The sequence below is a fragment of the Nicotiana sylvestris genome, chromosome 7 (assembly GCF_000393655.2).
Source record: "Nicotiana sylvestris chromosome 7, ASM39365v2, whole genome shotgun sequence".
In the NCBI taxonomy this organism is placed as follows: domain Eukaryota; kingdom Viridiplantae; phylum Streptophyta; class Magnoliopsida; order Solanales; family Solanaceae; genus Nicotiana; species Nicotiana sylvestris.
The window spans coordinates 20,674,035-20,744,507 of record NC_091063.1 but is presented as its reverse complement, the minus strand read 5'-3'; the positions used below and the strand labels follow the sequence as shown (position 1 = coordinate 20,744,507).

Genomic DNA, 70,473 nt, shown 5'->3' with positions numbered 1-70,473 from the left:
ACCTTTGGGTTCTAAATGGATTTTTAAGAGAAAAATGAAAGATGATGGCACTATTGATAAATTTAAGGCAAGACTTGTTGTCAAAGGGTATAGACAACGAGAAGGTCTTGACTACTTTGATACATACTCCCCAGTTACAAGGATTACGTCCATACGGATGTTAGTAGCATTAGCTGCAGTGTATGGTCTTGAAATTCATCAAATGGATGTTAAAACGGCCTTCTTAAATGGAGAGTTGGAGGAAGAAATTTACATGGAACAACCTGAAGGGTTTGTGGTTCCAGGTAAAGAAAATAAAGTATGTAGACTTGTTAAGTCCCTTTACGGACTAAAACAAGCACCCAAACAATGGCATGCGAAATTTGACCAAACAATGTTGTCAAATGGTTTTAAGATAAATGAATGTGATAAATGTGTGTACATTAAAAATGTTCCAAATCACATAGTCATTGTTTGCCTATATGTGGATGATATGCTGATAATGAGTAATAACATTGCCAACATAAATGCTACTAAGTGTATGCTAACTAGCAAGTTTGATATGAAGGACTTGAGAATTGCGGATTTAATTCTGGGGATTAAGATCCAAAAGACTCCTCAAGGTCTGGCATTGTCACAATCTCATTATATTAAGACAGTACTTGAAAAATTCAAGCACTTAGGCTTTAAAGTTGCAAAGACTCCAATTGACGTGAATCTTGCACTAGCAAAGAACAAAGGCCAAAGCATATCACAATTGGATTATGCTCGTGTGTTGGGATGCTTAATGTACATCATGAATTGTACACGACCAGATATAGCTTGTGCTATAAGTAAACTAAGTCGATACACGAGCAATCCAGGCCAATCTCACTGGATGGCAATGAAACGAGTTTTGGGATACTTAGAACATACCCAAAACTTTGATTTGCACTACAGTAAATATCCTGCGGTGATTGAAGGATATTGTGATGCAAATTGGATCACCGGTTCAACTGATTCGAAGTCCACAAGTGGATATGTATTCACTATTGGTGGAGGAGCGGTATCTTGGAAGTCGTCCAAACAAACATGTATTGCCCGCTCTACAATGGAGGCTGAGTTCATAGCCTTAGATAAAGCCGGTGAAGAAGCTGAATGGCTCCGGAATTTCTTGGAAGACATTCCATTTTGGCCCAAACCATTGGCACCAATATGCATACACTGTGATAGCCAAGCAGCAATTGGAAGGGCTGGGAGCGTTATGTATAACGGTAAATCTCGTCATATACGACGAAGACATAAAACTGTTAGGCAACTTCTCTCTAGAGGAATTATCATGATTGACTATGTAAAGTCAAGTGATAATGTGTCGGATCCACTTACAAAAGGCCTAACTAGAGAGGTAGTTGAGAAATCATCAAGGAGAATGGGACTATGGCCGAGAACAAGTCATTGTGGCGGTAACTCTACCTAGAAGACTGGAGATCCCAAGATCTAGGTTCAAGGAGATCAAACAAAGTCATTAATGACGGTTCAACATTGTCAACAAAATTTTTTAGTCCATTCTCATGATGAGACAATGTTCAATACCAAGGATAAAGCATTAAGGCTTTTTAATGATTTCTAAATTTGATACAGGGTATATCAAATAGTGTATTTACGGGATGACACGTTTAGGAATCACCTATGTAAGTGTGAAGTGTTAGCCGCTTCAAGGAGAATTTTGCAAGGCCAATTCTCTACGCACTTATGAAACCACGCAGTGTTCATGGCTGAAACGAACACAACAATGAGAACCAAAGACGGTTAAGGGATTGATTGTGTGACTTATGGTTGTCTAGGTATACACTAAAGTTTGACGGTTCAAAGATATCAAATCTACCGATTGACCGAGTATATCCGACATAAGTTCACTACAGAAAGTTCAAAGGGAAACCTACTTATCTAGATGCAATTAATCCTTGCTTGCAAATCACACAAGTTTTTCATGCATACTTCCATGATATAGCCATTCCCCATTCATGTGGGGGATTGTTGGAGTTTCTTTTTAATATAGAAAGGTATTAAAAAGAGGGTGAATGGGAAATGGAGGGAAATGAAAATTTTGAGTAAAATTTTTAAGTTTCCCTCTCATTTTAATGAAACATTGTCCCTCATTGGTAGAAGAAAAGGAGTTTGGTGGGTTTATATACAAATGCACTTCATGTAGCTCTTAAAGAGTTAAGAAGAAGGCAAGCCTCGCGCCGTCGTCGTCGCTCGCTCGCTCGGCTTCGGCTTCGGCTTCGGCTTCGGATTTGGTCAATCGATTGATTGATTAATTTTTTGGACCAAATTTATTCACTACGGAAAGTTCAAAGGGAAACCTACTTATCCAGATGCAATTAATCCTTGCTTGCAAATCACACAAGTTTTTCATGCATACTTCCATGATATAGTCATTCCCCATTCATGTGGGGGATTGTTGGAGTTTCTTTTTAATATAGAAAGGTATTAAAAAGAGGGTGAATGGGAAATGGAGGGAAATGAAAATTTTGAGTAAAATTTTAAGTTTCCCTCTCCTTTTAATGAGACATTGTCCCTCATTGGTAGAGGAAAAGGAGTTTGGTGGGTTTATATACAAATGCACTTCATGTAGCTCTTAAAGAGTTAAGAAGAAGGCAAGCCTCGCGCCGTCGTCGTCGCTCACTCGGCTCGGCTTCGGCTACGGCTACGGCTACGGCTACGGCTTCGGCTTCGGCTTCGGCTTCGGATTCGGCTTCGGATTCGGATTCGGCTTCGGATTCGGATTTGGATTCGGATTTGGATTTGGTCAAATGATCGATTGATTGATTAATTTTTTGGACCAAATTTATTTGTTAATAGTAGATATTAACGTAATAATATCCATATTTGTAATGGATATGTTCCAATCCGTGGATTTGTGCATCTCCCACCATTGCCAAATGCTTGCTCCATAAGCATTGGTAGAGGAAAAGGAGTCTGGTAGGTTTATATACAAATGCACTTCATATAGCTCTTAAAGAGTTAAGAAGAAGGCAAGCCTCGCGCCGTCGTCGTCGCTCGCTCGCTCGGCTCGGCTTCGGCTACGGCTTCGGATTCGGATTCGGATTCGGATTTGGATTTGGATTTGGTCAATCGATTGATTGATTAATTTTTTGGACCAAATTTATTCACTACGGAAAGTTCAAAGGGAAACCTACTTATCCAGATGCAATTAATCCTTGCTTGCAAATCACACAAGTTTTTCATGCATACTTCCATGATATAGTCATTCCCCATTCATGTGGGGATTGTTGGAGTTTCTTTTTAATATAGAAAGGTATTAAAAAGAGGGTGAATGAGAAATGGAGGGAAATGAAAATTTTGAGTAAAATTTTTAAGTTTCCCTCTCCTTTTAATGAGACATTGTCCCTCATTGGTAGAGGAAAAGGAGTTTTGTGGGTTTATATACAAATGCACTTCATGTAGCTCTTAAAGAGTTAAGAAGAAGGCAAGTCTCGCGCCGTCATCGTCGCTCGCTCGCTCGGCTACGGCTACGGCTTCGGCTTCGGCTTCGGCTTCGGCTTCGGATTCGGTCAATTGATTGATTAATTTTTTTGACCAAATTTATTTGTTAATAGTAGATATTAACGTAATAATATCCTTATTTGTAACGGATATGTTCCAATCCGTGGATTTGTGCGTCTCCCACCATTGCCAAACGCTTGCTCCATAATAACAAGTGATTACTCCATTAGTTAGCAGTCTGGTGCTCCGTCCACCATGGCCAAGTGCTCCACTAAATGAGTGACAGCGGGTCCGTGTTTAGCAGCTAACTAAAACAGAATTGAGAGTTATTGATCTTCTCTTTACCGAAAACTCAACGTTGGCTATAATTTACATTCCTTCCTCTCAGAATTTCCATTCGACTTCTGAGTTTTCCTCCCTTGTTCTGCATTGTTTTAAACTACAAACAAAGCATCCGTAAGTGTGATTTGCTGCCGAACTTGTATTCGCTGAAACACTGGGGTTTGAAGTACCGCGACACCAGTGTATAATTCGTTCTATCCCGGAAGGAAATAATCCATAATCTTGGGTACTAGGAGGGGATTAAATTCCTTAAGGAAACACTGTGAATTCAGTGGGCTCGAATTAATTTCTGTTTTATTTATATTTACGTTTATAAGCTGACGTTTTAATTTCCAGAATCATTATTTACAAATACAGGCAGAACAACACTTAACTCATTTCTGGTTCACAATAAATATGGAGTGAACAAAACCAATATAAATACCACCTCTTTTTCTAATATAGCACCTAGCTTCACATTCCAAGAATTCAGTTTACTTCTACTAATGTTATTATTCAGCATTTTCAACAAATTACCTAACTTTCCCATAAATTCAGATTACTGTTTCGTAAATCTTCTCAAATTTATCAACGCACCAAACAGCTGTTGCATCTAGACTGTTGATTAAGATAAAACAAAGATAGACAATTAGCCAACTTCTCCCATTATCTTTAACATATCAAACTTAAGTATACTTACCGTATTTAAACTTCTTGACAATATATACATACATACTGTATCAATGAGGGGAGAGACGAGAGACCTGGGATAAGGACGGTGAGTGAGGGGCCGGGGTAGGATAAGTGAGGAGAGAAATATGCAATATATGGCCAAATAAGTGACTAATTAATACACATGATGATAGACCAAAAAATAAAAAAATGAATAACTGTATCCATTGTACCAAAACATAATCAACACTTTTATTAATCGATTCGTTTAACATCTAAATTAAGTTTTTCCAGATATGATGCAAAGTTGATTGTGCCAAAGTTAGATTTCTGAATAATTTTGGCACACTTTAATTTCAGAGAGTGAAAGAGTTCACGAGAGGAAATTTCTGCAAAAGTTATATGCGTGATTCTTAGTACACAGTTCTAAGAATGTCAGCGCATAGCGAGAGCTTAATGCAGGGCGGCTCTTTTTTATTCTTAGTACACAATTCTTCTAATAACATGGGAGAAATGACAGCATTATTTATATATAGATAAAGGTGATTCGACTATTGGATTGAGAAAGAATATGTTATCCAGCTCAAAAAGAGTTTTTTTTATGACTAAGATTTAACATGATATTCACCTCAACCTTTAGCTGAATCCAGCCTATATTAAGTTCACTGTCAAAGATCAAAGCAAGCAAATGTAATTTGTAAAAAGAAGAGGCAATAACCTGAAGGCTGAAACAGCTGGTCCCATTCTGTGTAGATAAGAAGCACGTTCATTCAAACATATGTCAATTTCCAATCTAATGGTTCAGTAGGTTGTAAGCTATTTCATCCACAAAATGATGCTACCAAATACAAACAAACCTGCAATTATCAGTCAGTACCTTCCTGCTTTAAAACATACTGAGGGAATAGAATGCTGCTGCAACAGCATACCTTTCTAATCTTTTGGCCTAATCATTCATCTTTATCTTTTCTTTAAACTATATAATCAAGAATCCAAAAATAATATCATCCCCCCTTCATTCTTAAACCTCTCTTTCTATTCCCATTTCCCCTCCTTTTCTGTTTAGGCCCTCTTACAGCAATGGTAATTAGACTCAGCTATTCTCTTCTATTCTAGAATATTATTAGTTTTATGCCTACATATCTCATCTAAGCTTTCTTTTAATCATGCATAGGTTTTGGTTGATAACCATGCTGCCAAAGATGGTGCAGAAGATGGAACTCTAGTTGATTTTCGAGGAAATCCGGTTGATAAGTCTCGAACAGGGGGATGGCTAGCTGCTGGACTCATTCTAGGTGCCCTTCCCTACCATAGAACTTTGTCTAATATCTTGAGTGTAACAAATGTTTTTGCAGTCTTATAACTGAAATGTCTGTTTTAGGAACGGAGTTATCAGAAAGGATATGTGTCATGGGGATATCGATGAATTTAGTTACATACTTGGTTGGAGACTTGCATCTTCCAGCCTCCAAATCTGCCAACATTGTCACCAACTTCATGGGCACACTTAATCTTCTTGGTCTTCTAGGTGGTTTCCTTGCAGATGCTAAACTTGGCCGTTATTTGACTGTTGCAATCTTTGCTTCAATTGCTGCTTTGGTAAGATTCTTGAGCCAAATTAGAGATAGAAAAGTTGTCTCCTATATCAACAAGGAAAATCTGAAATGGAAAAAAGGGTCTTCTCACTATTAGAAAACATGTAGCCTAGATTCAATAAAAGAAAATGATCTGAAATGAAACAAGACCAGTGCGCAATTCTAGTCTCTGTGTCTAGTTTTCCAACTGTAAAAGATTTGCTTTCACTGAAATAATTACATGTAAAGCTTACTTGTTTCTCTTAGAAGTATTAACTTTCTACATATTATAGCCTATATCATTTACATGCTACTAATATTCGTGCCGTGGGTTGAAAGTTACTTCCTTCTAGTTTGTTATTATCTGGTACTTTGCAACCACGTCCTTTGTTTTTGTAAATTGCTATTGGGATTGTTGCTCTCTGATTGCTACTATTTGGTGCTACTTTTTCGCCCCTTTTACTAGATATTGTTGCTCCCTGATGGTTACTATTTGATGCTACTTTTTCTCCTCTTTGCTTATCACCTTCTCCGCCCTCTTTCTTCCTCTTCTTCTCCCCTATTCTTCCTTTCCACTTTTTCTTGAGCCGAGCATCAATCGGAAACAGCCTCTCTACCTCTCCAGGTAAGGGTAAGGTCTGTGTACTCACTACCCTCCCAAAACCCCACCCGTGAGATTATACTGGGTATGTTATTGTTATTTACATGCTACTAAATTTTTAAAATTTTCTACGTATTACAATCCATAAATGAAGCAATAAATATTGTTATATCACTTGAACATCCTTAATATGTATCTCATATCTAACCAGGGGGTAACACTTTTGACACTGGCGACATCAATTCGAAGCATGAAGCCCCCTGAATGTGACTCAAGAAAGGGTCACTGCATTGCAGCCAGCAGCCAACAACTTGCTCTACTCTATACAGCACTATACACCCTAGCTCTTGGTGGCGGTGGAATCAAGTCGAACGTTTCCGGGTTTGGGTCGGACCAATTTGACCCATCAGATCCTAAGGAAAACAAATCCATGATATACTTCTTCAACAGGTTCTATTTCTGCATAAGCCTGGGTTCTTTGTTTGCAGTGACTGTACTGGTGTATTTACAAGACAATGTAGGAAGAGGATGGGGATACGGGATATCAGCAGGCACGATGGTCCTGGGCGTGGCTGTATTGATTGGTGGAACGACATTTTATAGATTCAAGAAGCCTCAAGGAAGTCCTTTGACTATCATATGGAGAGTTTTGTTCTTGGCTTGGAGGAAGAGAAAGCTTTCCTACCCTTCTGATCCTGCATTCTTGAATGAATATCACAATGCAGAAGTACCACATACACATATGCTCAGGTAAGCATGATATTAAAAGTAAAAGTAACAGCCTAGAGATGCTTATCGAACTAATTTCAATCACCTAAATAAGTCTATTACTCCTAATCCTATCTATTATCCATGTAAAACACTGATAATTATGGGAGGGCATTACTTAACTGATTATCTTATCGAAAACCAATGGGAGGATCGCTACTTGCTAGGCAGATCTGATCATACCCAACAGAATGCACAAAATAGACAATTGGCATCAGAAGTATGGAATCTTTAACCTACATATATTCAGAGGCAATTGCATCAGTATGTAGTCAGTGAAATTTTAACATGTAAGGCCAGAATTAATTACCTGAATGTAGTTGTTTTATGGCAAATTAAGAATCATCATGTAAAATAAGTAGTAAAAAACAAATATTTGATGTAAATAGAAGCTAACCAGTACTAGTACTTGTTAACAAACAGGTGTCTTGACAAGGCAGCCATTATTGATGACAGTGCCACGGCAAATGAAAATAGCAAGAACCGTTGGATAGTTTCAACAGTTACAGAAGTTGAAGAAGTGAAAATGGTGCTTAAACTGATTCCCATATGGTCCACATGCATACTTTTTTGGACAGTATACTCTCAGATGAATACCTTCACCATTGAACAAGCTACTTTCATGAACCGGAATGTCGGCAACTTTGCCATCCCTGCTGGCTCCTTTTCCTTCTTTCTCTTTATTAGCATACTTCTCTTTACTTCAGTAAATGAAAGGGTCACTGTACGTATTGCCAGAAGACTCACTCACAACGTCCAAGGACTCACAAGCCTTCAGAGAGTTGGAATTGGACTAGTACTCTCCGTTGCTGGTATGGTAGCTTCAGCTTTGGTAGAACGACTAAGGAGGGACCGTGCCATCCATGACAACTTCAAAATAAGAGCTTTTTGGTTAGTCCCTCAATTCTTCATTGTAGGTGCCGGGGAAGCTTTTGCCTATGTAGGTCAGCTTGAATTTTTCATTAGGGAGGCACCAGAAGGGATGAAATCTATGAGCACAGGCCTATTTCTCAGCACACTCTCGATGGGATATTTTGTGAGTAGCTTGCTAGTGTCCCTTGTAACAAAAGCAACAAAAAGAAGCTGGCTTAAAAGCAATTTAAACAAAGGAAAGCTGGACCTCTTCTACTGGCTGTTGGCAGTGCTTGGAGTAATTAATTTCTTGGTTTTTATTGTATTTTCAATGAGACACCAATACAAGGTAAAGCATCTTAGCAGTCTTGAGGATTCCAAAGAAGAGCTCAAGGATTGGAAGGATTTGACCCTCAGCAACAAGGAAAAGAAACTCGGAGCAGAGGAGAAGGAGGAAGCTTAATACTCTGTTAAGATATTTTCGATACAAGTTGTTTTATAGCCAAATACAGCTAAGTAATTCATTAAGATGGCGTACCATGTCGTATAAGCTTTCAACACATCATTCATTTCCAGAGTTTGTATTATAGGACCATATTGATTTCTCAAAGACATCAATACTAATTTGCCAAATGTATTAAGCTTCCGTTTCAGTTAAAACATCTGTTTTTCCTGATATATTGGATGATTTAAGGACAACAATAACAATAACAACATCAAACCCAGTGAAATCTCACGGGGTCTGAGAGGATAGTATGTACGCAAACCTTACCCCTAATAAGTATTGAAGTTTGGCAAATTCTTTGTCCCACATCAGTGCGCTCTTGAGTTTGGGGGGGATTTTCCCCCTATAAAAGAAGGCCTAATGCTTAGGATTTAAACACACCTCTCATTTGTCTTCTCATCTGTTTAAGGCATTTGTATCTTCTCTCTTTAGTATTATTTCACTTGTATTTTTGGAGTGGAATAAAATATTGGTTGTGTCCGAGGAGTAGGCAAAATTAGCCTAACCTCGTAAATTCTGGTGTTCCCTTTATTATTGCTTTATTGTCTTATTTATTATTTGGTGGCTGTCATAATTTTTGGTATAGTAGTTGTGACTTATTCACACTATATACATTTGGCTTCCGCAACAATTGGTATCAGAGCCAAGGTACTGTCTAAGTATGCTCTGTGGTTGCAGCATAGTCTGATCTTCCACATCAGAAAAGATTTATCTTGGTAACTGAGTCAAGGTTCTGTCTGAGTATGCTCTGTGGTTGCAGCTTAGTCTGATCTTCTACATCAGAAAGGAAATAATCTTGATTTGTGTCGTCAGCTATTAAATAATATTTGTGTCAAATATGGGAGACAATAAACAAGAAGAATCTACATCAAGTGTCAACAATACGTCATCATTGGCATCTTCGCTTATGACAAGAATTGTGTCAAATGCGAAATTTGCGGTAGAAATTTTTGACGGGTCCGGGCATTTTGGGATGTGGCAAGGCGAGGTTCTAGATGTCCTTTTTCAACAAGGGCTAGATCTGGCCATTGAAGAAAAGAAACCAGATGTTATTGGAGAAGAAGATTGGAAAATTATCAACTGTGTTGCTTGCGGTACCATTCGATCCTACCTTGCTAGAGAGCAGAAATATCCATACACAAAGGAAACTTCTGCAAGTAAATTATGGAAAGCACTGGAGGATAAATTTTTGAAGAAAAACAGTCAAAATAAATTGTACATGAAGAAGAGACTGTTTCACTTCACCTATGTTCCTGGTACCACGATGAATGAACATATCACCAGTTTCAATAAGTTGGTCACAGATTTGCAAAATATGGATACAACTTATGATGATGGTGACTTGGCCTTGATGTTGTTGGCGTCACTTCCTGATGAGTACGAGCACCTTGAAACTACTCTACTCCATGGAAATGACGAAGTTTCTCTCAGAGAAGTTTGTTCGGCTTTGTACAGCTATGAACAAAGAAAGCGAGAAAAACAGAAGGGCGGAGAAGGAGAAGCACTATTTGTGAGGGGTCGTCCTCAAAATCAAACGAGGACAAAGAAGGGAAGATCCAAGTCAAGATCCAGACCCAGCAAAGATGAATGTGCCTTTTGTCGAGAAAAGGGGCACTGGAAGAAAGACTGTCCGAAGTTGAAGAATAAGGCCAAACATAACAATGGAAAGACCATTATGGATTCAAATGTAGCTGATTGTGATGATTCAGACTTCTCATTAGTTACAACAGAGTCATCAACATCATCAGACATATGGTTGATGGACTCGGCTTGTAGCTATCATATGTGTCCCAACAGGGACTGGTTTGTGGAATTTCAAGAAGGAGAATATGGAGTCATCCACACAGCGGATAACAGCCCTCTTACCTCATATGGCATTGGTTCAATACGATTAAGGAACCATGATGGAATGATCAGAACATTAACAGATGTTCGATTTGTACCGGATTTGAAGAAGAATCTCATCTCTGTAGGAGCCCTAGAATCAAAAGGGTTCAAAATCATTGCAGAAAATGGAGTGATGAGAGTATGCTCCGGTGCACTAGTGGTAATGAAGGCTAATCGGAAGAATAATAATATGTACCGCTATCGTGGCAGTACAGTTATTGGGACAGCGACAGTGACATCCAGTGACGACAAAGAGGCAGAAGCAACCAAGCTATGGCACATGCGCTTGGGACATGCTGGAGGAAAATCCTTGAAAACTCTATCAGATCAAGGATTGTTAAAAGGAGTAAAGGCTTGCAACTTGGAGTTTTGTGAGCATTGTGTCAAAGGGAAACAGACAAGGGTTAAATTTGGTACAGCGATCCATAATACTAAAGGCATTTTGGATTATGTACACTCTGATGTTTGGGGTCCTTCCAAAACACCTTCATTGGGTGGGAAGCACTATTTTGTAACCTTTGTTGATGATTTTTCCCGAAGAGTATGGGTGTATACAATGAAGAGCAAAGATGAAGTGTTGGGAATTTTTCTCAAATGGAAGACGATGGTGGAGAATCAAACAGGCAGGAGGATCAAGTGTATTCGCACAGACAATGGAGGTGAATACAAAAATGATCATTTCAATAAGGTCTGTGAAAATGATGGCATCGTCCGACACTTCACTGTTAGACATACACCACAACAGAATGGAGTGGCAGAACGTATGAACCGGACCTTGCTGGAGAAGGTACGGTGTATGTTGTCCAATGCTGGCTTGGGCAAAGAATTTTGGGCTGAGGCAATTACATATGCATGTCACCTCATTAATCGTCTACCATCTGCTGCTATTGATGGCAAGACACCATTTGAAAAATGGTATGGAAAGTCTGCTATAGATTATGACTTTTTGCACGTGTTTGGCTCAACTGCATATTATCATGTGACAGAGTCAAAATTAGATCCAAGGGCAAAGAAGGCTATTTTTATGGGAATTACTTCTGGAGTCAAAGGATATCGCTTATGGTGTCCTATGACAAAGAAAGTAATATTCAGTAGGGATGTTACCTTTGATGAATCTGCTATGGTAAATAAGGTAACAGAAGATACCAAACAAAATGAAGGTGCTTCTAAGCAGGTGGAGTTTGAGGGAAAATTTATTTTTCCTACACAAGAAGCAGAGGAGGAAACAAATGAAGATTACCCTCTGGAAGGAGAGCCAGTAGAGGAGATTCCAACTCAGGAACCTCAACAACAACTTGAATCAATAGCAACCAGCAGGCCAAAAAGAACAATAACGAAACCTGTTCGTCTCATAGAGACGGTTGCTTGTGCAACCTCAATTGTAGCTGATGATGTTCCTACCACTTATAAAGACGTTGTCCAAAGTTCAGAAGAAGATAAGTGGAGGATTGCCATGAATGATGAAATACAGTCCCTTCATCAGAATCATACATGGAGATTGGCCAATCTCCCGAAGGGAAAGAAAGCAATTGGGTGCAAATGGGTATTTGCAAAGAAAGAAGGATTTCCTAACCAAGTAGATGTTCGCTACAAAGCAAGATTGGTGGCCAAAGGATATGCTCAAAAGGAGGGAATTGATTACAATGAAGTGTTTTCTCCAGTTGTAAAACATTCCTCCATTAGAATTATGTTGGCTTTGGTAGCACAATTGGATTTGGAACTAGTTCAGATGGATGTAAAAACTGCGTTTTTACATGGAAACTTGGAGGAGGAAATCTACATGACTCAGCCAGAAGGATTCAAAGTTGCTGGAAAAGAAAATATGGTGTGCAAACTTGAAAAATCGTTGTACGGATTGAAACAATCTTCTAGACAATGGTACAAGCGATTTGACGAGTTTATGTTGCGGCAAGGGTACAAGAGAAGCAAATACGATCATTGTGTGTATTTGCACAAGCTTAAAGATGGTTCCTTTGTATATCTTCTCCTATATGTTGATGATATGTTGATAGCTTCCAAGAATTCGGAAGAAATTGATAAGTTGAAGATTCAACTGAAGAAGGAGTTCGAGATGAAGGATTTGGGTGAGGCAAAGAAAATTCTTGGCATGGAGATAATTAGAGATAGACGTTCAAAAAAACTCTGTTTATCTCAAAAGGAATATTTGAAGAGAGTACTTCAACGTTTTGGCATAGATGACAAGACTAAGCCAGTTAGTACTCCACTTGCTTCCCATTTTAAGCTAAGTACTACTATGTCACCAATGGATGAAGCTGAACGAGAGTATATGTCAAAGGTACCATACGCAAATGTTGTTGGTAGCTTGATGTATGCAATGGTTTGCACAAGGCCTGACATTTCACAAGCTGTTGGAGTTATTAGCAGATATATGCACAATCCAGGGAAGGAGCATTGGCAAGCTGTGAAGTGGATTCTACGGTATATTCATAATACTGTAGATGTCGGGTTAGTTTTTGAGCAGGAAGACAATCAGTCTGTAGTTGGATATTGTGACTCAGATTTTGCGGGTGATCTGGACAAACGAAGATCAACTACTGGTTATGTGTTTACTTTTGCAAAGGCACCAGTTAGTTGGAAGTCTACTTTGCAGTCAACAGTTGCTTTGTCTACAACAGAGGCAGAGTACATGGCTATTACAGAGGCTGTGAAAGAGGCAATTTGGCTTCAAGGATTGCTAAAGGAGCTTGGTGTTGAACAAAAAGGTATCACAATTTTTTGTGATAGTCAAAGTGCTATTCAATTAGCGAAGAACCAAGTTTATCATGCAAGGACGAAGCACATTGATGTTCGGTATCATTTCGTACGAGAAATCATAGAAGAAGGTGGAGTCACGGTGAAGAAAATTCATACTACAGAGAATCCTGCTGATATGCTGACAAAGGTGGTGACTGCGGTCAAGTTTCAACATTGTTTGGATTTGATCAACATTGTTGAACACTGAAGATTGAAGATGAAGACACAACCAAAATTTGTTATTGAGAGAGAATTGAAAATGTGGAATTTTGCCAAGGTGGAGATTTGTTGAAGTTTGGCAAAATGCCAAAGTCCCACATTGGTTGGGAGTTAAGTTTGGGGGGGATTTTTCCCCTATAAAAGAAGGCCTAATGTTTAGGATTGAAACACACCTCTCATTTGCCTTCTCATCTGTTTAAGGCATTTGTATCTTCTCTCTTTAGTATTATTTCACTTGTATTTTTGGAGTGAAATAAAATATTGGTTGTGTCCGAGGAGTAGGCAAAATTAGCCGAACCTCGTAAATTCTGGTGTTCCCTTTATTGTTGTTTTATTGTCTTATTTATTATTTGGTGGCTGTCATAATTTTTGGTATAGTAGTTGTGACTTATTCACACTATATACATTTGGCTTCCGCAACAATTGGTATCAGAGCCAAGGTACTGTCTAAGTATGCTCTGTGGTTGCAGCATAGTCTGATCTTCCACATCAGAAAAGGTGCATTGCTGAATTCCGGAAGACCATTCGAGCACCGGAAAAAGAATATGCTTGAAATTACTGAAGACATAAAGTTTCTCATAACTTTTATCAACGAAAACTATGATGAGATCTGTTAATATAGAAAGGGAAGATGTCTTTGGAATTCACTACAACAAAATATTACTCTCCATTCTACAATGTCTGATGTCAATTTTAGCAACAATATATCTTCTTAAATTTACTTACTTATATGGCCTTCTCAACTCTGAACTGAGGTTTTAACCATCTCCATCTCCAAATATAAATTAGCAAGCTGATTTAGAAAATTTCTTATGCCTGCCCCAGTTATTTCTATAGAAGAATTCAATTCCATACACAATTTATGAGAAACGGGAAAATAAAACAATGTAGCCCTCAATAAGTAAAGTAATGTCCATTTACAGATACAGCTATATATAATCCAACAAACCCTATGTTTCAGACGAAGAACAAATGAAACAGAAGCAAAGCAGGCGATAGTAGCTTTACCTCTCTTTGCTCTCTGCTAAAACACCATTAAGAATGAAGATTCAGCGTAAGCTCCTGCCGCACTTCAACAATAGTAGCTTCTATTCATGAAAAAAAAAAAAATAGTCCCTCCGTTTTTTATGTCAACTCTGTCGATTCACGAGAAGGAATTTTAAAACTTTCCATTTTATAAAGTGTCATTATTAAACTTGTGTGATCATAAAATAAAATAAAAAATGTAAAATAAAATAGTAGCACATAAATTAAAACAAAACAATGAAATAATTATAAAACGTAAAGAGCTTGTTGCGTGGGTTAATGTATAAGGTACTACTAGTAACAAATTTATAGGTTCTTAGAATTAGAAATTTAAAGTTAAATTATTTTCAAAATAGAAAATTATCATTCTTTTTTAAATAAATTGAAAAAGATGAACGGGCAAATTACACTGTGGAAATTACGACCCGGCAGGTTAATATTATATAAATTCTTTAAACAGGGATAAAATTTAAATAGCAATTTTAATTGATCCTATTTGTACTCCTCAATTTCCTCCCGCTTAAGATAAGTTCAAAAGGGGCATTCAAATCATAACCTCCATAACGAACTCTCCACTTTCTACGAATTCGCTTAAAAAACCTTCAAGTTTCTCACATCTCGCATCTTCTCCTTCTCCTTACGCACATAACACACACACACACACACACACATTTGCACAGGATTAATTAAGCACACAAGAGGAAAAATGGCAGCAACAGCAAAAGCAGCAGCAGAGCCAGGACGATCGACTTCGGCGTACAGCGAAGTCCAAAGCAACCGTCTCACTGTATCGCTTCCTCTCCCTTCTGTCCTCAAAAATCCATTCTCTGTCGTTGATGGTCCCCCTAGTTCTGCCGCTGGAAATCCAGGTTAACCTCTTCTCCTTTATCGCTAACTTGCATTCTGTCCAATGAAATTGCTGCTGTGCATATACACTGTGTTGAATTTTGGTGAATTGATGTTTGTTAGAATGTACACCGTTGAATGTGCAATGAAATAGAAGCTAACTGCCAAAAGCTTGATGTATAACACTAGCATTACGACTGACATCGCGTGACACTAGGATCATGGAACACGAGATATATTGCGAGGAAAATGCTGCACTTTACCAATAGAGTTTCATAATTATATATAACTGTAAATAGATGATTTATGGACTTGGATTAGTTCTCAATTTTCATACAAAGATGAAAGACCTGAATATATGATATAAACTTGATTTTAAATAGTTGGAATCTTGGATGATCTGAATTTGTTTGAAATAGAAAGGTGTAAAAGGGAGATTATAAATACTCCCTCTATTCTGTTTAACATGACACTATCCTTTTTGATCTGATAACAAAATATTTTCGCTATTCTAATTTAGAGCTCATTAATCTTAACAAATCCTTTTAGGCTTAGCTTCACATTTAGTTTGACATCAATAATGCAGGGGAAATAGCGAAGCTTTTCCCAAATCTGTTTGGGCAGCCTTCCGTGTCGTTACTGCCAGGTCACACATCAGGAGCTACATTGAATCATAATCTTAAAATTGGGGTCGTTTTGTCTGGAGGACAGGCACCTGGTGGGCACAATGTCATCTCTGGAATTTTTGGTGAGTGCTTTCCAATAATTTTTACTTTATGGTATTTTTTGCTGTTCGGTACTAGCACATAACATAATGCGGGGATGTACCTCAGCCATTAGTTGATTCTTTTTCTTCCAGACTATTTGCAGGAGAAAACGAAAGGTAGCACACTCTACGGATTTAGGGGAGGTCCAGCAGGGATAATGAACTGTAAATATGTAGAGTTGACAGCAGATTTCGTTTATCCTTACAGAAATCAAGTAAGAAGTTTCTTCATCTTTAGGGTTGAAGTTCATAAATATGACATTAATTGAAATGATGTTGATGTTTCAATTTCCACCATCCAGTTAACATGTATGTGTCTGTTTGCACATGTTCAGAACACTTTTCTTCAACAAAATGTGGATGTTGACTTTTATGGGAAATTTTTTTTCTATCCAAAGCTTTTCGTAGCAATATGACGGTTTAGCTTATGATTTGGGAACATTTGCAACTTGATTAAGAAAAATATCTACCTTTGTTTATTGCTTTTTCTTTTTTGATTTTCTGCCTAATTTGACTTCTGCAGAACATGTGTAATTGAACTTTTTTTGACAGGGTGGTTTTGATATGATCGCTAGTGGTAGAGACAAGATAGAAACTGATGAACAGGTTATCTTTCTTTTGTTTTATATTCAAATAGGGACCATCAAATTCCACACTCCAACACCGATCTTTATTTATTCTATGCAAACTATGTTTCATTTGTAACTTGGTCTGCAGATTATTATTGTTGTGTTTTTTCCCAGTTCAAACAAGCTGCAGAAACAGCTAAGAAACTTGACTTGGATGGGATAGTTGTGATCGGCGGAGATGATTCAAACACGAATGCTTGTCTTCTAGCTGAGAACTTCAGGTAAGTATTCTCATTTGACTGACTCATGGTATTCATCATTGGCATGCCTCTCATAGGAGTTTGTTTATTTGGTACAACTAAAGGAGTAAAGGCTTGAAAACTCGGGTTATTGGATGCCCAAAGACAATTGATGGTGATTTGAAATGCAAAGAAGTTCCTACTAGTTTCGGATTTGATACTGCTTGCAAGGTAATTGTTTTCCGTTTGTCTTAATGCCTAGCTCCATTTTACTTCACATGACTTCTATAAATAACATCTAGTTAACACTTCTCTCTTGACCTTTAATTTTTTTAATTTCTAGTATGCGAGTAGAGGTGATAAGGATACCTTTTTAAAATAGTGTTTCGAAGAAGAATTTTATGTGTCATTATCTTATATGCAATCTGTTATGGAAGTATTTCATTCAATTGCATTCTTAGTTTTCTTAGTAATGAATTACTATCACGACAAAGTTGATTACTTCGGTTAGGTTGCTACTATCATTATCCAACTTCACAATTACGGTGCAGATATATGCAGAAATGATTGGAAATGTCATGATAGATGCGCGTTCAACAGGAAAATACTATCACTGTAAGTACATAAGTTGCAGACGACTAGGGATACACTTCATATATTCCTAACTTTGAGAATATAGCACGTGTTTTCTTCTAAATAAAATTTTAATATTAACTATCAATAACATTATTTGTGATCTTTTTCTTATGCTATTTATGGTTTCTCTAGTTGTAAGGCTTATGGGTCGTGCTGCATCACACATCACATTGGAGTGTGCTCTACAGACGCATCCGAACATTACCATCATCGGTGAAGAGGTAATTGTTTGCCAAGTCGTTGACATGGTTTTCATGCATGTATGCAACATATTCTACTTAATATGTGTCCAAAACTTAAAGAGAGAATTCAATCTTTTCCTAGATTGCATTACCAATACGCAGTTTTCTGAGAAGAACTGTTCTGTTGGATGAATCTATTATGAAAACTATGCTTTTTTCATGAAGTAAATTCTTTCAAGAGGCTATCTGTAATTACATGCGAAGTTTATGGTATTACTTCTGGTAATAGAGTTATTTTAATGTCCTAGATTATTGTACATCCCACTCATATTTCAGTTACTTGTAAGTACCTATTCCACTGCCTCAATTATGAGGCACATATTGTTAACTTGCCTGAAGTTTGAATCTTCACTTTTCCCATTTGACTTTGTAAAAGCTGCTCTCATAAGATGGACTTAATACCAGCAAAAGGTGTTGGTCTTAATTAGAAGAGGATAAACCTAACCTCTAACGTTATTTCACATGATGCCTTTGGTCATTCTTTTCTTCTGTTAGTCATTTTATTGTTTTCTTTTATCCATTTCTTTTGTTTCTGGGGAGGAACTTGGCGTATTGCTGTCCCAGTAGAGTATGTTTTCTTAAAGAGCCAATGAAAAAAATTTGAAGTAATGGGAATCGGATTATTTCCTGAAGTTCAATTCAATTCAGGGAGTTTATCTTAATTTTTATACATACCATGTCTAAGGTAAATACTTTAATATTACCACTAATACTACTAGGTAGGGACTTCAGTGCATGTAATCCAGATGATTCAGACAATTAAAATTTCATTTCCATGGTTTATGAAGATTATTTTATAATGAGGAACGTGTTAAGTATGAAAGTTAGAATTATTATCCTTTTAGGAAGTGTTTTGTGATTCCTCCCCAATATTTACAAAGGTTTCATTTTACTACAGGTCGCAGCTCAGAAGCAAACACTTAAAAGTGTTACAGATTATATCGTAGGAGTAATCTGCAAACGTGCAAAACTTGGCTATAATTATGGGGTTATACTAATACCCGAAGGCTTGATTGACTTCATCCCAGAGGTTTTAACTTTCAACTGTAGAAATCACGATTCCCACTCAATTTCTAATTTTTATAACTTCTGATCATGGTTGCCTCCATTTCGTTCAGTTCTCCTTTAAGCTTGTTCATCTTTTGCATCTGATTCAGTTGAGTCGTCTATTAGCATGAACAGAGAAGCAATATCTTGTTAAGATTATGTCTCTTCTTTCCAGGTGCAACAGTTGATTGCAGAGCTCAATGAAATACTGGCTAATGATGTTATTGATGAAGCTGGCAATTGGAAAAAGAAGCTCAGAAGCCAGTCTCATGAGCTCTTCGAATTCCTACCACAAGCAATTCAGGAGCAGTTACTTCTTGAAAGAGATCCACATGGAAATGTCCAGGTACTCTTCTTCTTTTCGACGAAAGTTTGGCAAAATAGGATAATTGCTCATTTAGTCAAGTCATGCTATGTTCTTTCTCTTCTGATACACTTTCTTATTGCAAAATCTACAGGTTGCCAAAATAGAAACCGAGAAAATGCTAATTCAAATGGTGGAAGCTGAACTGGAGAACAAGAGGAAGGAAAGTTCATATACCAAACATTTTAAAGGGCAGTCTCATTTTTTCGGGTAATTGATACCACTTCAATTTGACTTATGCAGTTCTGCTTTAATAACCTATAATTTGTAAAGTGCTTAGTACCTCACTTTCTTAAGTTTATCCTGATAGTAGTTGTTATTTGTCTGTGTTTGCTTTATAGTTATGAGGGCAGATGTGGTTTGCCTTCAAATTTTGACTCCAACTATTGCTATGCATTGGGTTATGGGGCTGGAGCACTTCTTCATTCAGGGAAAACAGGCTTGATTTCCTCTGTCGGTGTTCCCATGTCTCCTTATTTCTAACTATCTTTTATGTTATAGCATCAGAACCTTTGGTTAATTGCAATTTATACTGAGACCCTTGTATATTTAGGTGGGGAATTTGGGAGCTCCAGTTGAAGATTGGACTGTCGGTGGAACAGCACTAACATCATTAATGGATGTGGAAAGGAGACATGGTATCAACCTCCTCCCTCACTTGTTCTCTATATATGGTGTATTCTCCCTGTTGATAAGCAAAGGTCTTAGCTTGATGAAGTTTTAAGCGCCTGGTTGTGCTGCTCAGACTCTTGCTCTTCTCTTAGGAGAGATTTAGCTGAATACCCTAGTACAAACTGGTTTGAATTTGTCTATTCTGGAGCATCTATTTAGTCATTTCAAGACATCTATATAGACATTTCTCACCCAAGGACAAGTGCCTTACTTTTCTATTCTATATTGCAACCATCAACCAAGAAAAATGAATTACTAATAAAGAGCAGATAGATATTTCCTTAACTATAATAAAGTAAAAGTAAAAGTACCCAGTTTAAAATCATATGAAAAGCTACACCTAGTTCAACTCGTATGCTTGAGATTCTGAGTTTGAAGGATTGTCAACCCTTGCTTATATGAAGAGATAGTAACCAATTTATATAGACAAGGTCTTGGAGTTTTGGAGCCACAGATCAAATTACTGGTAGTTAGCTCGATGAAATGGCGAACCTCTCTGCAGAAGCAGATCTAGAATGTAGAGTTAGTACATAGTTCGAAGTTCTGTCTGGCATGAGGAGCAAATGCCACTGTTGTTTAACTTTATATAGTAATAGATTCTCAGATATATAAATACACAAGTTCGGAATGGAAACCAGTGGGTTTAGACTAACCTCTGTTTAGACCTGTCTTGTTTTACGAGGGGAATAGGTTTTTCGCTGAGATTCTGTACTGCATTTGCGATGAAGTGATCAAATTTTGCAGGTAAATTCAAGCCTGTGATTAAGAAGGCAATGGTGGAATTAGAAGGTAAAAGCTCCTTTACCTAAAAGCCATATGTTACCTGTTACTTTAGTAGATCAATCATTTTTCGTGTAATTTTTGAGTGGTTAAAGCTTCACAGTTGTATAAGCATTTGTCAATCCCCAGGTGCTCCTTTCAAAAAATTTGCTTCCTTGCGAGAAGAGTGGGCTCTAAAGAATCGATACTTTAGCCCTGGTATGTCATTAAAATTGGTTTTAACCACTTCTTAAGTTTTCAATATTCCTATTTGAAAAGGCATGTTTTGGCCACAACTTTGACATTTTCTTCCACATACAAAGCATAATTAGACTATTGATGACGTTAATACGAAATTTCATGCTCATGTGTGATTCCTTTTTTAATCTGGCACAATCTTTACCGAGTATAGTAGCCAATATATCCTCCTCTCTAATACACCTATACCTTACAAGTAACAGATTCACTGCAATGAACCATCATTGAGTACATCAAGCGAAAAACCATAACTATATTAACGACTATCTTCTCTGGTTATCCTGTTGATACTTTTTCTACCTTTCTTGTACAACTAAAGTACATTGATCTCAGCGACGACTCCCCCATTTACGCAATTTTGCTCAGATTGATTTGTAATTCAGCATAGGTGCTCCTTGATTTGTGTTTAACTGTGCTCCCTTTTGCTTGTTTATTTTTGAGCAGGTCCACTTCAATTTGTCGGCCCAACATCAAATGAAATCAATCACACTTTAATGCTGGAGTTGGGAGCCAAAGCTTAAGTCATTCCCAAATCTGATCTAGAGCTTTCTGTTCCTTGGATATCTTCATCAAAACGCATTCATCCCATATAGGAGATGGACTCAGAATGGCAAACAAATTGCTTAATATCAGCACATGCTGGTTATCTCCCAGGGAATTATTCTTATTTTTCAAGGAGAAAAAAGTTGTTCACATTGTTCATCATTATTTTTTGAGGCAAATTGTTTTAGTCCTGTTGTAGATTTATGGTCTCTATACTAGCAGCTAGCACATTTCTGAAGCTAAGGTTAAAAGAGATAATCTTCTCTTAAGGTTAAATCCTTATCAATATTGCCATTGGAATTTGTGTTCCCTGATGAACCGGCAGCCGAAGTGTATACACTACTAGCTTAAATTGCTAGTATTCTCTTCTTCTCAAAAGAATAACACTAGTTACCATTACTATCAAAGGAAACAGTCTTTCTTTATCGTTACTCTCCAAAAATTTGATACCCATTTCAACAATTTGTGATATGCATTACTTTTTCATGAATGTTTGTTGATCCTCAAACTCATAAAGTGATGTGCATTACTTTCTAGTTTTTGCGAAGACTCGGTAAAAACTCCATATATACTTGCAAATATCTTTGAGAAATCGTGAAACATTAACAGAGACCCCATACCAATAAATTTATATTAAATGTAACAGCGCCCCGTGATGGGAGGAAATATTAGACTGTCTTAATCCTAGTAATTTTGGACTCTGTAGTTTTGTAATTAAAAAATGCCTATTTAATATGTGATATCCAGGAAATGTTATGCAGTCAACATGGAGGAAGATATATGTAATTCACCTATATAAAAAAAAAAAATAATAATAATAATAATAAACTGAGCTTACCGTACAAGTCGTATTCTTTTTTCTAGGAGCATATAGTAGTCACTTTGGAGATTTATTACTACTATTAAGGAAACAAAAATGAAGGAAAGTTTGATACAGTTTTCAAGAAGAGTTGTAAGACTCCCAAACATTCTAAATGGGCGATTGTATTGCTCTCGTCCTTCAGCTTCTTCCCTGCCTCCCAATAACAAGCTCTTCGTCGCTGGTATTATTAATCCTCTTTAATCAAATAACTATAACTTCAACTTGGTTACAGCTCATGTTGTTATATATTATATATCAGTTTATCATATTGTAAATTACTTACAGGTTTGTCATGGTCTGTGGATGAGAAGTCGCTCAACGATGCATTCTCTTCTTTCGGGCAAGTAACAGAAGGTAATACAGATTGCTAATAATTGGTATATATATGTTGTACTTTACCTTTTTGATAAAATGCCCCAATGGGTTTAGCTCTTTATGAAATGTAACTGCCTTGTGAAATTCTTTGCTAAGTACTTTAAATGAAGATAAATTCATGTGAAACTTATTGGTTGATGGAGATTGAGCGTCAAATTATGAGTGTAATGTGTGTAAAAGATTTTAACATCAACCCAAAATTCTAGGCTGTGGTTTGCGCAAGTTCAAGAACTATCTTCTGCAGGCAACACATGAATATGAGGAGCCCAGCCAACTATAAAAGTAGTGGAGTAGCAAATGGTTTATGGGGTTTTCACATCCTTCAAACAAACATGAGGCAGCCATTGACAGGAAATTTTGTTTGTCCTCTACTATCCTTTCTTGATTTACCTTTCCATGTTGCCTCTGGAACACAGTTGTTAGAGATTATTCAATTGGAACTCACTCTTGGGTGAGTAGAAACTCACACCCTAGAGCCCATTTCGTGATGACGCTCCTGACAAACTTTCTCCGCCTTAACCCTACTAGAGAAAAAATTGACCAGCTCATCAATCAATCATGTGCAATCTTGAGAATGTTCTTCCAAAGTAGGTATGTTATCACCCCTGATACTGCTTCACTCAAAAGTATATACTGGGATGAAGGATGTTTATTGCAGAGTTTGTAATGGCTAACTATCAAATTGTTTAAAATTGCAGCCACTCAAGTCTCCTTAACAATTAGACAGTAACATTGGATTGCATGATACTGATTGTCAAGATTCTTTTTCTTTTTTCCTTTTCTTTTAACATACATGCACATTCCCACATATTTCTGAGCTGAACCTAAATTGCCTGAACATCTGCGTTTTCATGTGTCTAGTGAGAATAATGTATGATAAAGAAACTGGCCGATCAAGAGGGTTTGGATTTGTTCACTTCTCAAAAGACGAAGAGGCCAACTGTGCAAAAGATGCGATGGATGGAAAGGTGAGGTGACGACTATAGACTGTGATATTTCCTTTCAGCCTCGTCAGAATGGCATGGAACTTGCAATTGACATTATTTTTTCTTTCAGGCATTTCTAGGTCGCCCTTTGAGGGTAAGCTTCGCCCTTGAAAAGGTTCGTGGTGCACCTGTTGTTGTCCCTCGACTTACAGGCGTTGGAAATGGTGATAATAAGACTCGTTGAATTCTTGTTTTGGAAGTGATAATAAGACTCGTTGAATTCTTGTTTTGGAAGTGTCCTGGCATTGAAGAGTGATTTTCTGCTGCATCTTCTTTTACTTGAGCGAATATACCATGTGTTACTGGATCAATTTACCTCTACGGACGCTTAACAAAAGGTGCTTATTGTATTCAAAAGCTACCAGGAAATAAAGGTAGTTCTAAGATGGTCTTGTGGGAATTCACTTTATGTTAATTTGAGTTGTACTTGTTATACATACTAGAAAATACAATGAGAAATCTTACGCTGCAACCAGGAAACTGTTGCAGTTTTCTTTGTTTGATCCTCTTGTTGTCTGGCAGTGCTAAGATCCTAATTTCATTCAGAATGTTGATATACAAAGTACATCTAATTATGAATTGTAAGTTATATAAACTCCATATTTAGCTCAATACAGTCCTACACTTTTCACTGACAAAACTGTATTTAATTCGCTTTAGATGCCTTAGTCTCATTAAAGTAAGATATTACATCTCTTTTAAGTCCTCACCCATTAAAAAAGTAGTCTTTACCATAAAATTATGTCTTGTTACACATTCATTAGATACTAATAAGTTGACATAAGTTCCTCGATTCTGTCTGTGGTAAAGAATTATATTCACTTAAGTTAAATTGGCTGAACTGCTTTTTATTTGTTGGTAAAAACAATTAGGTGGATTAGCTTAACCTAATTACCTAATAGCCAATAGGTCACTTTGGAGCAGCACCAACAACAACAACAACAACATACATACCCAGTGTATTCCCATAAATAGGGTCTAGAGAGGGTAGAGTGTACGCAGACATTACCCCTGCCTTTAAAGGTAGAGGTGATATTTCCGGGAAACCCTCGGCTCAAGAAGGGAAGAGGAGAGGGGGCAATAACAAGCAAACCAATCTGACAACCATAGTAAAAATAAAAATAAAAATACAAACCTAGCAAAAGATAATGCAATCAAAAAACCAAAACACAAGACAACAACAAGTAGTAACATGAGACTAGGGATAAAAAAAACACTCGAAACGTCAACCACAAACAAAGGATGGCCAGGTCGACAACCTAATAGTACAAACAAGTACAAAGTCTACCACCTAACCCTTTACCTTAATTCTCAGTCTCCACACCTTCCTATCCATGGTCATGTCCTCAGTGAGCTAGAGCAACGCCATATCTTGCCTAATCACCTCTCCCCAATACTTCTTCGGCCTACCTCTACCTCTCCGTCGATCCTCCTATATCAGCCTCTCAGGCCTCCTCACCGGAGCATCAGAGCCCCTCTTCTTCACATGCCCGAACCATCTAAGTCTCGTCTCTCGCATCTTGTCCTCCACAGGGGTCTCCCCCAACTTGTCTCTAATAACTTCATTTCTAATTTTGTTTAACCTGGTATGCCCGCACCTCAACATCCTCATCTCCTCCACCCTTATCTTCTGGACATGGCATGCCTTGACCGACCAACACTCTGCCCCATACAGCATAGTCGGTATGACCACCGCTCTATAGAATTTACCTTTAAGTTTTTGTGGCACATTCTTATCCCACAAAACACTGGAAGCGAGCCTCCATTTCATCCACCCCGCCCTAATACGGTGTGTGAGATCCTCATCAATCTCCTCATTCCCTTGTATAATAAACCCAAGGTACTTGAAACTTCCTCTTTGGAATGACTTGTGTCTCAAGCCTCACATCTTCGTCCTCTTCCTGAGTCGCGCCACTGAATTTGCACTCCACATATTCTGTTTTGGTCCTGCTCAATTTGAAACCTTTAGACTCTAAAATCTATCTCCAAACCTCCAACCTCTCTTTAACACCACAACGTGTCTCGTCAATCAGTACAATGTCATTTGCAAGCAACATGCACTACGACACTTCCTCTTGTATGTGACGCGCCAGCCCATCGATCGACAGGGCAAATAGAAATGGGCTTAGAGCTGACCCCTGATGCAGCTCCATCACAACCGGGAAGTGTTCCGAGTCCCCATCACAATAGGTCACTTTGGAGCAAAACATTAAAATACAAAATAGTAATTGAGGGTACCAAATTATGTTTAGCTTTTGAAAAATAGCAGGAGCTTCTAAAATGATTTTACATTCTAATTTTAAATTTAAATAAAGTTGCTTCCTCATTCAATATTTTAATTAATTAAACATACCATCTTGCATTGCATTCCTAAAATATTTTGTGCACTGCTAGATATTTTAACTTGACACCATATTATGTGAAACCTTATTTTCTAAAACATTCAGGCACATTAATTTGCAAAAGTAAAATAAATTAATTGACTTATCTATGAATCCTTCACTAACTCCAATCTCTATACGACTATACGTTTAAAAATAAATATCCTAAATAGAAATCACTAATTAAGAAAAAAACTTTCTCTTCTTATTTATTTATTTATATTAACGATTTTACTTTTCTTCCCTTACAAGTCATAATAAATCCAATTATAAAGAGACTCGAACTCTCCAAGTCATAAACCTCTAACTTTGGCTGAAGAAAGGAATATATACCGAACTCTGCCTCTACATACTAGTACTCTTAGTAGAAGCAGAAGGAGAGAAAGACGAAGAAGCAACAGCAGAAAAAGATGGAAAATCAAGCAAATCTCACCGCCGATATACAAAGAGAAGCACTCGTCAATACATTCTGTGAAATTACTTCTGCTTCAAAACCCGAAGCCCTTTTCTTCCTCGAAAGCCACAACTTCGATTTGGATTCCGCCGTCTCCACTTTCTTCGAGAACAATTCCCTCCCCGCCGCTGCCGCTGCCGCCGCTGACTACGACGATGACGCCCCTGCTTTGGCCGCTGCTAACCTTGTTGCTGCCCAACGCCGTTCGCCGTCGCGCTCCCGATCCCCATCTCCGCCTCGACCTAGAAACCCTCCTACCTCTAGCAGCGCTGCTGCTGCTGGGCGGAGAACTGGTGGAATTCACACTTTCTCTGATCTGAATCGTCGGCCTGTTACCGGTTCTGGTAGTGACTCCGATGAGCCTCAAGAGTATTATACCGGTGGAGAAAAAAGGTATTACTGCTACTGCTGCTGCTACTTTACTATTGGTTTTCTACTGCTTCTTTCATATTTAGTAATAAAGTAATTGTCTTTATGTTGTACTTCTGTTTTTTATTAAATATTGGAGAAAGTGTTTGAGTATGATAATTTTGAATTTAGTATTGGAGAAATTTGAGGCAATAATTCGAGGAATATGTGAAAACATCACCTTGACTATGCAGTAGGCTACCTGCATCCTCCCACTAGCCACTAGGTACCTGGTGACTTCACCTACCAATGCTTAGGTGGATTAGAACAAAATCATTTTTTTTTTGCCTTTTCTAGGATTTGGTTCCTAGTCTTCCATGATCTTCATTCCACCTCATTGGCTGCTATGCCACACCCTTGGGTACCTTGCATGATGTATCTTGAAATCATAATGTTGCATTATATAGTTGCTTATCATTATCAATGTAACATGTTTGCGCTTTGTAAATTTTTGTTCGAAGCCAATGGACCCTTGGCCTATTAGTTAAAGAAGGAGGTATTTTGTTGAAGTATGGGGTCAGGTCTAATTTATGGGTTCAATATGCTTTTCCTGCTAGTGTGTCCTATATGCTACATGTTTTCGCCACTTGGTGGTGTAAATAATTGGAAATATCCTATCCCCATGGCTTAATCAAGTGTCAAGGTTGAGGGACTACAGGACTAATGACCTTAGGTCACAAGTTTGAGTCCCGCACCATGCGAACTAAGCCTGGTATTTAAGTGGAGAAGGCTGCGGTTGGTCCTAATGGTTGGGCCCAAACAGATTGCTCGGTCATCAAATAAATAAATAAATAAATAACTATTAGAAGTATTCCTACGATTACGATGTCGTGAAATTTCACGATTTAGGTTGAGGTTGGGTTTAAAGGGCTCTATGATTTGTTCATGTATTTAAGTACTTCTAAATTTTTTGGAATATGAAAGATTAAGCATGCAGTTCTGTTATCTAAAAATTTATACATGCAGTGCTGTATAAGGATTTGTTTCTGGTCCATGAGCATATGTAGATCATTTTAACTACAGGTTCTCGCTTCATCTTTCACTGTATTACATCATCCAATTTCTTGTTCTGTTGTTGTGAGACGGAGAATGCAAACATCTTAAATGCATAGTTCTTGGTTCTTAAGATGTTCTGTTACATGGATACACTTGAATACTATTCAGCCTTGTATTGTGGAGATGCAGTGTGCACTTTCATTAGTAATTTGCTGATTAAAGTCTTTTTGTAGTGGAATGCTTGTTCAAGATCCATCTAAAGCAAATAACGTGGATGCAATATTCGATCAAGCTAGACAATATGCAGCTGTTGAAGCACCTCCTGCATCTTCTGGCTCTAGAAGCTTTTCTGGAACTGCTAGAAGACTTACGGGTGAGACTGTGTCCGCTGCTCCTCAGCCACCTGAGAGTATTACTCATGTTATCACTTTCTGGACCAATGGGTTCACTATAGATGAAGGGCCCTTGCGGAGGTTCGATGATCCAGAAAATGCCTCTTTCTTAGAGGTAATGTCAATCTTGATTTTACCTTTTGAACGTTACCTGTAGTTCTTCATCTTTGTGGTTTTATATTCACTATACAGAACGGTTCTCTTCAGCTGAGTTCAACTAAACTTCCGTTTGTTAAAGTAGGGTTTCATAAAATTTGCGCCATTCTACTTTTTTAGTTGAAACTGATATGAACCATAAAATAACGAAAACTTAATCAATTCAACTTCGCAATTTAAAAATAAGCTATATCCCAATATTACCTTGTGCAAGAGATAGGTCTTTGGGCACAACTTGGATCTTGTAGTTTCAATAGTCAAAACCTCCATTTTAAACTAGTTAATGTGATGGCATTATTCAGACTATAGAACACAAAAACTTCACAAAAAAGAGATACTTTACACGGAGATCCACTCAAGGGTTTTATTAGGAATTACATATAGAAATGACCTTTGGAGTAGGCAGAGGACTCCTCGTGCTTACTGTTTATCTTGTACAACTCGAAATTTGTTCACTTATGAAGTATTGTGCATGTAGAAAATTGAAAAAAGAGGCACGTTGTAGGTTCCAAAAAGCAGTCTTTACATTATGCTGGCTTCTCCTACTCCGTCAGCTATATGCCTACTTCCTGTAGCTATGTGTGAGAACTGAATTCATGGTTTCCCTCATAAAAAACCCTCCCACAAAACACCCCTTACATTTTGTTTGCTTTCAAGCGCTTCAGGCTCGGACCTCTAGTTATACATAAATGTTATGGTCCTAATCGTGGTGTCCAACATACATCCTCAGTTTAAAGTTAGTGACTAACTGAAACTTTTCTCAGAAAGAGAAATTTTGAATACAAGTAACAAACTAGTACTTTAATTGGACACAGACCATTCAAGTGTTATGATGTGTAGAGAAGGTAATCGCGTGTAAGTTAGTGATATGGAAGAAAGTTTGCAACAATAGTAGTGAATTTCCTTAGTCCATGATCTTTCACCGGAAGGAGCTGAAGAAATAAATTTGAGGGTGTCTTAGGTGCTCCCTAGAAGCATATATCGAGAAGCATTTGTTGTGTCCTAGCCATGTCAAATCATGAAACTGTTTTGCAACTATCATGTTGGTGTTTGTATATGTCAGTCTACAATTTTTTCCAATCCCCACATAGGGAAAAGTAAAACCATAATATCCCAAGTTTAACCTTTTTCTTTTCTTTTGTGTGATGGCTCTGACTAGTTGAACTTAAATCAGTGAATTAAGCTCTTAATTCTTATTCCCTTTTTTGGGCAGAGTGCTCTAAATTCTGATATTCTGTGGCTGTATAACCGTTTCACAAGACTTTTTTGTTGGAATTGGATAAATCTCTTGCGTAATTTTATGGTCTTCTTGTTAGGCAGAGCCAACCAATATGAGCTTTGCTTGTTTATGCTTTTGCTTTATAGTTTTTCTCTCTCTCCGGAGTTGCTCTTAGTATTTTGATATCTGTAATTCAGAGTATCCGGAAGTCTGAATGCCCAAAAGAACTTGAACCAGAAGATAGGAGGACATCTGTGCGAGTTAATCTGACAAGGAGAGAGGAGGACTGCCCTGTACGTCCTTATTCCTCTAATAGCAAAGGGTCTCGATTATGCTGCTAAACATCCTTGCCCTTCACAGTGACGCTCTTCTTTTGTTTGTTATTTGATCTTATTTGCAGGTTCCAGAGAAGCGGCGTGCTACATTTCAGGGTGTGGGAAGAACTTTAGGTAGCACTAGCAATGCTGAACAAGTTGAGTCAATTGGTGCTGTCTCATCATTCGACGCAGCTCCAACCCCATCAGTGGGCCTAGTTGTTGATCAATCACAGCCTTCAACCTCAATTCAACTGAGACTGGCAGATGGTACACGAATGGTTTCCCGGTTTAACTTCCAACACACAATCAGAGATATTCGAGGGTTTATTGATGCATCAAGGCCTGGAGGACCAAGGAGTTATCAACTGCAGACGGTGGGCTTTCCTCCCAAACAACTCTCAGATCTGGACCAGACAATAGAGCAAGCCGGCCTAGCCAATTCAGTTGTAATCCAGAAACTTTAGCTGGTTACACATTTTATGTTATATCTGCAGCATTTACGCCAAGAACCGTGCTGATTTTACCTCTCTATTTAAACTATATACACACTCCTAATCACAAGTAACTTCCAGGGCTAGCTCATGTTTTTCTTGGAGCCTACTGATGAATTTATCTTTTGAAGTTGAGAGGCAATCAGAAATTTCTTTCTACTTTCCATTGGCTAAGTTTTTGTTTATTGCACATTGAATTGCAAATATCACCAATACTACATCTTGCTGTGGTAAGATAAATACCTTGGTATACGATATGGCATCAAAATACATACATCTGACGTCCAAACAGCTGCAACTATTAGATATCAGGCAAACCCATTTTTAGATACTGTTATCCATTGTCCTCCGTTATTTGATCAAGTCTTATAAGTACTGTAGATCCTCAACTGTAAATTAATGACATACAAATTTCCTCAGTTCCTCAACTTGTAAAAAGGATTGGGATGCGCCTTTCACTTAGAAAAAAGTATATGAAGAATAAGGAAAAGAGCAAAAAAGGTATGACAATTTCGATCTAATTTTGTTGAGTTAAACAATCAATTAAACTATTCTAATTCCGTGATAAAATTACGAGAAAAATTCAAAAATAGACAGATTTAAAAGTGGCCACTAAAAAAAGCCACAGTTTCAAAAGTAATCGAAATTTAGCCATTTTTCATGTAAAGATAAATATGAACGAAAATATTGTTCAAAATTCGAAAAATACTCCAGCATAATATACTGGAACTCCAGCATAATTTACTGGAACTCCAGTATATACCGATCCAGCATAATATGCTGGAAGTTTATACACATGTGCTCCAATCTCCAATATATTATGCTAAAACTTTCCGTGTTGCAGCAAAATAGTGGCTATTTTTCAATGACTTTACAAACGCTGGCTATTTTTGAATGACCAATCCGAAAACTGACTAGCTCGTGCTATTTTTACTAAAATTACGCCTGAAAAGCGTTTATCAAAATTATCTCGTTTCTCTTGTAAGAAATAAAATAAGATTATAAAAATTTTGAGAGAAATTTATTTGCAAAAACCAATAATAAAATATTAATTAACAACTTTGCATCTAATTTCAATATAAAAATGTGCATGAAATTGTAGTAGAATAGGCAACCTGTTATAAATAGAATTTTATTTAAGGTGAATGTCTATATTCTAGAGAGATTCTAGGGTTTGTTACTTTGTAGCTAAGTCACTTTTCTCATATAAATAGAGGGATTCTATTCTATTGTAATTGATCCCAAAATCGATAAGAATTCTCTCTCCCAACTTTTCTCTGCGATACTCTTCTTCTTCTATTATTATTTTATAACACTTTATCAGCATGAGACTCTAATCAATTGAGTAGAAGCTTTGGGATTGAGCATAATAATTGTCAATTGTTCCATGAATTTCCTATGATTAAATTTTGGATTTAAGGTAAGTATTTATCTTATTTTTCTCTTTTAAATTCCTGAAATTCTATAATTTGATTTTAAATACAAGTAACGGAAATAAATTTTGATTATAACCCTAATAGAGTTTGTGAGAAATTATAACCACCCGAAGTGGTAAAATTTCTATGTCTTGCTATGATCAAATTCATGTATGATTGTGAGCACAATAAGTGGAAACTCGTCCCATTGAATTTGCTTCATTCTCATTCCCTTAAGAGAATATGGTAGCAATATGTAATAAGTCTGAAAGAAGACAAAATTATTACCGTAAAGGTATCAATGGATATGGACGTGGTAATAGACAAAATTATAATCGTCATCATTGTGGTAATGAGAATAATAAGGATTCTCAAAATAATCCTTCACTCCGTGAAAGTGATGTTTGTCATTGATTTGACAAGAAATTTTGTAAATCACATATAGATGATTATGGCTCATTCATGATGTGAATGTGACAATATGTAATTTATGAGTACATATTCATTCTTGGAAGAATATGAATGTGCTAGTGGTAGTGAATATACCACACTCACCTCTAGAATGAGGTTTGAGATGAAATAAGAAAATAACTCTATTATTATGGCATGAATAGTCATTGATCACGTACCTATTGTGATTATGCCAAAATATTAATGCAATGTGATTATTATAGGGCAAAAGTAATGGAAGCAACATATCTTGCCTATAATGATTTTGACCATGACCATAATGGTATAATTTTCTCTTTGAAAGAAATATTCACCATATGGATATTGATAAATATGTGGTAGTACAAAATTAATTGAGAACTCTGAAAGAACTAATTATACTATTTTGGAGAAACACAATTAATTATCATCAAACTGAGTAGAACCAAGACAGAATACTTGGAGTACAAGTTTAGTGATGTGACCCATGATGCAGACGTAGAGGTTACGCTTGATGCTCAAGTTATCCTCAAGAAAGCGAGTTTTAAGTATCTAGGGTCGATTATCTAGGGTAACGAGGAGATTGATGAAGATGTCGCGCATCACATTCGAGCAGGATGGATGAACTGGAGGCTCGCTTCTGGTGTTTTGTGTGATAGGAATGTGCCACTAAGACTTAAGGGTAAGTTTTATCGAGTGGTGATTCGACCGACTATGCTGTATGGGGCTGAGTGTTGGCCAATCAAGAACTCCCACGTGCAGAAGATGAGAGTAGCAGAGATGAGGATGTTGAGATGGATGTGTGGGTTTACCAGGAGAGATAGGATTAAGAATGAAGTTATCCGGGACAGAGTGGGTGTAGCCTCCGTGGAGGACAAGATGCGGGAGTCGAGACTGAGATGGTTCGGACATGTTAAGAGAAGAAGCATTGATGCTCCTGTTAGGAGGTGTGAGAGGTTGGCCATGGAGAGTTTGAGAAGAGGTCGAGGTAGGCCTAAGAAGTATTGGGGAGAGGTGATTAGGCAGGACATGGCGTTGCTTCAGTTCACTAAGCACATGACCCTTGATAGGAGGGTGTGGAGGTCGAGGATTAAGGTAGAAGGTTAGTAGGTAGTTTATAGTTGTTCACCCATAGTCTTAGTAGCATGCATGTCCCTTCATATTCTTAGATTTTTATTACGTTATGTGGTTTTGTTCGCCTGAGGTATTGTATTCCCTGTTGCTATTATTTGGTACCACTTATCCTTTATCTCTCCATTTTTCTTTTATCTTCCATCTTTCTTCCTTCCTTGCTTTCCTCTTCTTCTTCTTGCCCTTCCTCAGTCGAAGGTCTATTGGAAACAGCTTCTCTACCTGTATTAGGTAGGGATAAGGTCTGCGTACAGACTACCCTCCCCAGACCCCACCTGCTGGGATCAAACTGGGTTTGTTGTTGTTGTACAATTGATTACCAATAAGGTATTGCATTGTAGTAAGTCTCAAAGAAACGTATTGAGTTTCTAAAGTATTCGCGGAAGCGATTGGTTATATTGAGACTACAAATAATAAGAAGATTTAATATCTTCTATTACTACAACTTGTAGCGGCGTAATATGTATATGAAAAGCTACCCGCTTTATTGTCCAGTTTGTACTACACAAATAAAAGAATGTCATAATAAAGTGAAAGTTTATTCATAATTGCACACGTCATGGTATAAACCTAAAATTTATCAATATTGATAATTTATCCAGTTGGCATAATTGATTTAGCCATATTAATTTAAGTATAATGTGCAAAATTAAAAGAGAATTCACATGGGTAAATATTAAAGAACTAGAAATTTCTTTACAAATTCTCTTATGTTGTTATCATTAATTAATAGACCAACTAAAATTGAAATTGAAATCACGAATGCTGAAAATATCAAAGGTGAATATAGGCTCATTCACCTGCCATGTATACCACATAAGATGCATCTATGAGATGGTTACATGTGCAATTATTATTAACCCGCAACATGACTGGTGTTTGCGAGGTAACTTGCTCAGTAATTTAATTTCGAGCATAATTTCCATATTTTCTATTCAAGACAGTTTATCTTGATAAGTCGGTTTACATCATAGTTGGTTTACTAAACTGATTTATTGAGTGTCTCCACTTAATAGCTAAAATATTGCTTATGATAACAAAGTTATCTATATCAATTTGATATACGTTATATATGAAAGTATATTATATTCTCCCCTCACAAGTGGTTCAGGGTCAGGAATCAAATAATTTTATCTTATTATTATTGATGTACGGTGTATATTTTTATTAATATTGTAATGCACCCAAAATTGAGGAAGAAAGTTAGTTTTTCTAACCTGAGGAGGAGACAAGATAAACAGTTAAGAAAAAGCTACGTGGAATGAATTATCGTGTGTACATCTAGATCCTCGAAGAAGATAATATGAACTTGGAATATGATTTTCAATATCAATTTATATGGAATAACTGAATATCTTTAGGTCCGAAGAAATAATACTACGAAGTAGTAATCAACAGTGAAGCAATTAGGGCATAATTGAATTGAGTTAGCTCCGTCACCTCTGTGTATACAAGTCAAACCAAGTTAAGACAACCTATTCCTAGCGTACTTAGGATTGAGTTCTCAGACTTTCCTTTATATAATCTGGAGAAGCTTCGGTCTGTCCCTCACAATCTAACTCTTCTTTTATTATAGAAAAAAAAACATGGTTAGCGATGGCGCGGCAATCTCCTTCAATCGGCGTGTAATGTCCCACCCTGACTTATACAACTCCTATAGTAGTTTTGTTGAGGAAAGTTGGACCGACCAACTGCTGCTTCACAGTTGCATGCGCTGTTCAAAGGGCACGACGATTTGCTATATGGATGCCGTATGTTCTTGCCTCCTCCATCATTGCCTCCGCAATTCAAAAACAACAATATTGTCGTTGCAGATATGGACAAGTTAAAATCTTGCATTAATTTTCAGAACAAATTGGAGAAACGATTCGCTCATAATCAAGGTGTTATTTGTGCACACTTGAAGATTATCAAGGCTTTGACAAAGAGTGAGCTTTCGAATAACGAGGCTTATGATACAATTGCGAAAATCTTTGGTGATGAAAACCAAGATTTGATGGATGAGTTTGCGTCAGTTTTGAAAATTAAGAAGAGTAAAAGGGAGGAAGAGAATGTATCTTCACCAAGTAGTAGTAGTAGTAGTAGTAGTAGTGAAGAAATCAAAGCCAAAAGGCAGAAAACTGCAGAAGATGAGATGTTTGAAATTGACGGTCACTTGTCACGTATGGGAACAACTGTGCAATCTGCAAAGGCTTTAATGAATATCTTGAGGGACTCAACGCAACAACATCAGATTAATAATATTATTGACAATTATTTCAGTCATGTGAGTCTCAGTTGCATTAGGGAAGAATGCAAAGAACAAAGTTTCTTTATTATAAAAAGATTGAAGGAAGATCCGAAACATGTTTTGCCCCAAATTTTATCAAAGTTGAAGTCCAAAAAGAAGGAATTGATTGAGTCCAAAGAGAAGCTACACAAACGTTGGCGTGAAGCTCATCTGCAGAAACAAAAGGAGTAGTGAATTTAGGTTCTTAGTAATTAGTAATAGATAGAGAATGGAGAGTGAAGAATACGTAACCAGTAAGATGGAGAAGAATGGCAAGGAGCAGGAGAGGGGCAATCCAGCTGCAGCATCTTTCACCGACAGAAGCAGTTATAACTTGTTGCTACAATGGGAATAGGAATATGGAAATATCTTGTGTGTATATATGTAAATCATTGAGAGCTGGCAAGGCCCAGGTTTCGCAGGGAATTGACAAAGAAAGCGGAGAAGATGGAGTAGGGATAGGGGAAGTGAGTGAGAGAATTTAGTGGGTAAACCAAATGCATTAAATGCCCACAGTGTATTACTATCATTAATTAATGTCAGTGAGCATTTTATTTTTCTTATTACAGTATTGTATTATTATTGTTGGATTTAGAGCTAGAAATAAATATAATACAGCATCGCATGTAATGTCTAATTAATTAGCCATTTACACTCCTCCCAGGGCAATAGTGAACTGTGTTGAGGAAGCGTGTCAAGATAATAGAAGGAAAAGGATATTTAGGCGAGAAACAATAAATTGCACAAGACAAGATTTACGTGGTTCGGCAATTTTTGCCTACTCCACAGCCACACAAAGAATAGCTCTTTATTAATTGAAGAGAGAAAGAAGAAGTTTTGGGATGTTCTACAAATGAAAATGTAGACCCCTATTTATAAGCATTTGAATGCCCTACCGAGGTAAGCGCTTACATCATAAGAATGCTGAGGTAAGCGCTTACATCATAAGAATGCTGAGGTAAGCGCTTACATCACAAGAATGTCGATGTAAGCGCTTACATCACAAGAATGTCGATGTAAGCGCCTACATCATATTTTCATCTCTTTTTTATTTTTCTTTCTTTTGTTTTGTCTACTTTCACATACAACAACAGGTTTGGTCCTATCAATCTCCCCCTCAAACCTATGTTACATCAAGAAAGAAAATAAAGAAAGATTTGCTATTCTCTGGTGGCGCCTTCACTCTATCAGTCTTGAAGGCTAACTGAGGCAGTGCACAACCTCAGTTTGTCAACACCGACAACTTTGGTCAAAATGTCTGACGGGTTCTTTGATCCTGGTATCTTCTGTAGGGAAAAAGTTCCTTCATTTATCAACTCTCGGATATGATGATACCTCAACTGGATATGCTTCGATCTTGCATAAAACACTGGATTTTTGGCAAGATGAATTGCACTCTGGCTATCGCTGAAAAGCTCACAATTGTCATGTTCTTTACCTAGCTCTTTAAGAAAATTCTTGAGCCAAATCATCTCTTTTTCAGCTTCTGAGATTGCCATGTACTCTTCTTCAGTGGTAGATAGAGCAACACTTTTCTGAAGTCTGGACATCCAACTAACAGCAGTACCACCCAAGGTGAACACGTAGCCCGTGGTACTTTTTCGACTATCCAGATTGCCACCTAAATTTGCAAGCAAAACCTTGTAAGATAATATTGCTCTTTTTAAAACAAAGTGCCATACCTGAAGTGCCTTTGAGATATCGCAATATCCATTTTACACCTTCCCAATGCTCCTTTCCTGGATCTGACATGTATCTACTGATAACTCCAACTGCATGGGCTATGTCAGGTCTAGTGCAACCATAGCATACATCAAACTTCCTACTGCTGAAGCATACGAAACTTTGGACATGTACTTCCTTTCTTCATCTGTCTTAGGTGATTGGTCCTTTGACAGATTTAGATGGCTTCCAAGTGGAGTGTTTCTGGTCTTTGCATCATGAAGATTGAACCTGCTTAGTACTTCTGTATGTACTTTTCTTGAGACAACTTTAAGGTTCCTTCCGATCTGTTTCTGTTAATCCTCATCCCAAGCATTTGCTTAGCTGGTCCTAAGTCTTTCATTTCAAACTCCTCCGCCAGTTGTTGCTTAACCAAGTTGATCTCATTTATGCTAGATCCTGCAATTAGCATATCATCAACGTACAACAATAAAATAATATAGGATTCATCAAGATTTTTGATATAACAGCAATGGTCCATCTCACATCGTGTGAAACCATTTTTATGCATGAATCCATCAAATTTCTTGTACCATTGTCTGGGAGCTTGTTTCAAACAATACAAACTCTTCTTCAACTTACACACAAGGTTTTCTTTACCAAAAACTTGAAAACCTTCAGGTTGCTTCATGTAGATGTCTTCTTCAAGGTCACCATGCAAGAAAGCAGTTTTAACATCTAGCTGCTCCAAATGCAAATTTTTTGCAGCTACGATACGTAGCACCAACCTGATAGTAGTTAATTTGACTACAGGAGAGAAGATCTCGGTGTAGTCAATTCCTTCCTTCTGCTGAAAGCCTTTTACTACTAATCGTGCTTTGTATCTCTTCTTACCATCATGCTCTTCTTTGACTCTGTACACCCACTTGTTCTGCAATGCCTTCTTTCCTTTTGGTAACTCCGTAAGTATCCATGTTTTATTCTTTTGAAGAGAATTCATCTCTTCTTTCATGGCTAGCTTCCACTTATCAGAGTCTATCACCTGCATTGCTTCAACAAAATGCTCTGGTTCTCCAGCATCAGTAAGAAGTAAATAGTGAAGAGAGAGAGTTAACCTATCTGGAGCATTCGTGACTCTTTTAAATCTCCTCAATGTAGGTTCATGAGTAACAGAATCCGAATTTGATTCAGGTCTTGATTCCAGATTTGGTTCTGGATTTGATTCTATCTCTGGTTCCGCTTCAGGTTCGGCTTCAGGTTCGGCTTCTAGTTCTTCTTCAAATTCGGCTTCTGGTTCTTCATCTTCAATTTCAGAATCAGTTGTAATCCCTCTAGCTACTTCATTTTCTGAGATTTCTTCTAACTCAACTGTTTCAGACATTGTCTGTTTGATGGTGTTGGTTGGTTCTACTTCAAGCTTGTCCTTGTACATCACATTTTCATTAAATGTGACATTCCTGTGTCTTAGGATCTTTCTATTCTGATCATCCCAAAACCGATAACCAAAATTATCATCACCATAGCCAATAAAGAAACATTTCTTTGCTTTAGGATCAAGTTTATCTCTATCATTAGAGTTTACATGCACATAAGCAACATAACCAAAAAATTTCAGATGTGAGAGAGTTACCTGCTTTCCTGTCCATACCTCCTCAGGAATTTCAAAATTCAGCGGTACAGAGGGTCCCCTGTTTATGAGGTAAGCTGTCGTGTTAACAGCCTCAGCCCAAAAATACTTCGGCAATCCAGAATGTATTCTCATACTTCTGGCTCGTTCATTCAGGGTTCTGTTCATCCTCTCAGCAACACCATTTTGTTCCGGTGTTCCAGGAACTGTCTTGATCATTCTGATCCCATTCTCCGAGCAAAATGCTTTGAACTCTTGGCTATCATACTCTCCTCCATTGTCAGACTTCAGACATTTTAACTTTAGACTTGTCTGATTTTCAACTTCAGCTTTCCATCTTTTAAAGGTAACAAATACATCAGATTTATTTTTCAGAAAATAAACCCATACCTTTCTTGTGGAATCATCAATGAAGGTGACATAATAGCGTGAGCCTCCTAGAGAGGTTACAGGAGCTGGTCCCCACACATCTGTATGCACTAGTTCCAGCTTCTCTTTCTTTGGCGTCCTTCCCACCTTTGAGAAACTAACTCTCTTTTGTTTCCCGTAAATGCAATCTTCGCACAAACCTAATTCAACATGTTTTAGGTTTGACAACTTCTTTTTGGATGCCAAAAGCTTCATTCCCTTCTCACTCATATGTGGTTTTGTTCGCCTGAGGTATTGTATTCCCTGTTGCTATTATTTGGTACCACTTATCCTTTATCTCTCCATTTTTCTTTTATCTTCCATCTTTCTTCCTTCCTTGCTTTCCTCTTCTTCTTCTTGCCCTTCCTCAGTCGAAGGTCTATTTTGAAACAGCTTCTCTACCTGTATTAGGTAGGGGTAAGGTCTGCGTACAGACTACCCTCCCCAGACCCCACCTGCTGGGATCAAACTGGGTTTGTTGTTGTTGTACAATTGATTACCAATAAGGTATTGCATTGTAGTAAGTCTCAAAGAAACGTATTGAGTTTCTAAAGTATTCGCGAAAGCGATTGGTTATATTGAGACTACAAATAATAAGAAGATTTAATATCTTCTATTACTACAACTTGTAGCGGCGTAATATGTATATGAAAAGCTACCCGCTTTATTGTCCAGTTTGTACTACACAAATAAAAGAATGTCATAATAAAGTGAAAGTTTATTCATAATTGCACACGTCATGGTATAAACCTAAAATTTATCAATATTGATAATTTATCCAGTTGGCATAATTGATTTAGCCATATTAATTTAAGTATAATGTGCAAAATTAAAAGAGAATTCACATGGGTAAATATTAAAGAACTAGAAATTTCTTTACAAATTCCCTTATGTTGTTCTCATTAATTAATAGACCAACTAAAATTGAAATTGAAATCACGAATGCTGAAAATATCAAAGGTGAATATAGGCTCATTCACTTGCCATGTATACCACATAAGATGCATCTATGAGATGGTTACATGTGCAATTATTATTAACCCGCAACATGACTGGTGTTTGCGAGGTAACTTGCTCAGTAATTTAATTTCGAGCATAATTTACATATTTTCTATTCAAGACAGTTTATCTTGATAAGTCGGTTTACATCATAGTTGGTTTACTAAAATGATTTATTGAGTGTCTCCACTTAATAGCTAAAATATTGCTTATGATAACAAAGTTATCTATATCAATTTGATATACGTTATATATGAAAGTATATTATATTCTCCCCTCACAAGTGGTTCAGGGTCAGGAATCAAATAATTTTATCTTATTATTATTGATGTACGGTGTATATTTTTATTAATATTGTAATGCACCCAAAATTGAGGAAGAAAGTTAGTTTTTCTAACCTGAGGAGGAGACAAGATAAACAGTTGAGAAAAAGCTACGTGGAATGAATTATCGTGTGTACATCTAGATCCTCGAAGAAGATAATATGAACTTGGAATATGATTTTCAATATCAATTTATATGGAATAACTGAATATCTTTAGGTCCGAAGAAATAATACTACGGAGTAGTAATCAACAGTGAAGCAATTAGGGCATAATTGAATTGAGTTAGCTCCGTCACCTCTGTGTATACAAGTCAAACCAAGTTAAGACAACATATTCCTAGCGTACTTAGGATTGAGTTCTCAGACTTTCCTTTATATAATCTGGAGAAGCTTCGGTCTGTCCCTCACAATCTAACTCTTCTTTTATTATAGAAAAAAAAACATGGTTAGCGATGGCGCGGCAATCTCCTTCAATCGGCGTGTAATGTCCCACCCTGACTTATACAACTCCTATAGTAGTTTTGTTGAGGAAAGTTGGACCGACCAACTGCTGCTTCACAGTTGCAGGCGCTGTTCAAAGGGCACGACGATTTGCTATATGGATGTCGTATGTTCTTGCCTCCTCCATCATTGCCTCCGCAATTCAAAAACAACAATATTGTCGTTGCAGATATGGACAAGTTAAAATCTTGCATTAATTTTCAGAACAAATTGGAGAAACGATTCGCTCATAATCAAGGTGTTATTTGTGCACACTTGAAAATTATCAAGGCTTTGACAAAGAGTGAGCTTTCGAATAACGAGGCTTATGATACAATTGCGAAAATCTTTGGTGATGAAAACCAAGATTTGATGGATGAGTTTGCGTCAGTTTTGAAAATTAAGAAGAGTAAAAGGGAGGAAGAGAATGTATCTTCACCAAGTAGTAGTAGTAGTAGTAGTGAAGAAATCAAAGCCAAAAGGCAGAAAACTGCAGAAGATGAGATGTTTGAAATTGACGGTCACTTGTCATGTATGGGAACAACTGTGCAATCTGCAAAGGCTTTAATGAATATCTTGAGGGACTCAACGCAACAGCATCAGATTATTAATATTGTTGACAATTATTTCAGTCATGTGAGTCTCAGTTGCATTAGGGAAGAATGCAAAGAACAAAGTTTCTTTATTATAAAAAGATTGAAGGAAGATCCGAAACATGTTTTGCCCCAAATTTTATCAAAGTTGAAGTCCAAAAAGAAGGAATTGATTGAGTCCAAAGAGAAGCTACACAAACGTTGGCGTGAAGCTCATCTGCAGAAACAAAATTCTATGTTAATGACATCATAGGTAGATGTTTGTTATTTTGTTTATCTGAATATTGCTATTCTGATTTTTTGCCGACGAATGAGTTGTAGATTATGTAATCAATGGATATATCGTGTTTTGGGAGTGATCAAAATCACGTTTAATAATTATTCTAATTTTAACTCTACACATCAATTTGATAGTTCGTGAATTTTCTATTCTAACTTTTCTTCGGTATTTTCATCTTAGCTTTTAATTTTTCATACTTGTTTTAAAAACACCTATACAATAGGTTTGTTGTTATTATCAATTTCCTATTTAAATAATGACTACTTTTTACACTAAATAATTCTTAAGAGGAATTTGGTGCAAAGTTGGAAAGCTTCACAGGGTGCTGCAATATGATGAATATTATTGGCATTTGGCTGATTCCTTCCTAAGGTAGCTTCTCAACATGATATTTGTTCGCAAGTGGAATTCACATTATCAGTTACTTTTTTTCTAAAATGAATATAAAAATTTAAACCAACTTTTTTTTATACAAACAACTGTGAATTCATATAAACGACCCCAACTTGACGTAATTGTTGTTGTCGTTTAATTATAATTGAGTTTTGATTTGGACTTGTTAGTCAGAGATCCAATTCCAGAAATCATTATTTGACCAAATTTTGTCATTATAACTAAAAATTCAACAATTACTTCATTTTCAAAAGATGGCCAAAAAACAAGGAAAACAATTATGTTTAAGAAAGAGTTTATATTTATAAATAGAAATATAAGACAGAAACTTGAAAATTTGCCTTTTTAAAATGTATTTACAATAGTATGCAATTCTTAACCACTATCCTTGAAACTGCAGTATGATCGCACTTCTTCAATTACAATAGACTATATATTAGACCAAGTAATCAGACAAACAAACCAAATTGTGTAATTACTACTCAAATTCAATTATCATGTGGCTTTCCAAAAGCAATCTCAAATAAAACAATAATATCTTGCATCAATTTAAGTCGTTGGAATGGAGAAAATTCTGCCTCTCTACCTTGAGTTGCGTACACACTAACCTCCTCAGACCCTGTATGAATTTTTTAGCATGCTTGTTCCCTCTTCCCCCAACTCGCTTCTTTATACATTTTCCATAGAAACCGGCGCACCCGCACACACAAATATTAATTAAGAAAATCAACTAAGTAGCAAAAATAACTTCATTTTCAGATGATGAAGCAAGCTCTCTGGTACTAATTTACAAGCATGTTGCCATGACCTAGATCAAGAGATCACCATCGGTGGACGAATTCACAGGAACATTTAAGTGAATTAGATCACAACTCAATTTTACCAATTTTAACCAACTCAATATGCATCTGCAGATTGCATTCTCCTATGTACCAATTGCTAGTGCATACATGGCCTTGGCGCCCCAACTCAGCTGGAGAGGCTAGCCTAGCTTGATCTGAGAAGTGCTAATTCAATTTGTTTGCTATTTAAGATATAGATAGAGCAAATGCTATAGCGCTATGAAATAAGGACTCCAGATATTGCAACTCGCAAATGGGAAAAGTTCTTATTCGTCAGTACGATTCTTGATCAGCTCTTAGAGGCTTGTTATCGTACATCCAGCTTCCCATCTAACCCAGAAATCCTACTTCTACATTTTTCAAGAACAATAAGGGAAGACACAGGAAGAGGAAAGTCATAATTATGAAATAAATGAACATAGAAAAAGACACCTAGACTTAAAATGTTTATGATACTTTTACCACTTAAGATTCATCTTTTGATAGACTCAGCAATATCCAGTAATTACTCATTTAGGCCACACAATTTGCATTCAGTTGACAACCCAGTCTAGTGCACAAACTTTTATAAATAGCAAGTTACCATAGTGAATAAAGAAGGTTCTCTGACTTTTGGAAAAGGGATAGTGTTCTCTCAGTGCTATACAATTTGATAACACATACAACAATGCCAGAGCTAGTACGCAAGAAAATGCGTACCTCCTCATACTGCATCAAGGTCAGCTATTTATCTCTTCCTTCGCTTTGACTCCACCTATCAATGGGAATAGTGGCAGTTTAGATTAAATGGTTGCCAACTACAGATAAACTATAATCAAGATTACAAACAAGAGCTAAGATTTCAATGATAGCATTGTCATGATGCATTGTGGGTAGTACATATTGGTCGAGAGTTCAAATTCAGGCTTTGACAGTGGTGAAGGGCCTTTTCGACCGAGTTTGAAAGTTGAAAATAGCGGATTTCTCAGTTATCAAAACTAAAATGATGTGACTTGAGGCACATAGAAAGATGTACATGGATGCATATGTAGTCTTCTTTAATTCCTATCTACATGTCAGCAGGTAATATTTCAGTAAATAGCTCAACATGATTATTCAGCCAGATTCCCATGCTCAACCTATCTCTCTCCTCACCCCATATCCGCCTCTCCTTCTAACAGTCAGCCACTCATATCACCCCAATTACCAACCATTTCTATCAAACATTTGCTGTTACAGGACGATAGGGGATTTGAATCAACAACCTGAGAAGTCAATCAACAACCCCCATTTTTACTTGTCCCATTAACAGCCATCCCTCTCCCTGCTTTAGGAAAGTATCCACGTTTGTCCCTAGACAGTTCTTTTTAATTAGGGTTGAACATTTGCCTAGTTGGCAGTCAAAGAGAAGGGTCTCGGTGCCATGTTGGAACTCTGTTAGTGTTAGGGGCGAATTTGTTTACTTTCTTAACGGTGGGACATATTTGGACGGATAGTAGAACTAGGGACAAACGTGGATAATTTCCTAAAGTAGAGGGACAAATATGGCCTTTTTCCCAACATTAAATGTCATCGTGTAATCTACTCTTCTTCCCTCTTAATTCTTACATAAAATACCATGGTAGGAAGGAATATCGATATCAATTACCTCAAACCCAATACCTTAAGAAACTCAAGTCTCATAGGGCACAGGAGCCAAATCTAAAATCAACTTTGACAAGCATTGGTTCACAACTCTCTGTGCCAAAAGGGTTAGGGGGAGGGAAGACGAGAGATGCGAGGTCTTGCCAATGTGGTTTGCATGTGCTCAGTGATTCTTTTTCTCCAAAATTATTGACATATAAACTTCCTGAGATCCCTCAGTTACAAAATATTGGATACCCCTTCGACTTTAGAAAAAATATATGAAGAAGAAGGAAGAAGAGTGAACAAATAAGGCATTACACACATTCTAAAAGAATCAGATACAGTACTCACAAGCTTGATTGAAAACCAAATGACCCATCATCGTACAAAAGTAGGGAAGTAGAGTTCCAGAATACTCCTACATTAATGTAACATGTATTTGCCCAACTTTTGTTTTTGAATCGTTCCGAATACATTGTCATTTCCTAGAAGAGTACCTCTCCCCCCCCCTCTTTTCCCCACCTTATTAGATCCTTATCCAAGACCTTAACGCTAATAAAAGAAAACCAAATACCTTAACACTAGCAAAAAGCCCAAATACCTTAACACTAATAAAACGTGAATACTAAGGGTAACTTCTCTTATGTGAGCATTTCCAGTCACTTGGAGGGTTGAGGTAGGTTCACGGCCATCAGAAAAATAGTCTAGCAATGATAATCCTCTAAATTGAATATACAGGATCATATTGTGGCTAGTTTGAGATTGAGGCATAGTTAATTCACTGATTAAGGTCAAAAAGGAACAACAGATGTTTTGAAGGTTTATCAACTCCAAATCATTTCCTTAAGGCTAGATGTTTTTCGTATCTTTATAGTTGCATTACCTTTCCCCCTTAGATTCTCCTGACAACTTTTTGAACTTGTTTAGCTCCCTAGTTCTAGAATAGTCATTTTGTAATTGAGCTAACAAAGTCTTTTTTGCTTCCATAACTTTTGTATTAGTATGCATCTTTTTTATGCCAGCAATGAAATCTAATATTACTTCATCAAAAACAAAACAAAAAATCACTGATTAAGGTAACACGAATGTGATACTTGAGACCTACACTAGTTAAAGTTACAGATATCTCAAACGTTAACTTTATCTCAGCTTTGTACCTACTTTTATAATGTATCTTCATGTCATACCTCATACCCAAGTCCAGCCAAATGACATTTCAAAAGGGAAAGAGGAAATTTTCTTTATGTTGGTAAAACCTAGTGAGATTCTACCCAACCAATGTACTTCTATTGTCAGTGAAAGCAGTTCCCAACTCTAAAGGCTATCTTACTACTAAGAGTGAGTATTTGCTATGTTGCGTGGACTCTCCAAAATGTTGATACACCCGTGTCAGATCCTTCAAAATTGCACTACTTTTGGAGGATCTGACATGCACCAGAGAGTTCGAGCTACATAGGTATTTTGAGTACTCCCACTTGTTAACTATGGAGAACCTATCTGAAGTATAACATAGTTCAGCAGGATCTAAGTTCATATTATCCAAGCTGTCACATAGGCCTTAAACTTGCAACATTCTCCATCCTCAGGTCATCCATGTTTTGAACCTTTTTCTTTCCTTCGAGGAACTCAACAACGAGAGTGTGAAACCAGCTTGGTTTGATCACTAGTTGTTGATTGTATCAGTAGCTCGGTGTATTAAATGGCAGGTAACATCATGACTTAGGAGATACCCCTTTCTCAGGTCCACTCTTCTCCTTCTTTTACTGTAATAGAATCTGATATATTAGATATATCCAGACTAAATATATAGCCTCTCTACCGCCATTAGGTAGGGGTAAGGTCTACGTACACTTTACCCTCCCCAGACCCCACTTGTGGGATTTCACTGGGGTTGCTACTAACTGAGCGCAACCTTCTCTGTCCAGAATGATCCTAACATCAGACTACACATAAGAACATAGTGCAAAAGTCCACCCACCACCATTACCCTCTCACAAACAACAACAGTCGGTTAATAAACTTGAGACACAACATCTGCAAATAATGCCAATACTTTCATGTCAAAGGTTACCCAGTGTGTGTAACAGAAATTTTACCTTTGACTCAACAGGTGGTGAAACATGAAATGAGCTCAAGGGACGTTTGCCATCATCTTCTGAGGAACAGTCAGAACACAAGAAATGCTCTAATTTCTTTGCTTCTTCAATGGTCATACCCATACAAGAGGGATGGAACCTGCAATAAAATTGCAAGGAAAATGAGAAGACTTTCTTATAGACACAGTTATCAGATAATCATAACACGGACAGTTAGACTAAGACAAACACTATCAGATAATCATAACACGGACAGTTAGACTAAGACAAACAGACTCCACGACAACTCAGGCCTCCTAACGTAAAGATGCTGAATAAAGCAGCCATTTCACCCAAAGCCAATGAAGGCAATTACAGACATGTGAAGATTTTCATTTCCCCTATTTTACACTCCAACCACACTGATGAAGTTGCTCTTACTTTCAAGTTCCATGCCATATCAGATAAACAATACAGCCCCGAGTATTGCTTAACCAATGTGGCATTGCTGAACTCATCGTAGAGCCTTGAAACCACATGTAACTTTGACATACAAGATTTCTGGCACCATCAGAGATTTGCATCCAATTCCTAAGATATAAAGACACCAATTGGATCTAGATATTTTAGTCAACCATTTTAAACTTCACGTAAACTTGCCACGACCCATGTGTTTTCTTCGTGGGCACTTGGGAACAAATCCAGATTCTGGTGGAATTTCCATATGATATAATATTGTATCTGTATACCTAATTATGCCCCACAACAATGTTTTCACTTCAGCAATAACATGGACATAGACAGGTACAGTACATATGTATACACATACGTGGGTGATATCAGCATTCAAACTCAAATTTCTTATTTAAGTTTACCACAACTGGATTTTTAACAAAGGGCAGTCGCAGCTCGAATTGAAATGGATCAGCATTGCATGCTTACATGATACACAAAGGAATTTCATCTAAAAGACTACCTGAAATGCAAGTAAAATATCATGACATTTATAAGTCTGCAAAAAGAAATATTTATGTGTTTGTTGTGCACCCGATTGAAATAGTAAGATAATGTAGATAGTGGACAGTAAAAAGGCAATACAATTATATAATCCACTTTAGAAGATAAAATCTGCACGAATGAACCAACTAAACTTGCCCCATATGCTGATATACGAGAAATGGGGAAAGATGCAACAATTTATTTGTTGCCCTTTCAAGCTTTGAGTTCTTTGATGTGACTGTACATTTATTTTCCTTTTTTGCTGCTTTTGATCTAAACTGAAAGTAATTACAAATATAAAGATATCCTTTTATGTTCAACTAGAACATTAAATGGAGCTATGCTTGTTGATTTCCATGCATAAAAGCAAAAAAGACATGTTCATGTGTAAAGGGAATAAATTTTTACGATATTGTCAGTTTACCAGTCTTTGCATCCTTCACACTGTACCATCAGATCATCAGGGTTGTAGGGCATCTCACACTTACAATACCTTCAAAATCAAAACATCCCAAAGTATCCAGGTGTTAGTAAACACTATGAGCATAACTTTCAAATTCAAACCTAAAAATGTAAAATGTAGCTCTCATGCTCCAGAGCAAAGCTAGTATAAACTCACACAGCGACGCGGTCAGGAGTAAATCCCCCTGTGGCAGCTTTGTACTCGAACCTACAAAAGTAATCCTCAGGGCCCACATTCTCCAATTTGGTGTAGTTCTTAAAAGAGTGCACTATGCACTTCCCTTCAATGGTATGTGCACTTTGCATATCGAAGTGATCTGATAAGAACAGCTCTTTGGCCCCATGGAATTGTCTGCGACCACCAATAGACTCCTCCGGTCGGTAGTACCATCTAACTTTGACCTTCACATTATTCCGGTGATCGGACTCGAGCTTCTCTACTCTTGCCACGTACGGAGGCTTATCAGAATCAGAGGGTCTCATCAACACACAATCACCAGCTGAGAAAGAAAGTTCAAAACAGTTTATTTTTTCAGTCTAATGACATCCAACAATCGAAAACTTAAATAACTGAAAAGGACTGTGTGGGGGCCGGGGGAGTTGGAGCAAATGCTGATAATGAAGAGAAGAAAAACGCCCCAAATCTCATCAAAGTCCACAATACATGAAATATGCGTGCTATAGGACAACAACTACGCACTGAGCTTAGAAATATTAAAGCGAAGTTAAAGAAGGGACAAACAATCTAGGAAGATAAAACCCAATGAGCTAGGAATAAATGCAGTACAAAAAGGCACCCAAAGGCGTGGCCTACTAGTCAATTAAGTGGAAGAATAACCATGAGTTTGCAGGTTCAAATCCCAACGGAGGCAAAACACAAGTGTGTTGGTGGTAGTTAGTCGAGGCGTATAGAAGCTGGTCCATACACCATAGTCATAAAAAAAAAAAAATTGATCAACAAAATGATAGTACTAATGGACAATCTATAATACAAAGCATAGAAGGAGAAAAAAAAAAAGAGTAGTACTTCAATGAGCCAAAGTAAAAACCTTGTAACACCAAAAAAGGACCAACTTTATCCTTCTTCGCACATGACAAATCAAATTACCAAAATCCAAATTGATCAAAACAAGAAATAAAATAAACACAAGCACAATCATAAAGGTACAGCAATAAAGAGCCGGGGGAGGGGGGGGAGGTGTATTACGTCTAACGATTTTGTTGGTGCCCTTGATAGAGTAAGAATCAAGGTCTTTTTTTCCAGGTTTAGTCTTAGCCATCAATCTTTCAGCTCAGTCTTCAAGAATAAACAAAACCCAGCAATAAAGACTCAATCTTTTTTTCTTTTTTTAAGTGAAAATGAATGACCCGCTAAGGAAAATTTCCTGGTGATGACAACTGTAAAAATGGAAATGGATAACAGTTGAAAAGCTCCTTTTTAGTAGAAAGAGAGGAGCAAAAACCCTAGTTGCTGGAAAATGGGGGGTGGAGAGTAGAGCAAAGGACTGGGAAAGAGAGAGAAAGCGCATGAGAAGTCGGAGACACAGAGGTTTTGTTCCTCTACGTGCGACAATTTAGGACCCTGCGTGCAACCCCGGATTCAATTGTATATATGAGATATTTGCACATTTTACCCACAGGTTTTTGATAATATCGAATATTCCCGTTTGAGTTTTCTAAAATTACTATCCTGGCACGCAAACATTTGTACCAAATTAAGTAATTCATATTAGATGGATTGAGAGGTTATTGTGTGTCTCAAACTTCTTAGCATATTATATTAGGAAAAACGGACCCAAAAATTAAGCGCTTTAAGGATATTCCCTCAAGGGATTAACCCTTGCACCCCGAGAGTCACCAAGACTTTAGGTGTTGTAAGCGTATTAAAGTTAAGGAGGTCGTGGAAGCGATACGTAAGATGAGTAGGGGAAAAGAGACAGGACCAGACGAGATTCCAGTAAAATTTTGGAGGTATGTGGGTAGAGCAGGCTTGGAGTGGCTAACTAGGTTGTTTAATGTAATTTTCAGAATGAGTGGAGCTGGAGTATGATGATTCCTTTATACAAGAACAAAGGTGATATCCAAAATTATAACAATTGTAGGGGTATCAAGTTACTGACTCATACCATGAAAGTTTGGGAGAGGGTGGTGGAAGGGAGGGTAAGGAAGGTGGTTCTATATCTGAGTTCCAGTTCGGGTTCATGCGGGGTTGTTCTACTATGGAAGCTATCCACCTTATCAGGAGGTTGAAGGAACAGTACAGAGATAGGAAGAGGGATTTGCACATGATGTTTATTGACCTAGAAAAGGCGTATGACAAGGTCTCTATGAATGTTCTTTGGAGATGCCTGGAGGTGAAAAGTGTGTCGGTAACTTATATTAGGGCGATAAAAAATATGTATGATGGATCTAAGACTCGGGTTAGGACTATTGGAGGTCACTCAGATCCTTTTCCGGTGGTTATAGGGTTACACCAAGGATCTGCGCTCAGCCCGTTCTTATTTGCCCTGGGGATGGACGCACTAACACACCATATTTAATGGGAACTGCCATGGTATATGTTGTTCGCTGATGATATAATTCTGATTGATGAGGCGCGCGACAACGTTAGCGAGGGATTGGAGGTATGGAGGTAGTCCCTAGAGTCTATAGGTTTCAACTTGAGTAGGACCAAGACGGAATATTTGGAGTGCAAGTTCAGAGACGTGTTGGGGGAAGCGTACATGGAAGTGAGACTTGACTCACAAGTCATTCCTAAGAGAGAGTTTCAAGTACCTAGGGTCAATTATACAAAGAGATGAGGACACCGACGGGGATGTCACGCACCGTATCGAGGGGTGGGTGGATAAAATAGAGGTTAGCGTCTGGAGTCCTGTGTGACAAGAATATGCTACCGAAACTTAAAGGTAAGTTCTATAAAGCGGTGGTTAGACCGGCCATGTTGTATGGGACTGAGTGTTGGCCATTCAGGATTTCACATATCCAAAAGATGAAAGTAGCAGAAATGAGGATGTTGAGATGGAAGTGCGGGCACACTAGGATGGATAAGATTAGGAATAAGGATGTTCGGGAGAGGGTGAGTGTGACTCCCTTGGACGACAAGATGCGGGAAGCGAGGCTTAGATGGTTCGGTCACGTGCGAAGGAGGAACCTAGATGCCCCGGTTAGGAGGTGTGAGCGGTTGGCTCTGGCATGTACGAGAAGAGGTAGAGGGCGGTCTAAGAAGTATTGGGGCGAGGTGACTAGGCAGGACATGGTGCGGCTTCAGATTTCCAAGGGCATGGCCCTTGATAGGAAGGCGTGGAGGTCGAGCATTAGGGTTGTAGGTTAGGGGGTAGTCGAACATTTCTCCTCGTTGGGCCGGTTAGTGAGATAGTGTTTTGTCTATGATTGTTAGCGACTTTTGTTGTGTTTCACATTATTTTAGCCTTCTATTTATTTGTTGTCTTTTACGACGCTGATACTATTTTTTTGGTTTATGTTGTTGTTACGGATCTATTGTCTCTGGGCCGAGAATCTCCTGGAAAGAGTCTCTCTGTCCCTCCGGGATAGGGGTAATGTCTGCGTACACTCTACCCTCCCCAGAGTCCAGACCCACTAATTGGATTCATCTGAGTTGTTGTCGTTTGTTGTTGTTGGATTGACTCTCGACAATATCGTTGAAATTTATAAAAGACGCAAGAGAAGTATATGTTATTACGAATCGCCAAATCCAACAAGGTTGTAAGTATTTGAAATTAGCTTATAATTATTCAATTACAATTTAAATGAATATATTCTGCCTCTCCACTTAAAAGCATATAGTTTGCCTGTTCAAAAAGAGGCAAGAGAAATATGGATAAAAGAAAAACATGTTCAATAAATATATTAACAACTTAGAGTAAACTTTGTTAGATGAAAGTAATGATTGTAGAATACGATATAAAAGAAATCATATTCTGTTAGTGTGTTAAATTTCATGATGCTCTTTGGTGTTTACCCGAATTCTAATCTGATTGTCTACAATAGAGAACAAATGTCACATTAGTGGCCAAATAGTAGCTTGTTTGGCCAAAAGTTTTCTTTTCTGGGAGTTAAAAGTATTTGAACAAGCTTTTAAAAGGAAAAATATTTTTTTAGTAGAAATATATGCAGTTTTTGAAAAGTAGAAAAATAGTTTCTCCAAAAGTTCTTTTTGAAAAGCATTTTGTAGAAAAATACACACAAAAACACTTTTTAAATCCTGGACAAACATTAAATTACTGTTCAAGAGTATTTTCAAATTAATTAATCAAACACAAATTATTTCACCGAAAAAAAAAATTAAAAATAATTTTCAATTTTTTCTCTCGAAATAAGCTAATTTTAAAAGTTTTGGCAAAACGGGTTATCACCTACTACGACCAAATAAGTAGCTATTCCCGACGGTAACTTCAAAATTAGCGAGTTGGGCTCTACAATTATCTAATATATCCAAATTAGGTAAAATTATACGGGCTAGTCACTTTGTTTCAATTTTTGAAAAATAATCGTGCTTGAAAATTCGTTGAAAAATCAATCATTTTTAATACTGAAACATCATGATAGTGTTAGGAATATAGTAAATATGTCCTAGATCCAATCTCATATTTGATGATTTGGACATATTTTTGTGAACATTATTTGATATAAATTATATATGGCATTTGATATTCTTTTATCATTACTATTAATTGCTTGATTAATTTGATAAGGTCCTTAATTAAATTTGAGACTTGACATTGTGATGGAGATCATGATAATGAGAGTGAAGTTTCTTATAATTTAATCTAAATTTGTTCTTGATCATAGGATTATTAATTTGAACATTAGTAATTTGATTAGATTAATATTTATTTGATCGTCTTTATTGGATAAAGATTAGTTGATCTCATTAACTAAATCACATAGATAGATGATGCATATAGAGATATGATCATTGAACCGACTCATTGGATAATTCCTAAAGGTTAGAATTACCATAAACTGTCAATAGGATATTCTCTTGAAGAATGTGATGTAAAAGTTTCCTTTGACCTGAGATAGTTGTTTGACTCAAAAGATATTGAAATATTTTTAAATAAATCAATCAAAGATGAAGGGGTAAATCTTAGCTAAGTATAATAATCTCTAACGGAAAGATGGATAAGGAGAAGACGGGTAACAAGATTGCTTTATCGATCTGAATCAGCAAAATCCTTTCAAGAACATTTCTCATTCATAAGTAGAATTATAGCCAATATTCTCCATCTGCCCTTTACAAAGTTATGGTTCGCTATATATATAGGGAGTCAGTCTCCTCTAAGCTGTAAAAGACAGATTATAAGGAATATTCGAAGGAATATTCTTAGTATCCCCTAACGGGCCTATATTATTACAAGGGTCGTACAATCTCTTATTTGTCTCAAGGTCGTCCTCTGCAAGGCGTCAGGTTATGGGAAACTCGCCATTTCGTCGTACTCCTCGATGGTCGTGGTTGTTCAAATTTAGACCCATACAGTTAGTCCCTCCGCTTGTCGGGGTTGCATCCTGGTGCATCCTCGATGAGCGGACACCATGCATTTCTACGGGAAAATTTGACCCTTCGAAGCATTACGACATTGGCCAATGGTGGGCGATCGACGTGCTTGGCAAGATACTAGGTTATACATTTTACCGGGAAATGATGTCATCTTCACGTGCATCATCATTACGTGTGTTTTCGAGATAGGAGTTGATGGCATGTTACTTCGATTCTGGTGCCACTCTGTGGCCTTCCGCTTCGATTTTGGCGCCACCAATTCCTATAAATAGGAAGAGGGTTTGTTTTTTCGAAAGTTCTTGGCCATTTCACCTCTGAATATCCCTCCTTACCTCCCGAGCTAGCACTGACAATCTTCCACTTCTTCTTCTAATATTCTTCATTCACAACTTCATCTTCTTTCCTTGCTTATGTTGTATCAACACCTTTTTTCGCTTTTAACGAAAGCATGCCAAGGCAACACCGATCTCGCGAAGGAATTCCTGAAGTCGCCCCATTGTCCATAGTGTCCCCTTCGGGCGGTGAAGATACGGTGGTAGAGGAGAGTGACAGCCTTCCTACGGTGGAGGAGTTACTACCGAGACATCCCATGTCTCGAAGTGACTTCCTCAAAGATCCCCCTCCTAATCCTGACCCCGTACTCTCTGAGACGGAGCAAGTTCACATTGACGCTCTTCGTGTAAAGTATGGCATTCCTGCTCATGTCGATATGGTTCCGACGGGGAGAGATTTTGTAGAGGTCCATAGACCTGGGTATTGCTTTCTGTGAGTACCCTTTCGTGATTGGCTATACTTTTCCTCTATTCCCATTAGAGAAAGAATTCTATAGATTCCACCAGGTTTGTCCAGCACAACTTTCGCCATATACGCTTAAGATACTCCTGTTGTTGACCAAGTATGCAGAGTTGGCGGAATGTGACGTTTCCATCCATCACTTTTTGAATCTATTATCGCCTAGTTTCCATAGGGGTACCATAGTGCATTTGAGGCACCGTGGCACAAAAGGGCTGGTGGTCGAGACAGACGACCGGGCAAGTCGCAAGTTTTGGCACAAGTACTTCTTCGTCAAAACTGAACACATCGTTTCTGACTCTGGTTAAAGATGGTGACTTAATGCTTGTTGGTGATGTTCCATGTGATGAAAATCTCTTCATTTTTGGTTGTGATTTTTTTTTGTACAATTATAAACTGTAACTTCGTTCAATTAGTCAGGTGCATAAGTGATAAATGAAGTTCTACGTCATTTCTCATCAAATGTTTCTACAAAGAAGATCATTTCGGACCTTTAGCTCTTTCGGTTCACTTTTCTTTGTGTGATAGGCAGGACTAGATAAAGTTTTAAGATGTTGAGATGAGGTGTTTTAATTTCGTAGTTTGCTTTAGGTGCGTTAATAAAATAAAGTGTCATAGCTACGGGTACGGTTCCCGTGACGGAGTTGTGACGCACAATTTCCAAACCGGGGTATGCATTTCATGTGACCCGTCTTCAATTTCCAACAAGGATAAATAGAATGTGTCGTGAACCACGGGCACATTTCATGTAGCGTGGCTTACGATGTATTTTAAATAACCTTGAATTTTTCCGAAATAATAAAAGCTGTTTAAAAGTTAAAAAATGCACATAGGTTTCAAAGATGTTTTAAAATCAAATAAATAGGCCAATAATAACAGTTGAGCAACTGTGCTAGAACCACGGAACCCGGGAATGCCTAACACCTTCTCCCGGTTTAACAAAATTCCTTACCCGGATTTATGTGTTCGCGGACTATAAGACATAGTCAATCTTTCCTCGATTCGGGATTTAAAACCGGTGATTTGGGACACAATAAATTATCCCAAGTGGTGACTCTGAATTTTAAATAAAATAATCCCGTTTCGATTGTCACTTAAATTAGAAAAAACTCCCTTATATTCTCTCGGGTGTGTAGAAAGGAGGTGGACAGCTTTGGCGACTCTACTGGGATTAGAACTCAGAACTTCTAGTTCAGGGCTCAGAATTCGAGGTTAGAATAGTTGTTATATTTGGATTTTATTTATTATCTGGTTTTAATTACGTGTTTGGGCCTAATGTGCTAAATGTTGCTTTTTACCGCTTTGATATTATCTGAACTGTATATAAACTGCTACGCAACCCTTCTCTTCTTATTTCGGGGATGTGCACACTGGCGTGACTCCTCTTTTGTTAGTGTCATACCTTAAATTAGGAAGAGGCTCGGACAAGTTACAAAGCCTGATGGCCTTTTGGTTCCTGGTACGTAGCCCCCCCTTCGGCTCGAGTTGTCCGCTCGGGTACACAAGTCTATAACAATATACCCAGATTTTGAACTTAGAATAACTCAGCCTCATGCCGGATCCCTAGTAGGAATGTTTATTTGCATCATGTGCATTTGACTTTGGGGACTCAACACAGGGGTTGAGTCCATCTAGGACAGGTGTATCCAAAATAATAGACCATCTTGATGCATCCTATGTACTACATATTGCATTTCTCCAAGGGTAAAAGGGTCATTTGGCGGACCAATGATAATTGAGGGCGAGTGAAAAAAAAAGAAAAAAAGAAGAAGGTGAAGTGTGAGAATAAAGCAAGTAGGGCCCAATTATGTTTTCTGTCACATTTTTGTTAAGAAAAAGACAAAAAAAATATGAAAAATTCAAAAAGATTTTGTACTTTTTTATCATTTCCCGAAAATCAGAAAATCAAAAAAAAAAGGAAAAAGGAAAAAAAATCCAAAAAGAGTTTACATGTTTCATCATTTTTTTAAAAAAAAGGACAAAAAAAATATTTTTTCTAAATTAGTTGCCTTTTTAAATCTTGCCTGTATCCGATCTGCCCGAACTACGCGAACCTGATTCTCATATCTCGGGGCGGGATACGTAGGCAACCCACATAGGGTCCGGCCTTCCTAGTAAATCTTAGGTTCTTGGCTTTACGGGGTCTTAGCCAGATTTTGCACTTCTAGCCACCTTTTGGCCAAATAAGCCATTTTACAAAAATAATCACAATTATGTCTTGCATGTGTCCAACAGGAAGGGTTATTGTCTCACATAGCGTTCCAGGTCTTTAACTTTATTTGGTCTTAATTTTCTCATACAGCTATGGATCTACTTACCGAAGTTTGAGCATGACAGAGCCCAGGACCATTTAGTCAGGATCGCTCATTTAGGAGTGGATTAATAGGAGATATTCTTTTCTTTTTTATGTTTTGAGTTTTTCTTTTTATGTCGTCTTTTACTTTCTAGTATTGTACAGTAATGTCGAGTTTTTTGTTATTGTATTTCCTATTTTGTATTGGAAAAAAAGTTGCGTTATAAATCAAAAATCCAAAATAAAAAGAGATTTTGCTTTTATATTTTCGTTAAAGTTTTCTTTAGAATACTAATTCTAGAAATGAAAAAAAAATCCTTTGAGGTGGTTTTCCTTTAGAAATAAAAATTACTTTTATATTTCCTTTAGTAAATTAAGACTAAAAATTCAAAAAAAAAAGAGAGAATTTTCTTTTAGTGCCTCTTTAAAAAGTTTTCTTTAAGATTTTAATTCCAAAAAGTCCAAAAAAAATAAAATTCTTTTGAGGTTCTTCGTTGGGAAATTACAGAAAAAAAATTCTTTTTATTTTACTAGAACTTTAGGACATTGTACATAGAAGAAGAAAAAAACATACTTTAGCTTTGGTTTATCTTCAGAGTTTCTCCCTTAGGCAATCAAAACTGAAATCTGAAAGTTTTTTTTTTTTATCTTTTTCATTTCTTTGGTCGAAATCTTTCTTTCAGGATATCAAACGAAAATATTTTTCTTTGGTTCATCCTTTATATTTCCTCCCTAAAAAAATCAAAAAATATTTTTCTCTTCTAGGGGTTTTTTCTTTAATAATTTCTCATCAGAGTATTCATCAAGGTAAAAAAAAGAAAAAGAAAAAAAAGAAATTGAGAACGTTAGTTTGTTTACTTTATTTTTGATCTTCCCGAACTACGCAAAGATCTGATTCATGCGGTGTCATGGTACGTAGGCAACCTACAAAGGGTTCGATCGAATCATTTTTTTTATTAAAAGAAAAAAAAGAGGTGAAATTATGGGATGTGAGAAATGAGAGGAAAGAAAATAGTGATAACTAGAAGAAAAAAAGAGGAAGGAAAATAAGCAAGCCAAGAAGTGCCAGAAAAGAGAAGAGAAGAGAAGATTGAAATGAACAAAATTGGGATGATGCCAAGTGACCTTGTGACCCACGAAATCATTCTAGAACCGTTAATTGTTGCTAGGTGCATTGCACACGATGTGATATTTTTAGCTGTTAAATGCCCTAATGCTAACAGGATGACCCCATTTTGTTCCTTTTGTTATCTTCATTGAGCAGAAGGGTGGTTGGTTTGTGGTTTTAAGTAACACATCCATATAACACAAGGTAAAAGAGCAAGGTATCCATGGCTAGCAAAGACTTGGACACAGGGGTTGTTGATCCGCTTAAGGGAATTGTTGAATCAAAATCTGAGTTGAGAGAAGATATCTTAAGGTTGAAAAGACAGATGTCCGAAATATACCAAGCCTGGATTAGTGGGCGCCCTCCACCATCAGTTCCCACTAACTACACTGAAAGCCTTGTCACCATTCCGCCAATGTCACAAGTCCAGGATATCTCCCTACAACCTTTTCACACTCCACCCGCCAAAACTATATCATATCCCGCTCCTTTGACCACTCATATTTTTGTAGCACATCCACCTGCTACCTCTTCTCGATCCTCTAGCGAGACTGTGTTCAAAATCTGTGATGCCCAATACTGTGCTTCAAAACCAACTTTCAAGGTCTCGGTTCCATACTCTCACGCTCCTCAATTTGAGCCTCCCGGTGAGATTGCAAAGTCTGCTAAGACAGTGGAGCAAGATGAGATAGCCAGAAAGCTGAAAGGTTTTAAAATGCTAGAGCTAAATTTATATGATGGACGTGGAGATCCAGTAGCCCATCTGAGAGGTTACTGCAGTGAAATGAGAAGTGTTGGCGGGAAAGATGATTTGTTGATGGCGTATTTTAGTGAGAGCTTGACTGGGGCAGCTTTGGAATGGAACACTCATCAAGATGTCATGTCAATAAGTGGCATGCATGAGGTGACATAGCTCAAGATTTTGTTCGACACTTTTAGTACAATCTAGATATTATCCCACACCGCTCCTCCCTATCTTAGATGGAAAAGAAACCTGAGGGAAGTTTTGGGGAGTTTTGGCTCAGATGGAACAAGTTGCTCGGGTCAGTCCTCTGATTGATAGAAAAGATGTTGTTGAGCCCCGCCAACGACGGGATCCAATGGGCATTCTTGCTAAACGCTTTCAGCCTCAATATCGACCCCATGGATATCCTCGCGCTCCAAATATTTCTCCCCAATGCTACTTCTCTCCATAAAATCCCCAAAGTCATACCTCACCTTCCCAGTACCCTATCCGCAATGCACCACCATATGCTCCACACCCACGAGGCCCGCGATGGCCTGCACCACTTCCATAAATGTCTTACCCGCCTCCTCAAGCATATCAACCACCTACCCACAAAAGGTTTCAACTGAGGCTAGAGTACAAAATGAGAAGGCAGCAGCAAAGGAAAAAGTCTTTCTCTCCTATTGGAGAATCATATACCAGTTTGTTCCAAAGACTGAGGCAATTGGACATGTTGAAACCGATTCAGATAAAAGTGTCAAACCCTCTTCCAAAGAATTTTGATTTTTCTCAAAGGTGCGCATATTGCTCTAATGCCCCGGGGCATGACATAGAAAAGTGTTGGCATCTGAAAGGAGCAGTCCAGAAGCTTATTGATGCAGGTGACATTACCGTGCAAAATCCAAATGCAGCAGATACTAGCCAAAGTCCATTACCTGTTCAAAATAAGACGCATATGGTGGACATGATTTGTGTGGAAAAGGAATATGAGAACTCTTCTGGGATCCTTGGAGGGCCACTTGCCACAAAGCTTTCAGTGCTATCACTCTTGGTTCCGGAAGTTGATCCTAAGAACGAGCTGGCCAAAGGGACCTAAAAGCAATTTGCTAAGGACAATGCGATGAAGACTTGTGAAGGTTCTAGTAATGTTGATGTGGAACCCAGTAGCTAGGATATCGAGCTTGGTGATTGGGAGGATGCTCCTTTCTTGGCTAGCTAGGGAGGAGTCTTGGTGGTTCATTTTGTTGTTATTTCTGTTGTTCGGGTTATTTCAGGGTTGTAATCCGAATATTGTCTTGTGCCTCAAACCCTTCTATCCTTTTAATTTTGCCTAGTTCCTTTAGTTGTAGTAACTCATTTAGTATTATCTAGGTTTGTTCCAGGGCTGTACCCCAGTTTATTTTACTTGTTTTGTTGTTCAAACCTTTTTACCATCTGTATAATGCAATTTCCTATTTTCTGTTATTTCTAGTTAGTGTTTGTTACTTACTTCTCTTTCCCCTTTATAGTTCTTTTCCTACTAATTCTAGTGACATAAAATACACACATAATTCTCAGCCTGGTCTTAAAAGTTAGTTTAATCAGGAAACAATGAAACAATTTTGAAGATGATAGGGACACTTGAGGGAAATAAGTACAGATTTGGATATTTTGAGATCATTTGAAGCCCGAACCATATGAAACTGGGGCAGATAATTTGGAAAATTAATAGGGTGACAAGAATTCGTTAAAGGAGAGTGCATCCCGGACGATTTAAAGCAAGCAACTTTGAGTTCAAATGCATCTCAAGTTACAAAATAAAGGAAGTTTTCTCCGAATTGACGTAAGATATCCACTGTGAAAAAGGAATCACCCAACGAGAGTTTTGTACTTGACAAGGCACTAAGAAAAGTGGAAGACATATCTGTAATATCAATGCCGAAGCCTCAAAAGAAATATTGTGCATGATCTTCAATTTTCATTTCAAGTTGATGTGTTGTACTTGGCATTTTCAGGGATTGGGAGGTCCTCTTTCAGCTATCCAAATACTTTAAACCCTTTGGTACCCCTTTTCGAGCATGTACTAATTTCTTTGACCTCCCTTCTTTTGAAATCAAGTTAGAGTCATACGAAAAAAGAAAAAAAAGTTTATGTCCCCATAGGTTTATTTTAAAAGGTTCATTCCAAAAGAAAAAAAAAATTTAAAAAAAGAGAAAAATAGAGATAAAGAAAAAAAGAAAAAAGGAAAAAGAAGGAAAAAGGAAAAGAAAAGAAAAGTAGAAAGAAAAAAGAAAAGGAAAATAGTAACAAAAAGTAGTCGTGTGAACTACGTTTGACCTTATTCTTGTCACCACAAGATACGTAGGCAGCCTTACGGTTCGGTCATACTAAATAAAATATTTCATAATCCCACGAAGTTGAGAGTGGGACAGTCTTTCTTAGTAAAAAGAAAAGAAAAAAGAGAATCAAATTCCCTTGTTTTAGAAATTGGGGCAAAGTTTTTAAAATGGATTCCAAAAGTTGTAAATAAATTAACTCTGTTGTCTTAGTTATTTTGAGCCTTTATGATATCCTTTCTTTCTAACCCTGTCCAAAAGCCACATCACAATCCTAAAAAGACCTCCCAGATAATCTTTGAGAGTGTTGAGTTTAGACATGCCAGGAACACATGATGTTTTTACTATGGTCAATGCCTTGTCATCTACAGAATCGGTGGAAAGAAGAAGAAAAGAAAAAAAATGAGAGAGTCTTATCGGTGAAAACCTTCACATGCACCATAAGGTGACGGTAAGTTGAGAGAGAGAAAATGAGAGAGGCTTGATGGTGAAAACCCTTCGGGCACTACAAGTCGAATAAGGATTGTGAATCATATTAGATAATCGAAGCATTGAAGCCCAGTTTCACGGTTTAGGGGTATAACAAGAGTTGAACATCAGACTTGTTTGACAGATTAGGCCACTTAATCCGAAGGTGCATGTCATGGTCATTAGAGTTGGTATCCACATCTGATAAGTTTCTACTTTGTAGTTTTCTTGTTAGGAATCATCTCTTTTTATTGTCCTTTACTCTGTTCCTTTTGTCTTGTTTACTTCCTCTTCATGAGTCTGTTTGGTCAGAACAAGTGAGAAATGACTTCAAAATTGGCCACCAGTTTTCCTATTGCACAAAACGGGATCTGGTTAGCACATCAAAATGGCATGTCAGGAAAGAATAACAGGCGCACTGAGTTGGTAACAATCAACATATTTTGGGATTCATGTGAAATATAAAGGTTCGGTATATGTCAATTTATGAACAATGCAACAGATAGAGGGTGTTGGGTTTGGATGGATCAAAGGTATTTTCTGTGATAATGTTGACAGAGAAAGTGGTTAACCAACAACAAGCAAGGTCTTTCAAATGGAAATCAAAGTTATCATGGCAAGTGAAGGAGCAATAGACCTCAAGGCCAAGGCCAGTGTCCTACGTCAGAAAAGAATAGCAAGCGCACTGAGTTGGTAAAAATCAACGTGTTTTGGGATTCATGTGAAATACAAAGTTTCGGTAAATGTCAATTCATGAGCAAAATGCAACAGATAGAGGATGTTGGGTTTGAACGGATCAGAGGTATTTTCTATGATAAGGGTGACAGAGAAAGTGGTCAGTCAACAAACAGGCAAGGTCTTTCGAGTTGAAATCGAAGTTATCATGGGAAGTGAAGGAGCAATCTCCCTCAAAGTCCAGGCCGCAAACCAACCACCATGCTTAAAATCACAAGTTTTCTTTGATTGAAATAGGGGCAGGAAATTTTGTTTGTTCTGGAGAGACCCTTCGTGAGGAAAGCAGGTGCTAGACAGGTTCGACCATAAATTCTCAGGACCCTCCTGGACAATGGGACTTAGTTAAATTCAAAACATTCATGAGTAACAAGATCTAGCATAGGCTCTACCTTGAGGAAATATAAGTTGGCCTTGAAGTTTTCATGCTTAGAATGAGATTCAATTTGAAATTTTCAGGACTCTCATGAATAATGGGACTTAGCTTTAAGACCTCCATCAGATAACAAAATTTAAAGTAAATTCTGCCGTAGGAAAATATAATTTAGGCTTAAAGTTGTTACTCTTAAGATGAGATTTGATTTTAATTTTCATGACCCTCCTGGCTAATGAGATTTAGTTCAAGATCATCACAGATAACAAGATTTAGCAGAAGTTGTACCTTTAGGAAATATCATTTAGCTTTAAAACTGTCAGTTGACTAGGGATTTTCAGGCCCCTCTTGGATAATGGGATCTACCTTTCAAATTCTTAGAGATATTTGGTAACATGACTCAATTTACACTCAGAGATGTGCCCAGCTACCAAATTGGGGCAGAAAATTTTCTTTGTTTTGTCTATTCTATTGTAATCAGGCACACACCTAGAGAACAAAAGGAAGCGGTTCAAGTTTCGAGGAGAAGTAGTTCAAGTGTTGAAAATGATGAGCCCACCTGGAGAACAAAGGGAAAGCAATTCAAGTGTTGTTAATCAGGAGCCCACCTGGAGAACAAAGGGAAATCAATTCAAGTGTTGGTAATCAGGAGCCCACCTGGAGAACAAAGGGAAAGCAGTTAAAGTTTTGGTAATCAAGAGCCCACCTGGAGAACAAAGGGAAAGAAGTTCAAGTTTTGGAAATCAGGATCCCACTTGGAGAACAAAGGAAAAGCAGTTAAAGTTTTGGTAATCTGGAGTCCACCTGGAAAATAAAGGGAAAGCAAGTCAAGTGTTGGTAATCAGGAGCCCACCTGGAGAACAAAGGGAAAGCAGTTCAAGTGTTGGTAATTAGGAGCCCACCTGAAGAACAAAGGGAAAGCAATTCAAGTGTTGGTAATCAGGAGCCCACCTGGAGAACAAAGGGAAATTAATTCAAGTGTTGGTAATCAGGAGCCCACCTGGAGAACAAAGGGAAAACAACTCAAGTGTTGGTAATCAGGAGCCTACCTAGAGAACAAAGGGAAATCAACTCAAGTGTTGGTAATCAGGAGCACACCTGGAGAACAAAGGGAAAGCAACTCAAGTGTTGGTAATCAGGAGCCCACCTGGAGAACAAAGGGAAAACAATTCAAATGTTGGTAATCTGGAGCCCACCTGGAGAACAAAGGAAAGAAAATTCAAGTGTTGGTAATCAAGAGCCCACCTGGAGAACAAAGGGAAAACAATTCAAGTGTTTGTAATTAGGAGCCCACCTGGAGAACAAAGGGAAAAACAATTCAAGTGTTGGTAATTAGGAACCCACTTGGAGAACAAAGGGAAAGCAATTAAAATGTTGATAATCAGGAGCCCACCTGGAGAACAAAGGGAAAGCAGTTCAAGTTTTGAAAATCAGGCGCCCACCTGGAGAACAAATGGAAGTAGTTCAAGTTTCGAGGAAAGGAAGACAGTTCAAGTGTTGACAATCAGGAGCCCTCCTGGAGAACAAAAGGAAACAGTTCAAGTCTCTAGGAAAAATAGTGCAAATGTTGGTAATTAGGCACCCACCTGGAGAACAAATGGAAAGCAGCAATGTTCAAAGGAAGGCGGTTCAAGTTCAGCAATCAGGTGTCCACCTGGAGAACAAGGGAAAACATAAGTTTCGAGGAAAAAAAATGCAAGTATTGGCCATCAGGCGCCTACCTAGAGAATAAGGGAATTCACTTCAAAATGCAAATCAAGTCAGCAACAAAAGAAGCTCGTGGAAATAATGAGAGTCAACAGTTCGAGGTGATCAACAGAGGTTAGGCACAATCCAGAATAAAAAAAAAGAGAAAGAAAAGAAAAAAAAGGAAGTGAATCCAAATACAGAAGCAGACGAAAGATGTGAATTGTTCAAGTCATGGTTGAAGTCACAAGCACTACATGTCCGGTCTTGATTCGGAAAGCTAAAGAAGAACGAGCTAGCACCTGCAGCTAACAAGTGCCAAAGTTCGAATCTAAAGTCCACATGAAGAACCATTCAAGACTCAAGATCAAGCTTTAGAAGACTTATAGATAGGAATCTTGTAACTCGTAGTTGACAGGCTTAGCTAGTCTTTTTCATTTTTTGATTTTTGGTGTAATAACAGGACCGCCGACCAGAACCTTGGTGGAACGGCACCTCGACCGGCTCTCCACTTAGGTATACTCCATCATCTCACTCACTTCTGAACTACACGTGGCCTGATTCCTTTATGGCCAATGATATATAGGCAGCTCAGATACCAGGGCTCGGTCACATTCTCCTTCCTCTTAGTGTTGGTCTCTTTAAATAAGGGTTGGGTCAAAAAATCTGTCTAGTTGTTCTTTGTCTGAAAATACTTCGTATTTCCAGTCAAATAGGGGCAGCTATAGACATATGATTTTTTGACCCTCCCCAAGATTTTTTATATTTTAGCATGTAAATATTTAGTTTAGGCCTAATATCGTTATATCAACTAATTTTGACTCTTTTACTTATTTTATTACAAAAATATAGTTGTTTGTAGCCATTTTAATCTTGAAAAAAAATACAAAAAAGGAAATAATTTCATTTATGGTTTATCTCTAATAGTTTATTTTAATTAATTAGGAGTAGTCTTACATTTTTATAAATGCTTTATACTATTTTAAATAAGGAAAACTTAGGGCCTTAGTTAATGAAATCCAGATCTTCTAAGAAGCCCAATTGTTAGTTAATTTAAGACAATTTTAGCTCAATTTTGGGCAGGAAAATGGCCCAATTTCGGACTAGTCCTTGAGCCCAAATCTCCATTTTCCCAAAATTAACCCTTAACCTAATACCCCTACCCTTTAATTAAACCCTAGACATCTACATATAAGGACCTAGCAGCTGAAAATAAAGGGAGGAGATATAGACCTACGCCTAAAAAAAAGATACAGAAAAGCATCCGCCGTTTTTCCAGGGAGCTTGGACGCAAACAGATCTAGAAAAAAAAGAAGTTGCTGCTTATTCTTCTTAAAAACAAAAAATAGACCTAATACTAAGGAGCTTCAGCCGCTAGAACACTAAGGAAGCCCACCCCCACATAGCTTCTCCATCGTCTTCTTCATGGAGACAACAAGAAAACTCCATTGAAGCTCCCCGCCATCGCCGACCAATGACAACCAACAAGTAGTTTCTACTGCTTCTTTAACTCACTCACGACTGCCACAACAACCAGAACACAACCTTCTCTCTCGTTTTTTCTGTCGCATCTCCGTCGCCGGCGACGTTCCTGTGCTGTCGAGGTCGTGTTCGAATTCCGTCGTGGATCCCAGTCGGATTTTCTGTAGGTCCTTCAAAGGAGGTTCTTCATATTTAATCTAAAGATTTGTTATTAAAGTCATCTTATTCCTTACTTATTCAATATTGTTACATGTTTGTTTTGTTTTGATGTTTAAGTATTTCAAGCTAGATTCGTTTATGTGTTCTTTATTACTCTAAATTTGTTTATTGATATTTTGGTAATCTCAGAAGTGGGAATTTTGGTCCTACATACACAAGTTGAGTCCAAGAGTACAGTCCTTTTAAGTTTGATTTAAATTTCAATATATTAATAGCAAAAACAAGATCAAAAGATCTGAAGTCCTACCGAAAGAAATTTGATAATATAAGAAAATGCCCATTAAAAGGACGAGCTCCTTATCTTAGAAAAATTGATCTAAAATGTATAAGAGATATTCAGAACTATTTAAGGCGTTGGAAAACATGTTCAAACTCAACATAGGTGAATATTTAGAAAGGGAAGGTATAAAGGGTCAGAATTTGCACATGCTTACAAAGTTAAAGATGGTGACTTAATACTTGTTGGTGATGTTCCATGTGATGAAAATCTCTTCATTTTTTGTTGCGATTTCTTTTTTTGTACAATTATAAACTGTAACTTCGTTCAATTAGTGAGGTGCATAAGTGATAAATGAAGTTCTACGTCGTTTCTCATCAAATGTTTCTACAAAGAAGATCATTTTGGACCTTTAGCTCTTTTGGTTTACTTTTCTTTGTGTGATAGGCATGACTAGATAAAGTTTTAAGATGTCGAGATGAGGTGTTTTTAATTTCGTAGTTTGCTTTAGGCGCATTAATTAAATAAAGTGTCATATCTACGGGTACGGTTCCCGTGACGCAGTTGTGACGCATAATTTCCAAACCCGGGTATGCATTTCATGTGACCCGACTTCAATTTCCAACAAGGCTAAATAGAACGTGTCGTGAACCACATGCGCATTTCATGTAGCGTGACTTACGGTGTATTTTAAATAACCTTGAATTTTTCTGAAATAATAAAAGCAGTTTAAAAGTTAAAAAATGCACATAGGTTTCAAAGATGTTTTAAAATCAAATAAATAGGCCAATAATAACAGTTGAGCAACCGTGCTAGAACCACGGAACCCGGGAATGCCTAACACCTTCTCCCGAGTTAACAGAATTCCATACCCGAATTTCTGTGTTCGCAGATTATAAGACAGAGCCAATCTTTTCTCAATTCGGGATTTAAAACCGGTGACTTGGGACACCATAAATTATCCCAAGTGGCGACTCTGAATTTTAAATAAAATAATCCCATTTTGATTGTCACTTAAATTGGAAAAAACTCCCTTATACCCTCTCGGGTGTGTAAAAAGGAGGTGTGACACCAACATTTATAACCAGGATCCTGAATTTTAGTTGTTTCGTGGGGGGCTCAAATAGAGGGAGGACCAAATAAAGCGTAAGATCGAAGAGCTGATGGAGCGGGATGAGGAGCTGATGAAGGCATTCGCCCGTAATAGTGAACTCGAGGCTTCCCTTATGGTGAAGGAGGACGAGCTTGAGTTGGGCAGGGGGGGTGATGGCCGAAAATGCTGACCTGCAAGAAAGGTGGCCAGTTTAACCGCTGAATTGAGCGTGAAGGCGGCAGAGGTTGAGGGGCTTAAGGGCGAGCTGAACGTCGGTGCTGATAAGTTGGTGGCGGCTATTTCTGGAACTACATATTTGGAGGATGCCCTCCGTGTTTGTAGGTCGGAGCTGACTAAAGATAATGAGGCCTCTAATCGTAAGGTCGCGGTGCTTGAAGGGCATGTGAAAGAACTGGAGGCGGAGCTATCTGCGTTGAATGGACAAGTGACCTCGCTGAGGGCGGAGGATGCAAGTCGACGCTCTCAGCCTTCTACGTCTCGTGCCTCAGTCGATCCAGTCGTGCCTCATCGTTTGTATGAGTTATGGGTCCTTGTTGAGGCTCAGTTTGATGTGTATAAGACTTTTCACGTCGAGGGGAGGGCAACAGAAGCAGAACTTCAGGTCGTACATACCGAAGCTCGTGCGGCTCGTGTGGCATGCAGGTATGACCCTCTTACACTTGACGGGGATGACATCAACTACGATGAAGCGAACCGTCTTGCTTCGGACTCTTGGTACGAGGATGTTTACCCCACCGGGGATGACATGTAATCTTTTGTTTGTATTTAATTTTGTTTTGGAGGTTTTGTAGGGGGGGTGCCTTAGCCCATTTGTAAGAATAGGTGTACATAACATTTTGATATAATGTATAACATTTTTTGTCGATTTGTCGGTGTCTTTTGCAATGTCTATGGTATCCGGGATATCTGTCGAGTTGTCAAGTCGTCTTAGCTTTTGGACGAGGTCAATCTGCTATTTCATCGATGGCCTTGGCCATTGGGATGTTGCTTCGAACTATCATTGAAGTAGGATCCCGTCATAGTTCGAACGAGGTCGAACTCATGTTTTAGTCGATGGCCTTGTCCATTGGGATGTTTCTTCGAGCTATCGTCGAAGTAGTATCCTGTCATAGTTCGAATGAGGTCGAACTCATATTTTTGTCGATGGCCTTGGCCATTGGGATGTTGCTTCGAACTGTTGTCGAATTAGTATTCTGTTATAGTTCGAACGAGGTCGAACTCATATTTTTGTCGATGGCCTTGGCCATTGGGATGTTTCGAATGAGGTCGAACTCATATTTTCGTCGATGTCCTTGGCTATTGGGATGTTGCTTCGAACTGTCGTCAAAGTAGTATCCCGTTGTAGTTCGAACAAGGTCGAACTCATATTTTTATCGATGGCCTTGGCCATTGGGATGTTGCTTCGAACTGTCGTCGAAGTAGTATTCTGTCGTAGTTCGAACGAGGTCGAACTCATATTTTTGTCGATGGCCTTGGCCAATAGGATGTTTCTTCGAACTGTCATCGAAATAGTATCCCGTCGTAGTTCAAACGAGGACGAACTCATATTTTTATCGATGGCCTTGTCCGTTGGGATGTTTCGAACGAGGTTGAACTCATATTTTCGTCGATGGCCTTAGCCATTGGGATGTTGCTTCGAACTGTCGTCGAAGTAGTATCCCGTTGTAGTTCGAACGAGGTTGAACTCAAATTTTAATCGATGGCCTTGGCCATTGGGATGTTGCTTCAAACTGTCATCGAAGTAGTGTCTCATCGTAGTTTGAACAAGGTCGAACTCATATTTTTGTCGATGGCCTTGACCATTGGGATGCTTCGAACTATCGTCGAAGTAGTATCCCATTATAGTTCGAACGAGGTCGAGCTCATATTTTCGTTGATGGCCTTGGCCATTGGGATGTTTCTTCGAACTGTCGTCAAAGTAGTATCCCGCCGTAGTTCGAACTCATATTTTTGTCGATGGCCTTGGCCATTTCTCATTGGAGGTTTGATCATATTCCCGTAGGAAGACACATGTCGACTTTATTCATGCAATGGAGATTTGATTATATACTTGTAAGAATTACATGTCGAGTTATACATACGAGGGAGATTTGATTATATTCTTGTAAGAATCACATGTCGACTTTGTACATGCAATGGAGATTTGATCATCTATATCCAGTCCCTTCATTATTTCGCCCTAGAGATCATGTCGACGAGCGGGGTAATGAAAAATACTTCAAATCTCGAGACGTCTCCTTTGCCGCCTCATTAAAAACCTCACCGGGAAAACCCGATTGGGACAAAATCCGGATGAGGGAAAAAGAGTACGACTTTGGTGGTGCCTTCTTTTAGAAGTGAAGATATTTGAGATGGGTGACATTCCAGTTGTTTTGGAGTAGTTTTCCCTCCATTGTCTCTAACTGGAATGCTCCTTTGTTTGTTGCGGTTGTGATTTTGTATGGTCCGTCCCAGTTTGTTCACAATTTTCCCTCATTAGGATCTTTCGCTGCTTGTGTTTTAGCCTTGAGGATGTAATCTTCGACTTTGAGCGGTCGCACTTTGGCCTTCTTGTTGTAGTACCTTTCCACTTGTTGCTTCTGGGCTACCATTCTTATGTGGGCCATGTCTCTCCATTCTTCGACTTCATCCAGATCTTGTAGCCTACTTTCGTCATTGCTTGGTCTGCTCTCGTTGGAGTATCTCAAACTAGGGTCTCCGACCTCGATGGGTATGACTGCGTCAGTCCCGTAGACTAGTGAATATTGTGTCTCACCTGTACTGGTTTTTGGTGTGGTGCGGTATGCCCATAATACTTTCGGTAGTAGTTC

The 70,473-nt window shown here is 37.9% G+C and overlaps 5 protein-coding genes across 10 annotated transcripts; 4 read left to right on the top strand and 1 right to left on the bottom strand.

Moving 5' to 3' along the window:
- The first annotated feature begins 5,214 nt into the window (after positions 1-5,214).
- LOC104228523 (protein NRT1/ PTR FAMILY 6.4-like) lies at positions 5,215-8,934 on the top strand. Its single transcript, XM_009781005.2, has 5 exons — positions 5,215-5,544; positions 5,636-5,756; positions 5,843-6,060; positions 6,848-7,386; positions 7,828-8,934. Exons 1-5 carry the CDS (start codon positions 5,542-5,544, stop codon positions 8,717-8,719), a joined length of 1,773 nt encoding a protein of 590 aa, XP_009779307.1. The 5' UTR covers positions 5,215-5,541; the 3' UTR covers positions 8,720-8,934.
- Positions 8,935-15,219: 6,285 nt separating this feature from the next.
- On the top strand, positions 15,220-22,013 carry LOC104236164 (pyrophosphate--fructose 6-phosphate 1-phosphotransferase subunit beta-like). Of its 2 annotated transcripts, XM_009790045.2 has the most exons (16): positions 15,222-15,516; positions 16,080-16,241; positions 16,353-16,474; positions 16,812-16,865; positions 17,003-17,109; positions 17,193-17,298; positions 17,619-17,682; positions 17,836-17,924; positions 18,844-18,975; positions 19,168-19,338; positions 19,451-19,566; positions 19,698-19,809; positions 19,910-19,994; positions 20,773-20,817; positions 20,938-21,006; positions 21,490-22,013. In XM_009790045.2, the coding sequence occupies exons 1-16, from the start codon at positions 15,354-15,356 to the stop codon at positions 21,564-21,566; spliced, it is 1,674 nt and encodes a 557-aa protein (XP_009788347.1). In that variant the 5' UTR covers positions 15,222-15,353; the 3' UTR covers positions 21,567-22,013. The 2 variants fall into 2 exon arrangements, with proteins under 2 accessions (XP_009788354.1, XP_009788347.1); XM_009790052.2 differs by lacking the exons at positions 20,938-21,006; positions 21,490-22,013 and having other exon boundaries at positions 15,220-15,516; positions 20,692-20,798.
- A 78-nt stretch (positions 22,014-22,091) lies between these two features.
- LOC104236154 (glycine-rich RNA-binding protein 4, mitochondrial) lies at positions 22,092-24,314 on the top strand. Its single transcript, XM_009790035.2, has 4 exons — positions 22,092-22,631; positions 22,736-22,804; positions 23,687-23,793; positions 23,882-24,314. Exons 1-4 carry the CDS (start codon positions 22,505-22,507, stop codon positions 23,993-23,995), a joined length of 417 nt encoding a protein of 138 aa, XP_009788337.1. The 5' UTR covers positions 22,092-22,504; the 3' UTR covers positions 23,996-24,314.
- Positions 24,315-26,487: 2,173 nt separating this feature from the next.
- On the top strand, positions 26,488-30,791 carry LOC104236146 (plant UBX domain-containing protein 4-like). Its single transcript, XM_009790027.2, has 4 exons — positions 26,488-27,039; positions 28,284-28,557; positions 30,015-30,110; positions 30,218-30,791. The coding sequence occupies exons 1-4, from the start codon at positions 26,603-26,605 to the stop codon at positions 30,596-30,598; spliced, it is 1,188 nt and encodes a 395-aa protein (XP_009788329.1). The 5' UTR covers positions 26,488-26,602; the 3' UTR covers positions 30,599-30,791.
- Positions 30,792-42,161: 11,370 nt separating this feature from the next.
- On the bottom strand, positions 42,162-50,197 carry LOC104234969 (chromatin remodeling protein EBS-like). Of its 5 annotated transcripts, none has more exons than XM_009788631.2 (6): positions 49,827-50,184; positions 48,777-49,119; positions 48,582-48,650; positions 47,180-47,318; positions 44,178-44,232; positions 42,162-42,180 (listed from the first exon to the last, which is right to left on the bottom strand). In XM_009788631.2, the coding sequence occupies exons 1-5, from the start codon at positions 49,897-49,899 to the stop codon at positions 44,206-44,208; spliced, it is 651 nt and encodes a 216-aa protein (XP_009786933.1). In that variant the 5' UTR covers positions 49,900-50,184; the 3' UTR covers positions 42,162-42,180; positions 44,178-44,205. The 5 variants fall into 5 exon arrangements, with proteins under 5 accessions (XP_009786933.1, XP_070006583.1, XP_009786929.1 ...); XM_070150482.1 differs by lacking the exon at positions 42,162-42,180 and adding an exon at positions 43,086-43,633 and having other exon boundaries at positions 49,827-50,197; XM_009788627.2 differs by lacking the exon at positions 42,162-42,180 and adding an exon at positions 43,086-43,828.
- Positions 50,198-70,473: the final 20,276 nt, after the last annotated feature.

What these genes read in the sequence shown, in the direction of transcription:
- LOC104228523 (XM_009781005.2), top strand. An exon ending in AGCTGCTGGACTCATTCTAG is followed by an intron (nt 5,757 to 5,842) that starts GTGCCCTTCCCT and finishes TGTCTGTTTTAG; the next exon opens with GAACGGAGTTATCAGAAAGG. An exon ending in CCACATACACATATGCTCAG is followed by an intron (nt 7,387 to 7,827) that starts GTAAGCATGATA and finishes GTTAACAAACAG; the next exon opens with GTGTCTTGACAAGGCAGCCA.
- LOC104236164 (XM_009790045.2), top strand. Translation starts at nt 15,354, where the DNA reads ATGGCAGCAACAGCAAAAGCAGCAGCAGAGCCAGGACGATCGACTTCG. An exon ending in TGATTGACTTCATCCCAGAG is followed by an intron (nt 18,976 to 19,167) that starts GTTTTAACTTTC and finishes TCTTCTTTCCAG; the next exon opens with GTGCAACAGTTGATTGCAGA. An exon ending in GAATCGATACTTTAGCCCTG is followed by an intron (nt 21,007 to 21,489) that starts GTATGTCATTAA and finishes ATTTTTGAGCAG; the next exon opens with GTCCACTTCAATTTGTCGGC.
- LOC104236154 (XM_009790035.2), top strand. Translation starts at nt 22,505, where the DNA reads ATGAAGGAAAGTTTGATACAGTTTTCAAGAAGAGTTGTAAGACTCCCA. An exon ending in TAACAAGCTCTTCGTCGCTG is followed by an intron (nt 22,632 to 22,735) that starts GTATTATTAATC and finishes AATTACTTACAG; the next exon opens with GTTTGTCATGGTCTGTGGAT. An exon ending in TTTCGGGCAAGTAACAGAAG is followed by an intron (nt 22,805 to 23,686) that starts GTAATACAGATT and finishes TCATGTGTCTAG; the next exon opens with TGAGAATAATGTATGATAAA.
- LOC104236146 (XM_009790027.2), top strand. Translation starts at nt 26,603, where the DNA reads ATGGAAAATCAAGCAAATCTCACCGCCGATATACAAAGAGAAGCACTC. An exon ending in TATACCGGTGGAGAAAAAAG is followed by an intron (nt 27,040 to 28,283) that starts GTATTACTGCTA and finishes GTCTTTTTGTAG; the next exon opens with TGGAATGCTTGTTCAAGATC. An exon ending in AAAATGCCTCTTTCTTAGAG is followed by an intron (nt 28,558 to 30,014) that starts GTAATGTCAATC and finishes TCTGTAATTCAG; the next exon opens with AGTATCCGGAAGTCTGAATG.
- LOC104234969 (XM_070150482.1), bottom strand. Translation starts at nt 49,899, where the DNA reads ATGGCTAAGACTAAACCTGGAAAAAAAGACCTTGATTCTTACTCTATC. An exon ending in CACCAACAAAATCGTTAGAC is followed by an intron (nt 49,120 to 49,826) that starts GTAATACACCTC and finishes TTTCTTTCTCAG; the next exon opens with CTGGTGATTGTGTGTTGATG. An exon ending in TGTGAAGGATGCAAAGACTG is followed by an intron (nt 47,319 to 48,581) that starts GTAAACTGACAA and finishes ATTTTATTGCAG; the next exon opens with GTTCCATCCCTCTTGTATGG.